Source organism: Dendrobates tinctorius, unplaced genomic scaffold (assembly GCF_039654945.1).
Source record: "Dendrobates tinctorius isolate UK_male_01 unplaced genomic scaffold, ASM3965494v1 ptg000300l, whole genome shotgun sequence".
Lineage (NCBI taxonomy): Eukaryota > Metazoa > Chordata > Amphibia > Anura > Dendrobatidae > Dendrobates > Dendrobates tinctorius.
The window spans coordinates 168,299-240,387 of NW_027361967.1; the positions used below are offsets into that span (position 1 = coordinate 168,299).

General features: G+C 38.7%; 10 non-coding genes across 10 annotated transcripts; all 10 read left to right on the forward strand.

Annotated features, from left to right (window-relative positions):
• Positions 1–17,483: 17,483 nt before the first annotated feature.
• On the forward strand, positions 17,484–17,556 carry TRNAF-GAA (transfer RNA phenylalanine (anticodon GAA)). Its single transcript has one exon. It is a non-coding gene; the product is annotated as a tRNA-Phe (tRNA).
• A 995-nt stretch (positions 17,557–18,551) lies between these two features.
• On the forward strand, positions 18,552–18,634 carry TRNAL-CAG (transfer RNA leucine (anticodon CAG)). The gene has a single exon. It is a non-coding gene; the product is annotated as a tRNA-Leu (tRNA).
• Positions 18,635–20,524: 1,890 nt separating this feature from the next.
• On the forward strand, positions 20,525–20,607 carry TRNAL-CAG (transfer RNA leucine (anticodon CAG)). The gene has a single exon. It is a non-coding gene; the product is annotated as a tRNA-Leu (tRNA).
• A 5,968-nt stretch (positions 20,608–26,575) lies between these two features.
• Positions 26,576–26,658, forward strand: TRNAL-CAG (transfer RNA leucine (anticodon CAG)). The gene has a single exon. It is a non-coding gene; the product is annotated as a tRNA-Leu (tRNA).
• Positions 26,659–28,549: 1,891 nt separating this feature from the next.
• Positions 28,550–28,632, forward strand: TRNAL-CAG (transfer RNA leucine (anticodon CAG)). Its single transcript has one exon. It is a non-coding gene; the product is annotated as a tRNA-Leu (tRNA).
• A 19,134-nt stretch (positions 28,633–47,766) lies between these two features.
• On the forward strand, positions 47,767–47,839 carry TRNAF-GAA (transfer RNA phenylalanine (anticodon GAA)). Its single transcript has one exon. It is a non-coding gene; the product is annotated as a tRNA-Phe (tRNA).
• Positions 47,840–48,834: 995 nt separating this feature from the next.
• TRNAL-CAG (transfer RNA leucine (anticodon CAG)) lies at positions 48,835–48,917 on the forward strand. Its single transcript has one exon. It is a non-coding gene; the product is annotated as a tRNA-Leu (tRNA).
• Positions 48,918–50,807: 1,890 nt separating this feature from the next.
• On the forward strand, positions 50,808–50,890 carry TRNAL-CAG (transfer RNA leucine (anticodon CAG)). Its single transcript has one exon. It is a non-coding gene; the product is annotated as a tRNA-Leu (tRNA).
• Positions 50,891–56,858: 5,968 nt separating this feature from the next.
• On the forward strand, positions 56,859–56,941 carry TRNAL-CAG (transfer RNA leucine (anticodon CAG)). The gene has a single exon. It is a non-coding gene; the product is annotated as a tRNA-Leu (tRNA).
• Positions 56,942–58,832: 1,891 nt separating this feature from the next.
• Positions 58,833–58,915, forward strand: TRNAL-CAG (transfer RNA leucine (anticodon CAG)). The gene has a single exon. It is a non-coding gene; the product is annotated as a tRNA-Leu (tRNA).
• Positions 58,916–72,089: the final 13,174 nt, after the last annotated feature.

The following is a 72,089-nucleotide window of genomic DNA, read 5'->3' on the forward strand; positions in this document are numbered from 1 at the left end:
ATATCCAAACAAAATAAATGGAGGTTTAAAAATTAATGCAGACGAAAAGTACGCATATAAAAAATGTTATTTATTGACTTTTTTTGGGGTGGTGTGAAAAGTTTTTAATCACAAGGAATGGTAACATTTCTGCTGACTAGCATGGAAGGAGTTAAGTTCCAATTGCATATCGAAGGACGATACCAGATGATCACAGCCGCAACAAAATCTCCCCCCAGGACGGACGTCTTTCCAGCGGGACGAGACTGCAGCTCGAGACCTGGTGAGAAAATATATCATCTTACCTAACCTTCTGTATTCACGTCCGGCTGGGAGGAGATAGTTGGCTGTCTTCTCTGAACCCTTAAACTGACCACGTTTGAAAGTCCTGAGCCTATGGACCCGGTCAGGTATATAATTCCTTAATTGTCTGTGTGTATTATCCGGTCTAACCAATTCGGAGGGTGTATCTAGAATCCATCTAGTATCTGATAAAAACTATTTCATACTGCACTAGGGCTACTAGAAGCATACAGAGCAGAGTGCAAAGGGGCTGTTTCCACTGAGTTATCACCCTGGTTCCGACCTTAGACGGTCGAAGAAGTTATATATATATATCAGATATATACATATAGGTGCTCACGTCCGGCCATACGCCCACGGTATAAACTGGGCCCGGTGACGTGAATGACACGGTATATACATTTTTAAGGAAAGAGGTGATTACTAATTTTTCCCCCTCTGCTGAAATATCAACCACCTATCTAGAAGTGATTACCACTATTTACTATACCTAAAGTGACAAAAAGCCCAGCCCTAGTTGCCTTGGTAACAAAAGAACAGTGAAAGGGATAAGGAATACATTCATAATAGTTTTTTTTTATGTTTGAAGTATTGATGCATTGTTGTGACACGCCTGTCCGCAGCTCTCATATTGAATATACTGCCATACTGGTTAGACTGCTATTTCAGCTGCATTTCCTGAATGCAAAGTGTTTAATAATCACGCTACATTATCTGTATTCAGTCCGGAGGATATAAAATATAAAATGTAATAAGTTGTTTTATAGTATACACACAGTAACCCTTCAAGCATATTTATAATTACGGTAATCTAAAAGTTTAATTGTCTGCCTTATCTGCTTTGCCTCTCTGCTTTGCTGTTTTGGTTGTTTGCATACGTGATTGTTACCTCAGCCAGCCTGAAAAGGAAAAAAATATAGATAGGGAGACGTACTGAGCAAATTCTCTGTCACTCTGGTTCCGGTCCTGCTCTCGGCTTGACCGATGATCGCAGAAGTCTGAACTGTGTCTCTCCCAGTGGGCAAGTGGGAGTAGGGGCTTGATTACTCTCAGTGATTTTCCAACCTCTAAGTGGTTGGTAACTTCTTGCGGGTTTCCCACCGGACATCATCTGGCTAAGATGATGGTGTTTTAGCTGCAGCATAGGTTCATAAGTTATATGGGTGGAAGGGTAATTTCAATTACCGTGTTGATGTGACTGAGTGATTGCTCTCTCCCTGAAAAGTATGGTTTGCCCAGGTGTAGATTTTTCACCTCTACAAATCAGGCTGGCATATGGATAGGTAAATTGCGAATTGTTTTGGTGTCAAGGATTCGCAGTATTTGATGTCAGTACCAGTTTTAAATTCATTGTCTTTTGTCTTTTGTAGTGTGTATAATTTGCAGGAGGCGTACTAGCATGTGGTTAAAATTTTTGAATGCATTCTATGTGTGTATACATATATATGTTGTGAAATTAGAGAATTGGATAAACTGGTTTTGTTCTGCATACTATAATTATAAGGTTAGTTGGTTCAGGTAGAAAGAGAATTACTTGAATGGTAATTGCTTGATTTGTACAGATATCTCTGTGAGATCCGAGGTCTATTGTTACTTTTTAGTTATTGTTTTACTAATGTCACTACATTTCTCTATGAGATGGTTTTCTTTGAAAGGTTTTAGAGCGAAAGTTTTGAGGAAACAGAAATTTTAACAATTTATAAGGTATTTTTATACTACGCAGTTTCTGGATACACAAGATTTGTGAAATACTCTGGTGTTAGTTGTTGGTTAATTCCCTATATTACTGTGTTCAAGATAGCTAGACATCACTATGTTCACTGAAGACCCCTTTACTCGGACATAAGGAGTACATACAGCTTTTACAGTCACATATCCAACTGTTCATAACCCCGTGAGAATTTGTTTCAAGACGCCCACATACATATGTTTTTCAGATATACTCAGAATTCAGATGATAGAATGGGTGGGAGCAGTCAGTCAATATCTATAAGACAGATATGACCCATAGTGGAGTGAGAAAGAAAATGTACGTTAAGAAACCCTCTGATCACGAGGGGAGGAGCATTAGATAAGAAGGGATAGAAGAATGTGTTAATGAGTGGAGAGCAGCGTCCCAGCCTCAGGTATTATGAGGTGTTACAGGACCCTGAAGCATTTTATAAGATGGCAGAGGAAGTTAGGAAAAAAGGCATGAGGAGAGGAATATAACAAGATTGCTGAATTTTGTGCAAAACAAATATTTACACAGGAAGATGTCAGTTGCAATATCTGCATTACATTCATTTATACATCTATATACATTCCCGATGACTGGACGTGTTCCAGCTGTCAAACGCAGAATGCAGAATATCGTGAGACTTGTTCTGACTGTCAGATGACCAACCCAAAGAGCCGTACCTTCTTTCCAACTATTTATATAGACGGCACGTCTTGTGCTACATCCTGTCCAGCATCCATTATAGTTTTATTAATTAATGTAATTTATGAAAAGAATAATGAAGAAAAAGATGAATATGACATGGAGGTATATAAGTAAACAGAACCGGAGGAGACAGGAAATAAATAGCTCAGACTGATAATCTACAGTATTTATCGTTATATGGTGAGGGGACATAATTATCATCATCATCTTTTAAGCCTCAAAGCTCATACTTTTATACACAATCTACTACATGCAAGGACTCCTGGAAATGCCAGGAGACAGATACCCTAGTAAACAGCTCGCCCCCCCCCACAAAAATACAGTAGAGAAACAACATCTCTCACCCAGACAGAGGTTGAGGATACTCCTCTCAAATTCCTGGTGGGTCCCGATGCAATCAGAAGATTGATCAGGGACATTGATCTACTTGCTGAAGAAGTATGTAGTCTTTTTTTTTTTTTTTTTTTTTTACAGGACACATCTGTAGATCATGTGGGCGTTGAACTAATGGCACTGATCCCAGACTCAATATTGGCAGGCTGAAAATCCAGTTTGTAAAGGTGGGGCCGAAGCCAGTAGCCCTGCTGCCAAGGAAATTGCAATATTCATCCTATTTCACCCTCCATTTCATAATTTGCAATTATTTCTATGAAGTTATGGATAATACATGACTTATGTGCTGTCAATGAAGTTATAGTACTGAACACATCTATGGTACCAAATCCACACACTATGTTTTTTTTTATCAATTCTATTTATTTTTCTATGGTTTACGGTGATTGACCTGGCCAATGCTTTCTTCAGTTTATTTCTACATGCTGCAAGCCAGTACCTGTTTGTTTTCACATGAGGGCCAGCAATATATTTGGACTATGATGCCTCAAGGGGCACAGTATAGCCTCTCTATGTTCACCCGAGCCATGACCACGGTCCTGGAGCCCTGGAAGAGGATACATCCCACAGCCACTTCGTTTTACAATATATATGGATGACCTCTTCCCCTGACTGAAGACAGCCAAGCCAATACTGCTCTTCTACACATGCAACCTTTTTATAATTATTTCAAGACTTTCCAAGAAGGTAATCAGTGTGTTTTATATACTAAATTGCAATCACATTTTCACAGCTCTAGGACTGCCAGGCTATACCGAACTGTTTTGTCTGTTTGTCATGAAGAAGCCTGACCATGTAAATGGAGTCCTAACACAGCTTCACGGAGGAAGACAATGCCCTCCTGGCTTCTACTCTCCAAGACTTGACCAAGTGGCTCGTGGAGTCCCAACTTGCATGAGAACCGTGTTTGCAACCCACCTGTGCTGGACAAAGCTTCTGATATTTTTATGGGTCACCAGTTGAAGATCCTGGCCCAAAGCACCTGTCTGCAATGCCCTACTCTGCTCCCGGACGTCACCATCTCCAGATGTGCTGTCCATAATTCAGCTACTCTTCTACCTCTGCCAAAGGGGGGAGGAAGATGGAGGATGAAAACCACATCTCTGACACATTAGTGGAAGAGGTAGTCGACTCTGAAATGGCTGAACGCGATTGTCTTGCTGTCATGAGGCAAGAGAACACCTGGAAGATCCTGACCTGATGCTCATTGTGGATAGACCAAGGTATGCAGACCAAGAAGGCCGTTCGCACACTGGTATAGCAGTAGCCACAGAAGTAACTTGCTGCCAGCAAAACCACTGCCTATATCCAAAAGGACTGCAGGCCTTGACAGAAGCATACGAGAGGTCCACTCAACATGAAGCTATCAAGATCAATCTGGAGAGAAAGAGACTTCATCACGGCTAACGGAACGCCGGTCAGACACCACAAAGCCATGCAAGAATTAATGGAGTCCTTGTTGATGCCAGGAAGAGTTGCGGTGGTAAAAGTAAAAGCACACACACTGGAGACACTTCAAGGGAAGCAGTGGGCAACAGGCTAGCTGAAGTAACAGCAAAAGAAGCAGCAGTAATACCGGTTGACACGGAAACAGAGGAAAAGGAATAACACTCCAGAAACAAGTATCCAAGGAAGAAAAGAAGAAATGGACCTAAGATGAAGTTATACAGGATGAAATACACCTAAGGATGAACAAGGAAAATTTAAGGCCTCGAACAAAACTTTACATACTTGATGCTATACAGGAAACAGGGGTCATAGCATAAGAGTTTAGTCTTTCCCTTGGGTCACATACACGCACAAGTATAATTGCCTATATGTAGACTAAGTTTAAAAACATGTGACTAAAATGCATTTTCGAGTCTTTTCATCCATCCCAGATCCTGAGGACATAGGAGCCCACCAGATCCTGCCCGGTGACTGAGTCCTCATCACCAAGAGGTTCAACAGACGTACCCTTGAACCTAGAGATGACAGCCTGTTCCAAGTCCTGTCAACTATCGCAGCAGTCCATGGGTCCTCGCTTCCCACTGCAAGGAGATGCCGGATCCAGAGTCCAGTAGCGGCTGCCACTCTTCATCCATCTGGCACTTATCCTTCTCCTAGCTCAAGGGGTAGTCAATCACCAAGGGGTAGTCACTCATGAGAAGGGCATACTGACTTTCTGGTATAATGTCTCCACCCCAAGAGTAACATATCAATTTGACTACTGTCTCACAATAAGAATGTCCAGGCCCCATGGCACAGTTTCATATCAGGTTTAATACACAATTCATCTGTGTCACTACTGCTGAAATAGGGGAAGGTTCAAACTGGGAGGATTAGTCTCTTGTTGGGTGGCACACTGGTGAAAGTGACTGGAGACATCAACCAGCCCAGGCCCTACAGCGAAGGGACAAATGGGGAATAAGCCTATTAAGTCGCATGACCCTGTCCAAAGCCCATTTTAAGGGTCAGAGTGGCCTTCCAGATTCAATACTCCCTGTCACTGCCACTCACTGCCCCAAGGAGGGATGCATAGTTCTGTACCTTACTATTGACAACCCTTCAGAGTATGAGCAAGGGTTATATGTACTAGGCTCAAGTACTAAACTTGGGAGGGAAAATGGTGACACAAAAGGTAAATTTTGGCTAAGAAGCATAGATACCAGTGGGGGCACACAGGGAGCACCTGACAAATTCAAAGTCGAGAACGAGACAATAGTTGTGTTTAAACCCACCATCCCCGCAAATAAGAATGCAAAGCGGATAAACTATTTATACAATAATCAACAACGGTTTATAAAATACACTGGGGATGCCATGAAGGCAATTATTGACCCATTAAGTTTGCAAAAGTTATTTTATGTCCTTTGATCATATTTTCTTTAATTCTATGCTGCATAGTGCCATGCCTTAAGAAAATGATGATGAAAACTATGGAAACCACAGTGATGACCATGCATGCCGATTTTGAAGATCCCCTGTATGAAAGATGTCCCAATGAAAACATGCAAGCACCACCTCCGGAATATGCCTGCTTGAAGCAAGCCAATGAGGGAAAGTCCAGGATCTGACTTCCTCCTGTGCAAAGTCCGTTAGGAGGGGGTCCATCTACTAGAGATGGGTCGTCTCGTATATACGGCGAAGATTAGTTAGTTAGGTTCCAGCAATGTTGAGATAGGTAGGCTGGGAGGACAGATCGATAGGTTCGACGAGATTAGGATTTTGATTTTGCATATCTCCAAAGGAGGGACTGTTAAGGGAAGAATATATGGCACATGAATATATACAAGAATCAAAACTGTATCACTATATGGACGCTTTGCTGGATATTGGGATCATGTTGCTTTAAGATACTTCTGATTTTCTTATATTTTCTTATATTTTCTTAGAGTTGTTTCTGTATGGTATCATTCACCTAAGCTTCACCAAATATTGAATAAACTGGGTGGACCAGGGTAAGCCAAGCTAGAAAACAATACTTGTGTATATAAGTATTGTTTAGCAATGTGGGAGCAGTAAACGGTAACCCAGAAGTGTACATAATGATTGTGTAGCGACCTGAGAAAAGCAAATAGTAACTGGAAATATGTCCATGATGTAACTGATGATGTAGCTCAAATTCTGTTATAAAAGCTGTACACGTTTGATTAAAGACAGAGAAGAATCATACTGACACGATACCCTCTTGTCTTGTGTATTCTTTCCTCGAGTATACGTATACCTTGTGCCAAAGCTACAATTCGGCCACAGACAATTAAGACGGGTCGCACCTTAGTGTGACAGAATCATCACTTGCAATGCTGGATGGTTCAGAGTGAAAACACCTATAGGCTGACAATAGTAATTGCAGGTGTTGATTAACTCATTGTGCAAAATAATTTCTAAAATGTGGTCACTTTGGGAGGTTTTCTGCTGTTTTGGTACTCTGCAAATTTCATCTGCAAGGTATTCCTGCAAAATCTGCATTGCAAAACCCAAATAGGGCTCTTCCTTTCAAAGCCCTGCTGTGTGGCCAAACAGTAGTTTCTGAAGAAATGTGGTGCATCACCGCATTTGTGAGAAATCTAACATTTCTAATATCCAAACAAAATAAATGGAGGTTTAAAAATTAATGCAGACGAAAAGTACGCATATAAAAAATGTTATTTATTGACTTTTTTGGGGTGGTGTGAAAAGTTTTTAATCACAAGGAATGGTAACATTTCTGCTGACTAGCATGGAAGGAGTTAAGTTCCAATTGCATATTGAAGCGGTCTAAGGCGAGCGGTCTAATACCGAGCGGTCTAAGCCGCTGCGTTCAGGTCGCAGTCTCCCCTGGAGGCGTGGGTTCAAATCCCACTTCTGACATCAACATTTAATTTCAAGAAACTTTATCTTCATTTATTGATTAGATGAGGTCAAACAAAACTTAGTAATGTGGTTTTGAAAAATTTCCTGAGAGTCTTTGGAGTGAATCTGAATTTGTCCTCTCAAAAAAGAACTCTAGGAACATCAAACAGATTTTTTGTGCATATGTCTGTTGTTCTTTTGGCACTAGAAAAATCCTTTGGACAGTCAATGAGGAGGGACTATTTCACCTCTTTGTGTTCTCTGTCCCTATTAGGGTAGGGAATCAACCTTCTACAGTGCTGTCATGAAATATATCTAGAAACGGATTTGCTGGTAAGTCTACTTTCATAGTTTTCACCTCATACATCAATAGACCATAACGATACTTAATAAACAAAAACTTAACAAGTAGGTAATCATAGTTTAAAAAATGTGAAATGCCCATGTCATTCTGACATGTTTCAGCACATTTTGGGACAAATGGTCTAACTTTTAACAATCAATAAAATATTTTCTCTAAATTTTTGTCTCTTTTTTGCTCCAATTGTTTGCATCTCATAAAAAATAAAACTTAATGTAACATTATGCATGCAAATTGTGTTTTATGTGCGACCATGACCTATTCTAGAAGCACAGGGTCAGAATTATACTGGTGCATGGAGACAAACTGAAAATGTAAAAATTCAATGGCAAAATTGCTGTCTTTTTCTACTCATTCACAAATAGTTAATGAATGTTATTAAATATGTACAGCAAAATGGAAGGCGTTTCAAATAGAAATCATGCTTCAAAAAACAGTCAAATGAAAAATTATAATATATCCCTCCAGGTGTGACACTTGACATTTGCAGAGTGTCAAACCCCCCAGAAAATGTATAGATATGGCTGAAATAGCTCATTTGGGAGAGCGTTAGACTGAAGATCTAAAGGTCCCGGGTTTCGGCAAAATGCTTTTTCTTCACCGTTTACATTTTAAGGAGATATTAAACAAAGCACATGGACTGATCATGATCAAAAGGCCTAAAAATCTTAACTATCTACAGAAAACAAAATGTTAAAAATTTGAGAAACGGTAACTTTTTCCTTTTGAACACATGAATGTTTTTTAGTAATTTTTCCTCTATTTTGTTTTATTTCAGATTGACTTAGCTGTAAGAGGATTAAAAGGTAACCTGATAGCTGAAACAGACAGCACTTATCAGACACTAGCTGAATGATTATAGTCAGCTTGTTTGACTTTGAAACACTGAGGCATTACTGAGACAAATGTCCTTAAAAAATATGCTGTGGACAAAGTCAAAAAGGCAAAAAACACAAGCTGAACACAGGTCCGTCATCTTTAATTTGAAATATAGGAGGTTTCTACTTTAATGGTGAGACAAAGCATCTACATATTTGACATTGCTCCAGTGAGTAGAGCCCACTTAAAAATGTATGGGTTGCTTGTCTCTGCAAGCAAAAGCTGGGCACTAAACTGGCATACTTGCAATGCTGGATGGTTCAGAGTGAAAACACCTATAGGCTGACAATAGTAATTGCAGGTGTTGATTAACTCATTGTGCAAAATAATTTCTAAAATGTGATCACTTTGGGAGGTTTTCTGCTGTTTTGGTACTCTGCAAATTTCATCTGCAAGGTATTCCTGCAAAATCTGCATTGCAAAACCCAAATAGGGCTCTTCCTTTCAAAGCCCTGCTGTGTGGCCAAACAGTAGTTTCTGAAGAAATGTGGTGCATCACCGCATTTGTGAGAAATCTAACATTTCTAATATCCAAACAAAATAAATGGAGGTTTAAAAATTAATGCAGACGAAAAGTACGCATATAAAAAATGTTATTTATTGACTTTTTTGGGGTGGTGTGAAAAGTTTTTAATCACAAGGAATGGTAACATTTCTGCTGACTAGCATGGAAGGAGTTAAGTTCCAATTGCATATCGAAGGACGATACCAGATGATCACAGCCGCAACAAAATCTCCCCCCAGGACGGACGTCTTTCCAGCGGGACGAGACTGCAGCTCGAGACCTGGTGAGAAAATATATCATCTTACCTAACCTTCTGTATTCACGTCCGGCTGGGAGGAGATAGTTGGCTGTCTTCTCTGAACCCTTAAACTGACCACGTTTGAAAGTCCTGAGCCTACGGACCCGGTCAGGTATATAATTCCTTAATTGTCTGTGTGTATTATCCGGTCTAACCAATTCGGAGGGTGTATCTAGAATCCATCTAGTATCTGATAAAAACTATTTCATACTGCACTAGGGCTACTAGAAGCATACAGAGCAGAGTGCAAAGGGGCTGTTTCCACTGAGTTATCACCCTGGTTCCGACCTTAGACGGTCGAAGAAGTTATATATATATATCAGATATATACATATAGGTGCTCACGTCCGGCCATACGCCCACGGTATAAACTGGGCCCGGTGACGTGAATGACACGGTATATACATTTTTAAGGAAAGAGGTGATTACTAATTTTTCCCCCTCTGCTGAAATATCAACCACCTATCTAGAAGTGATTACCACTATTTACTATACCTAAAGTGACAAAAAGCCCAGCCCTAGTTGCCTTGGTAACAAAAGAACAGTGAAAGGGATAAGGAATACATTCATAATAGTTTTTTTTTATGTTTGAAGTATTGATGCATTGTTGTGACACGCCTGTCCGCAGCTCTCATATTGAATATACTGCCATACTGGTTAGACTGCTATTTCAGCTGCATTTCCTGAATGCAAAGTGTTTAATAATCACGCTACATTATCTGTATTCAGTCCGGAGGATATAAAATATAAAATGTAATAAGTTGTTTTATAGTATACACACAGTAACCCTTCAAGCATATTTATAATTACGGTAATCTAAAAGTTTAATTGTCTGCCTTATCTGCTTTGCCTCTCTGCTTTGCTGTTTTGGTTGTTTGCATACGTGATTGTTACCTCAGCCAGCCTGAAAAGGAAAAAAATATAGATAGGGAGACGTACTGAGCAAATTCTCTGTCACTCTGGTTCCGGTCCTGCTCTCGGCTTGACCGATGATCGCAGAAGTCTGAACTGTGTCTCTCCCAGTGGGCAAGTGGGAGTAGGGGCTTGATTACTCTCAGTGATTTTCCAACCTCTAAGTGGTTGGTAACTTCTTGCGGGTTTCCCACCGGACATCATCTGGCTAAGATGATGGTGTTTTAGCTGCAGCATAGGTTCATAAGTTATATGGGTGGAAGGGTAATTTCAATTACCGTGTTGATGTGACTGAGTGATTGCTCTCTCCCTGAAAAGTATGGTTTGCCCAGGTGTAGATTTTTCACCTCTACAAATCAGGCTGGCATATGGATAGGTAAATTGCGAATTGTTTTGGTGTCAAGGATTCGCAGTATTTGATGTCAGTACCAGTTTTAAATTCATTGTCTTTTGTCTTTTGTAGTGTGTATAATTTGCAGGAGGCGTACTAGCATGTGGTTAAAATTTTTGAATGCATTCTATGTGTGTATACATATATATGTTGTGAAATTAGAGAATTGGATAAACTGGTTTTGTTCTGCATACTATAATTATAAGGTTAGTTGGTTCAGGTAGAAAGAGAATTACTTGAATGGTAATTGCTTGATTTGTACAGATATCTCTGTGAGATCCGAGGTCTATTGTTACTTTTTAGTTATTGTTTTACTAATGTCACTACATTTCTCTATGAGATGGTTTTCTTTGAAAGGTTTTAGAGCGAAAGTTTTGAGGAAACAGAAATTTTAACAATTTATAAGGTATTTTTATACTACGCAGTTTCTGGATACACAAGATTTGTGAAATACTCTGGTGTTAGTTGTTGGTTAATTCCCTATATTACTGTGTTCAAGATAGCTAGACATCACTATGTTCACTGAAGACCCCTTTACTCGGACATAAGGAGTACATACAGCTTTTACAGTCACATATCCAACTGTTCATAACCCCGTGAGAATTTGTTTCAAGACGCCCACATACATATGTTTTTCAGATATACTCAGAATTCAGATGATAGAATGGGTGGGAGCAGTCAGTCAATATCTATAAGACAGATATGACCCATAGTGGAGTGAGAAAGAAAATGTACGTTAAGAAACCCTCTGATCACGAGGGGAGGAGCATTAGATAAGAAGGGATAGAAGAATGTGTTAATGAGTGGAGAGCAGCGTCCCAGCCTCAGGTATTATGAGGTGTTACAGGACCCTGAAGCATTTTATAAGATGGCAGAGGAAGTTAGGAAAAAAGGCATGAGGAGAGGAATATAACAAGATTGCTGAATTTTGTGCAAAACAAATATTTACACAGGAAGATGTCAGTTGCAATATCTGCATTACATTCATTTATACATCTATATACATTCCCGATGACTGGACGTGTGCCAGCTGTCAAACGCAGAATGCAGAATATCGTGAGACTTGTTCTGACTGTCAGATGACCAACCCAAAGAGCCGTACCTTCTTTCCAACTATTTATATAGACGGCACGTCTTGTGCTACATCCTGTCCAGCATCCATTATAGTTTTATTAATTAATGTAATTTATGAAAAGAATAATGAAGAAAAAGATGAATATGACATGGAGGTATATAAGTAAACAGAACCGGAGGAGACAGGAAATAAATAGCTCAGACTGATAATCTACAGTATTTATCGTTATATGGTGAGGGGACATAATTATCATCATCATCTTTTAAGCCTCAAAGCTCATACTTTTATACACAATCTACTACATGCAAGGACTCCTGGAAATGCCAGGAGACAGATACCCTAGTAAACAGCTCGCCCCCCCCACAAAAATACAGTAGAGAAACAACATCTCTCACCCAGACAGAGGTTGAGGATACTCCTCTCAAATTCCTGGTGGGTCCCGATGCAATCAGAAGATTGATCAGGGACATTGATCTACTTGCTGAAGAAGTATGTAGTCTTTTTTTTTTTTTTTTTTTTTACAGGACACATCTGTAGATCATGTGGGCGTTGAACTAATGGCACTGATCCCAGACTCAATATTGGCAGGCTGAAAATCCAGTTTGTAAAGGTGGGGCCGAAGCCAGTAGCCCTGCTGCCAAGGAAATTGCAATATTCATCCTATTTCACCCTCCATTTCATAATTTGCAATTATTTCTATGAAGTTATGGATAATACATGACTTATGTGCTGTCAATGAAGTTATAGTACTGAACACATCTATGGTACCAAATCCACACACTATGTTTTTTTTTATCAATTCTATTTATTTTTCTATGGTTTACGGTGATTGACCTGGCCAATGCTTTCTTCAGTTTATTTCTACATGCTGCAAGCCAGTACCTGTTTGTTTTCACATGAGGGCCAGCAATATATTTGGATTATGATGCCTCAAGGGGCACAGTATAGCCTCTCTATGTTCACCCGAGCCATGACCACGGTCCTGGAGCCCTGGAAGAGGATACATCCCACAGCCACTTCGTTTTACAATATATATGGATGACCTCTTCCCCTGACTGAAGACAGCCAAGCCAATACTGCTCTTCTACACATGCAACCTTTTTATAATTATTTCAAGACTTTCCAAGAAGGTAATCAGTGTGTTTTATATACTAAATTGCAATCACATTTTCACAGCTCTAGGACTGCCAGGCTATACCGAACTGTTTTGTCTGTTTGTCATGAAGAAGCCTGACCATGTAAATGGAGTCCTAACACAGCTTCACGGAGGAAGACAATGCCCTCCTGGCTTCTACTCTCCAAGACTTGACCAAGTGGCTCGTGGAGTCCCAACTTGCATGAGAACCGTGTTTGCAACCCACCTGTGCTGGACAAAGCTTCTGATATTTTTATGGGTCACCAGTTGAAGATCCTGGCCCAAAGCACCTGTCTGCAATGCCCTACTCTGCTCCCGGACGTCACCATCTCCAGATGTGCTGTCCATAATTCAGCTACTCTTCTACCTCTGCCAAAGGGGGGAGGAAGATGGAGGATGAAAACCACATCTCTGACACATTAGTGGAAGAGGTAGTCGACTCTGAAATGGCTGAACGCGATTGTCTTGCTGTCATGAGGCAAGAGAACACCTGGAAGATCCTGACCTGATGCTCATTGTGGATAGACCAAGGTATGCAGACCAAGAAGGCCGTTCGCACACTGGTATAGCAGTAGCCACAGAAGTAACTTGCTGCCAGCAAAACCACTGCCTATATCCAAAAGGACTGCAGGCCTTGACAGAAGCATACGAGAGGTCCACTCAACATGAAGCTATCAAGATCAATCTGGAGAGAAAGAGACTTCATCACGGCTAACGGAACGCCGGTCAGACACCACAAAGCCATGCAAGAATTAATGGAGTCCTTGTTGATGCCAGGAAGAGTTGCGGTGGTAAAAGTAAAAGCACACACACTGGAGACACTTCAAGGGAAGCAGTGGGCAACAGGCTAGCTGAAGTAACAGCAAAAGAAGCAGCAGTAATACCGGTTGACACGGAAACAGAGGAAAAGGAATAACACTCCAGAAACAAGTATCCAAGGAAGAAAAGAAGAAATGGACCTAAGATGAAGTTATACAGGATGAAATACACCTAAGGATGAACAAGGAAAATTTAAGGCCTCGAACAAAACTTTACATACTTGATGCTATACAGGAAACAGGGGTCATAGCATAAGAGTTTAGTCTTTCCCTTGGGTCACATACACGCACAAGTATAATTGCCTATATGTAGACTAAGTTTAAAAACATGTGACTAAAATGCATTTTCGAGTCTTTTCATCCATCCCAGATCCTGAGGACATAGGAGCCCACCAGATCCTGCCCGGTGACTGAGTCCTCATCACCAAGAGGTTCAACAGACGTACCCTTGAACCTAGAGATGACAGCCTGTTCCAAGTCCTGTCAACTATCGCAGCAGTCCATGGGTCCTCGCTTCCCACTGCAAGGAGATGCCGGATCCAGAGTCCAGTAGCGGCTGCCACTCTTCATCCATCTGGCACTTATCCTTCTCCTAGCTCAAGGGGTAGTCAATCACCAAGGGGTAGTCACTCATGAGAAGGGCATACTGACTTTCTGGTATAATGTCTCCACCCCAAGAGTAACATATCAATTTGACTACTGTCTCACAATAAGAATGTCCAGGCCCCATGGCACAGTTTCATATCAGGTTTAATACACAATTCATCTGTGTCACTACTGCTGAAATAGGGGAAGGTTCAAACTGGGAGGATTAGTCTCTTGTTGGGTGGCACACTGGTGAAAGTGACTGGAGACATCAACCAGCCCAGGCCCTACAGCGAAGGGACAAATGGGGAATAAGCCTATTAAGTCGCATGACCCTGTCCAAAGCCCATTTTAAGGGTCAGAGTGGCCTTCCAGATTCAATACTCCCTGTCACTGCCACTCACTGCCCCAAGGAGGGATGCATAGTTCTGTACCTTACTATTGACAACCCTTCAGAGTATGAGCAAGGGTTATATGTACTAGGCTCAAGTACTAAACTTGGGAGGGAAAATGGTGACACAAAAGGTAAATTTTGGCTAAGAAGCATAGATACCAGTGGGGGCACACAGGGAGCACCTGACAAATTCAAAGTCGAGAACGAGACAATAGTTGTGTTTAAACCCACCATCCCCGCAAATAAGAATGCAAAGCGGATAAACTATTTATACAATAATCAACAACGGTTTATAAAATACACTGGGGATGCCATGAAGGCAATTATTGACCCATTAAGTTTGCAAAAGTTATTTTATGTCCTTTGATCATATTTTCTTTAATTCTATGCTGCATAGTGCCATGCCTTAAGAAAATGATGATGAAAACTATGGAAACCACAGTGATGACCATGCATGCCGATTTTGAAGATCCCCTGTATGAAAGATGTCCCAATGAAAACATGCAAGCACCACCTCCGGAATATGCCTGCTTGAAGCAAGCCAATGAGGGAAAGTCCAGGATCTGACTTCCTCCTGTGCAAAGTCCGTTAGGAGGGGGTCCATCTACTAGAGATGGGTCGTCTCGTATATACGGTGAAGATTAGTTAGTTAGGTTCCAGCAATGTTGAGATAGGTAGGCTGGGAGGACAGATCGATAGGTTCGACGAGATTAGGATTTTGATTTTGCATATCTCCAAAGGAGGGACTGTTAAGGGAAGAATATATGGCACATGAATATATACAAGAATCAAAACTGTATCACTATATGGACGCTTTGCTGGATATTGGGATCATGTTGCTTTAAGATACTTCTGATTTTCTTATATTTTCTTATATTTTCTTAGAGTTGTTTCTGTATGGTATCATTCACCTAAGCTTCACCAAATATTGAATAAACTGGGTGGACCAGGGTAAGCCAAGCTAGAAAACAATACTTGTGTATATAAGTATTGTTTAGCAATGTGGGAGCAGTAAACGGTAACCCAGAAGTGTACATAATGATTGTGTAGCGACCTGAGAAAAGCAAATAGTAACTGGAAATATGTCCATGATGTAACTGATGATGTAGCTCAAATTCTGTTATAAAAGCTGTACACGTTTGATTAAAGACAGAGAAGAATCATACTGACACGATACCCTCTTGTCTTGTGTATTCTTTCCTCGAGTATACGTATACCTTGTGCCAAAGCTACAATTCGGCCACAGACAATTAAGACGGGTCGCACCTTAGTGTGACAGAATCATCACTTGCAATGCTGGATGGTTCAGAGTGAAAACACCTATAGGCTGACAATAGTAATTGCAGGTGTTGATTAACTCATTGTGCAAAATAATTTCTAAAATGTGGTCACTTTGGGAGGTTTTCTGCTGTTTTGGTACTCTGCAAATTTCATCTGCAAGGTATTCCTGCAAAATCTGCATTGCAAAACCCAAATAGGGCTCTTCCTTTCAAAGCCCTGCTGTGTGGCCAAACAGTAGTTTCTGAAGAAATGTGGTGCATCACCGCATTTGTGAGAAATCTAACATTTCTAATATCCAAACAAAATAAATGGAGGTTTAAAAATTAATGCAGACGAAAAGTACGCATATAAAAAATGTTATTTATTGACTTTTTTGGGGTGGTGTGACAAGTTTTTAATCACAAGGAATGGTAACATTTCTGCTGACTAGCATGGAAGGAGTGAAGTTCCAATTGCATATCGAAGCGGTCTAAGGCAAGCGGTCTAAGGCGAGCGGTCTAATACCGAGCGGTCTAAGGTGCTGCGTTCAGGTCGCAGTCTCCCCTCGAGGCGTGGGTTCAAATCCCACTTATGACATTTAATTTCAAGAAACTTTATCTTCATTTATTGATTAGATGAGGTCAAACAAAACTTAGTAATGTGGTTTTGAAAAATTTCCTGAGAGTCTTTGGAGTGAATCTGAATTTGTCCTCTCAAAAAAGAACTCTAGGAACATCAAACAGATTTTTGTGCATATGTCTGTTGTTCTTTTGGCACTAGAAAAATCCTTTGGACAGTCAATGAGGAGGGACTATTTCACCTCTTTGTGTTCTCTGTCCCTATTAGGGTAGGGAATCAACCTTCTACAGTGCTGTCATGAAATATATCTAGAAACGGATTTGCTGGTAAGTCTACTTTCATAGTTTTCACCTCATACATCAATAGACCATAACGATATTTAATAAACAAAAACTTAACAAGTAGGTAATCATAGTTTAAAAAATGTGAAATGCCCATGTCATTCTGACATGTTTCAGCACATTTTGGGACAAATGGTCTCACTTTTAACAATCAATAAAATATTTTCTCTAAATTTTTGTCTCTTTTTTGCTCCAATTGTTTGCATCTCATAAAAAATAAAACTTGATGTAACATTATGCATGCAAATTGTGTTTTATGTGCGACCATGACCTATTCTAGAAGCACAGGGTCAGAATTATACTGGTGCATGGAGACAAACTGAAAATGTAAAAATTCAATGGCAAAATTGCTGTCTTTTTCTACTCATTCACAAATAGTTAATGAATGTTATTAAATATGTACAGCAAAATGGAAGGCGTTTCAAATAGAAATCATGCTTCAAAAAACAGTCAAATGAAAAATTATAATATATCCCTCCAGGTGTGACACTTGACATTTGCAGAGTGTCAAACCCCCCAGAAAATGTATAGATATGGCCGAAATAGCTCAGTTGGGAGAGCGTTAGACTGAAGATCTAAAGGTCCCTGGTCCAATCCCGGGTTTCGGCAAAATGCTTTTTCTTCACCGTTTACATTTTAAGGAGATATTAAACAAAGCACATGGACTGATCATGATCAAAAGGCCTAAAAATCTTAACTATCTACAGAAAACAAAATGTTAAAAATTTGAGAAACGGTAACTTTTTCCTTTTGAACACATGAATGTTTTTTAGTAATTTTTCCTCTATTTTGTTTTATTTCAGATTGACTTAGCTGTAAGAGGATTAAAAGGTAACCTGATAGCTGAAACAGACAGCACTTATCAGACACTAGCTGAATGATTATAGTCAGCTTGTTTGACTTTGAAACACTGAGGCATTACTGAGACAAATGTCCTTAAAAAATATGCTGTGGACAAAGTCAAAAAGGCAAAAAACACAAGCTCCACACAGGTCCGTCATCTTTAATTTGAAATATAGGAGGTTTCTACTTTAATGGTGAGACAAAGCATCTACATATTTGACATTGCTCCAGTGAGTAGAGCCCACTTAAAAATGTATGGGTTGCTTGTCTCTGCAAGCAAAAGCTGGGCACTAAACTGGCATACTTGCAATGCTGGATGGTTCAGAGTGAAAACACCTATAGGCTGACAATAGTAATTGCAGGTGTTGATTAACTCATTGTGCAAAATAATTTCTAAAATGTGGTCACTTTGGGAGGTTTTCTGCTGTTTTGGTACTCTGCAAATTTCATCTGCAAGGTATTCCTGCAAAATCTGCATTGCAAAACCCAAATAGGGCTCTTCCTTTCAAAGCCCTGCTGTGTGGCCAAACAGTAGTTTCTGAAGAAATGTGGTGCATCACCGCATTTGTGAGAAATCTAACATTTCTAATATCCAAACAAAATAAATGGAGGTTTAAAAATTAATGCAGACGAAAAGTACGCATATAAAAAATGTTATTTATTGACTTTTTTGGGGTGGTGTGACAAGTTTTTAATCACAAGGAATGGTAACATTTCTGCTGACTAGCATGGAAGGAGTTAAGTTCCAATTGCATATCGAAGTCAGGATGGCCGAGCGGTCTAAGGCGCTGCGTTCAGGTCGCAGTCTCCCCTGGAGGCGTGGGTTCAAATCCCACTTCTGACATCAACATTTAATTTCAAGAAACTTTATCTTCATGTAATGTGGTTTTGAAAAATTTCCTGAGAGTCTTTGGAGTGAATCTGAATTTGTCCTCTCAAAAAAGAACTCTAGGAACATCAAACAGATTTTTGTGCATATGTCTGTTGTTCTTTTGGCACTAGAAAAATCCTTTGGACAGTCAATGAGGAGGGACTATTTCACCTCTTTGTGTTCTCTGTCCCTATTAGGGTAGGGAATCAACCTTCTACAGTGCTGTCATGAAATATATCTAGAAACGGATTTGCTGGTAAGTCTACTTTCATAGTTTTCACCTCATACATCAATAGACCATAACGATATTTAATAAACAAAAACTTAACAAGTAGGTAATCATAGTTTAAAAAATGTGAAATGCCCATGTCATTCTGACATGTTTCAGCACATTTTGGGACAAATGGTCTCACTTTTAACAATCAATAAAATATTTTCTCTAAATTTTTGTCTCTTTTTTGCTCCAATTGTTTGCATCTCATAAAAAATAAAACTTGATGTAACATTATGCATGCAAATTGTGTTTTATGTGCGACCATGACCTATTCTAGAAGCACAGGGTCAGAATTATACTGGTGCATGGAGACAAACTGAAAATGTAAAAATTCAATGGCAAAATTGCTGTCTTTTTCTACTCATTCACAAATAGTTAATGAATGTTATTAAATATGTACAGCAAAATGGAAGGCGTTTCAAATAGAAATCATGCTTCAAAAAACAGTCAAATGAAAAATTATAATATATCCCTCCAGGTGTGACACTTGACATTTGCAGAGTGTCAAACCCCCCAGAAAATGTATAGAAATGGCCGAAATAGCTCAGTTGGGAGAGCGTTAGACTGAAGATCTCAAGGTCCCGGGTTTCGGCAAAATGCTTTTTCTTCACCATTTACATTTTAAGGAGATATTAAACAAAGCACATGGACTGATCATGATCAAAAGGCCTAAAAATCTTAACTATCTACAGAAAACAAAATGTTAAAAATTTGAGAAACGGTAACTTTTTCCTTTTGAACACATGAATGTTTTTTAGTAATTTTTCCTCTATTTTGTTTTATTTCAGATTGACTTAGCTGTAAGAGGATTAAAAGGTAACCTGATAGCTGAAACAGACAGCACTTATCAGACACTAGCTGAATGATTATAGTCAGCTTGTTTGACTTTGAAACACTGAGGCATTACTGAGACAAATGTCCTTAAAAAATATGCTGTGGACAACGTCAAAAAGTCAAAAAACACAAGCTCCACACAGGTCCGTCATCTTTAATTTGAAATATAGGAGGTTTCTACTTTAATGGTGAGACAAAGCATCTACATATTTGACATTGCTCCAGTGAGTAGAGCCCACTTAAAAATGTATGGGTTGCTTGCCTCTGCAAGCAAAAGCTGGGCACTAAACTGGCATACTTGCAATGCTGGATGGTTCAGAGTGAAAACACCTATAGGCTGACAATAGTAATTGCAGGTGTTGATTAACTCATTGTGCAAAATAATTTCTAAAATGTGGTCACTTTGGGAGGTTTTCTGCTGTTTTGGTACTCTGCAAATTTCATCTGCAAGGTATTCCTGCAAAATCTGCATTGCAAAACCCAAATAGGGCTCTTCCTTTCAAAGCCCTGCTGTGTGGCCAAACAGTAGTTTCTGGAGAAATGTGGTGCATCACCGTATTTGTGAGAAATCTAACATTTCTAATATCCAAACAAAATAAATGGAGGTTTAAAAATTAATGCAGACGAAAAGTACGCATATAAAAAATGTTATTTATTGACTTTTTTGAGGTGGTGTGACAAGTTTGTAATCACAAGGAATGGTAACATTTCTGCTGACTAGCATGGAAGGAGTTAAGTTCCAATTTCATATCGAAGTCAGGATGGCCGAGCGGTCTAAGGCGCTGCGTTCAGGTCGCAGTCTCCCCTGGAGGCGTGGGTTCAAATCCCACTTCTGATATCAACATTTAATTTCAAGAAACTTTATCTTCATTTATTGATTAGATGAGGTCAAACAAAACTTAGTAATGTGGTTTTGAAAAATTTCCTGAGAGTCTTTGGAGTGAATCTGAATTTGTCCTCTCAAAAAAGAACTCTAGGAACATCAAACACATTTTTTGTGCATATGTCTGTTGTTCTTTTGGCACTAGAAAAATCCTTTGGACAGTCAATGAGGAGGGACTATTTCACCTCTTTGTGTTCTCTGTCCCTATTAGGGTAGGGAATCAACCTTCTACAGTGCTGTCATGAAATATATCTAGAAACGGATTTGCTGGTAAGTCTACTTTCATAGTTTTCACCTCATACATCAATAGACCATAACGATACTTAATAAACAAAAACTTAACAAGTAGGTAATCATAGTTTAAAAAATGTGAAATGCCCATGTCATTCTGACATGTTTCAGCACATTTTGGGACAAATGGTCTCACTTTTAACAATCAATAAAATATTTTCTCTAAATTTTTGTCTCTTTTTTGCTCCAATTGTTTGCATCTCATAAAAAATAAAACTTGATGTAACATTATGCATGCAAATTGTGTTTTATGTGCGACCATGACCTATTCTAGAAGCACAGGGTCAGAATTATACTGGTGCATGGAGACAAACTGAAAATGTAAAAATTCAATGGCAAAATTGCTGTCTTTTTCTACTCATTCACAAATAGTCAATGAATGTTATTAAATATGTACAGCAAAATGGAAGGCGTTTCAAATAGAAATCATGCTTCAAAAAACAGTCAAATGAAAAATTATAATATATCCCTCCAGGTGTGACACTTGACATTTGCAGAGTGTCAAACCCCCCAGAAAATGTATAGATATGGCAGAAATAGCTCAGTTGGGAGAGCGTTAGACTGAAGATCTAAAGGTCCCTAGTCCAATCCCGGGTTTCGGCAAAATGCTTTTTCTTCACCGTTTACATTTTAAGGAGATATTAAACAAAGCACATGGACTGATCATGATCAAAAGGCCTAAAAATCTTAACTATCTACAGAAAACAAAATGTTAAAAATTTGAGAAACGGTAACTTTTTCCTTTTGAACACATGAATGTTTTTTAGTAATTTTTCCTCTATTTTGTTTTATTTCAGATTGACTTAGCTGTAAGAGGATTAAAAGGTAACCTGATAGCTGAAACAGACAGCACTTATCAGACACTAGCTGAATGATTATAGTCAGCTTGTTTGACTTTGAAACACTGAGGCATTACTGAGACAAATGTCCTTAAAAAATATGCTGTGGACAAAGTCAAAAAGGCAAAAAACACAAGCTCCACACAGGTCCGTCATCTTTAATTTGAAATATAGGAGGTTTCTACTTTAATGGTGAGACAAAGCATCTACATATTTGACATTGCTCCAGTGAGTAGAGCCCACTTAAAAATGTATGGGTTGCTTGTCTCTGCAAGCAAAAGCTGGGCACTAAACTGGCATACTTGCAATGCTGGATGGTTCAGAGTGAAAACACCTATAGGCTGACAATAGTAATTGCAGGTGTTGATTAACTCATTGTGCAAAATAATTTCTAAAATGTGGTCACTTTGGGAGGTTTTCTGCTGTTTTGGTACTCTGCAAATTTCATCTGCAAGGTATTCCTGCAAAATCTGCATTGCAAAACCCAAATAGGGCTCTTCCTTTCAAAGCCCTGCTGTGTGGCCAAACAGTAGTTTCTGAAGAAATGTGGTGCATCACCGCATTTGTGAGAAATCTAACATTTCTAATATCCAAACAAAATAAATGGAGGTTTAAAAATTAATGCAGACGAAAAGTACGCATATAAAAAATGTTATTTATTGACTTTTTTGGGGTGGTGTGACAAGTTTGTAATCACAAGGAATGGTAACATTTCTGCTGACTAGCATGGAAGGAGTTAAGTTCCAATTGCATATCAAAGTCAGGATGGCCGAGCGGTCTAAGGCGCAGCGTTCAGGTCGCAGTCTCCCATGGAGGCGTGGGTTCTAATCCCACTTCTGACATCAACATTTAATTTCAAGAAACTTTATCTTCATTTATTGATTAGATGAGGTCAAACAAAACTTAGTAATGTGGTTTTGAAAAATTTCCTGAGAGTCTTTGGAGTGAATCTGAATTTGTCCTCTCAAAAAAGAACTCTAGGAACATCAAACACATTTTTTGTGCATATGTCTGTTGTTCTTTTGGCACTAGAAAAATCCTTTGGACAGTCAACGAGGAGGGACTATTTCACCTCTTTGTGTTCTCTGTCCCTATTAGGGTAGGGAATCAACCTTCTACAGTGCTGTCATGAAATATATCTAGAAACGGATTTGCTGGTAAGTCTACTTTCATAGTTTTCACCTCATACATCAATAGACCATAACGATACTTAATAAACAAAAACTTAACAAGTAGGTAATCATAGTTTAAAAAATGTGAAATGCCCATGTCATTCTGACATGTTTCAGCACATTTTGGGACAAATGGTCTCACTTTTAACAATCAATAAAATATTTTCTCTAAATTTTTGTCTCTTTTTTGCTCCAATTGTTTGCATCTCATAAAAAATAAAACTTGATGTAACATTATGCATGCAAATTGTGTTTTATGTGCGACCATGACCTATTCTAGAAGCACAGGGTCAGAATTATACTGGTGCATGGAGACAAACTGAAAATGTAAAAATTCAATGGCAAAATTGCTGTCTTTTTCTACTCATTCACAAATAGTCAATGAATGTTATTAAATATGTACAGCAAAATGGAAGGCGTTTCAAATAGAAATCATGCTTCAAAAAACAGTCAAATGAAAAATTATAATATATCCCTCCAGGTGTGACACTTGACATTTGCAGAGTGTCAAACCCCCCAGAAAATGTATAGATATGGCCGAAATAGCTCAGTTGGGAGAGCGTTAGACTGAAGATCTAAAGGTCCCTAGTCCAATCCCGGGTTTCGGCAAAATGCTTTTTCTTCACCGTTTACATTTTAAGGAGATATTAAACAAAGCACATGGACTGATCATGATCAAAAGGCCTAAAAATCTTAACTATCTACAGAAAACAAAATGTTAAAAATTTGAGAAACGGTAACTTTTTCCTTTTGAACACATGAATGTTTTTTAGTAATTTTTCCTCTATTTTGTTTTATTTCAGATTGACTTAGCTGTAAGAGGATTAAAAGGTAACCTGATAGCTGAAACAGACAGCACTTATCAGACACTAGCTGAATGATTATAGTCAGCTTGTTTGACTTTGAAACACTGAGGCATTACTGAGACAAATGTCCTTAAAAAATATGCTGTGGACAAAGTCAAAAAGGCAAAAAACACAAGCTCCACACAGGTCCGTCATCTTTAATTTGAAATATAGGAGGTTTCTACTTTAATGGTGAGACAAAGCATCTACATATTTGACATTGCTCCAGTGAGTAGAGCCCACTTAAAAATGTATGGGTTGCTTGCCTCTGCAAGCAAAAGCTGGGCACTAAACTGGCATACTTGCAATGCTGGATGGTTCAGAGTGAAAACACCTATAGGCTGACAATAGTAATTGCAGGTGTTGATTAACTCATTGTGCAAAATAATTTCTAAAATGTGGTCACTTTGGGAGGTTTTCTGCTGTTTTGGTACTCTGCAAATTTCATCTGCAAGGTATTCCTGCAAAATCTGCATTGCAAAACCCAAATAGGGCTCTTCCTTTCAAAGCCCTGCTGTGTGGCCAAACAGTAGTTTCTGAAGAAATGTGGTGCATCACCGTATTTGTGAGAAATCTAACATTTCTAATATCCAAACAAAATAAATGGAGGTTTAAAAATTAATGCAGACGAAAAGTACGCATATAAAAAATGTTATTTATTGACTTTTTTGGGGTGGTGTGACAAGTTTGTAATCACAAGGAATGGTAACATTTCTGCTGACTAGCATGGAAGGAGTTAAGTTCCAATTGCATATCGAAGTCAGGATGGCCGAGCGGTCTAAAGCGCAGCGTTCAGGTCGCAGTCTCCCCTGGAGGCGTGGGTTCAAATCCCACTTCTGACATCAACATTTAATTTCAAGAAACTTTATCTTCATTTATTGATTAGATGAGGTCAAACAAAACTTAGTAATGTGGTTTTGAAAAATTTCCTGAGAGTCTTTGGAGTGAATCTGAATTTGTCCTCTCAAAAAAGAACTCTAGGAACATCAAACAGATTTTTTGTGCATATGTCTGTTGTTCTTTTGGCACTAGAAAAATCCTTTGGACAGTCAATGAGGAGGGACTATTTCACCTCTTTTTGTTCTCTGTCCCTATTAGGGTAGGGAATCAACCTTCTACAGTGCTGTCATGAAATATATCTAGAAACGGATTTGCTGGTAAGTCTACTTTCATAGTTTTCACCTCATACATCAATAGACCATAACGATACTTAATAAACAAAAACTTAACAAGTTGGTAATCATAGTTTAAAAAATGTGAAATGCCCATGTCATTCTGACATGTTTCAGCACATTTTGGGACAAATGGTCTCACTTTTAACAATCAATAAAATATTTTCTCTAAATTTTTGTCTCTTTTTTGCTCCAATTGTTTGCATCTCATAAAAAATAAAACTTGATGTAACATTATGCATGCAAATTGTGTTTTATGTGTGACCATGACCTATTCTAGAAGCACAGGGTCAGAATTATACTGTTGCATGGAGACAAACTGAAAATGTAAAAATTCAATGGCAAAATTGCTGTCTTTTTCTACTCATTCACAAATAGTAAATGAATGTTATTAAATATGTACAGCAAAATGGAAGGCGTTTCAAATAGAAATCATGCTTCAAAAAACAGTCAAATGAAAAATTATAATATATCCCTCCAGGTGTGACACTTGACATTTGCAGAGTGTCAAACCCCCCAGAAAACGTATAGATATGGCTGAAATAGCTCAGTTGGGAGAGCGTTAGACTGAAGATCTAAAGGTCCCTGGTCCAATCCCGGGTTTCGGCAAAATGCTTTTTCTTCACCGTTTACATTTTAAGGAGATATTAAACAAAGCACATGGACTGATCATGATCAAAAGGCCTAAAAATCTTAACTATCTACAGAAAACAAAATGTTAAAAATTTGAGAAACGGTAACTTTTTCCTTTTGAACACATGAATGTTTTTTAGTAATTTTTCCTCTATTTTGTTTTATTTCAGATTGACTTAGCTGTAAGAGGATTAAAAGGTAACCTGATAGCTGAAACAGACAGCACTTATCAGACACTAGCTGAATGATTATAGTCAGCTTGTTTGACTTTGAAACACTGAGGCATTACTGAGACAAATGTCCTTAAAAAATATGCTGTGGACAACGTCAAAAAGGCAAAAAACACAAGCTCCACACAGGTCCGTCATCTTTAATTTGAAATATAGGAGGTTTCTACTTTAATGGTGAGACAAAGCATCTATATATTTGACATTGCTCCAGTGAGTAGAGCCCACTTAAAAATGTATGGGTTGCTTGCCTCTGCAAGCAAAAGCTGGGCACTAAACTGGCATACTTGCAATGCTGGATGGTTCAGAGTGAAAACACCTATAGGCTGACAATAGTAATTGCAGGTGTTGATTAACTCATTGTGCAAAATAATTTCTAAAATGTGGTCACTTTGGGAGGTTTTCTGCTGTTTTGGTACTCTGCAAATTTCATCTGCAAGGTATTCCTGCAAAATCTGCATTGCAAAACCCAAATAGGGATCTTCCTTTCAAAGCCCTGCTGTGTGGCCAAACAGTAGTTTCTGAAGAAATGTGGTGCATCACCGTATTTGTGAGAAATCTAACATTTCTAATATCCAAACAAAATAAATGGAGGTTTAAAAATTAATGCAGACGAAAAGTACGCATATAAAAAATGTTATTTATTGACTTTTTTGAGGTGGTGTGACAAGTTTGTAATCACAAGGAATGGTAACATTTCTGCTGACTAGCATGGAAGGAGTTAAGTTCCAATTGCATATCGAAGTCAGGATGGCCGAGCGGTCTAAGGCGCTGCGTTCAGGTCGCAGTCTCCCCTGGAGGCGTGGGTTCAAATCACACTTCTGACATCAACATTTAATTTCAAGTAACTTTATCTTCATGTAATGTGGTTTTGAAAAATTTCCTGAGAGTCTTTGGAGTGAATCTGAATTTGTCCTCTCAAAAAAGAACTCTAGGAACATCAAACAGATTTTTTGTGCATATGTCTGTTGTTCTTTTGGCACTAGAAAAATCCTTTGGACAGTCAATGAGGAGGGACTATTTCACCTCTTTGTGTTTTCTGTCCCTATTAGGGTAGGGAATCAACCTTCTACAGTGCTGTCATGAAATATATCTAGAAACGGATTTGCTGGTAAGTCTACTTTCATAGTTTTCACCTCATACATCAATAGACCATAACGATACTTAATAAACAAAAACTTAACAAGTTTGTAATCATAGTTTAAAAAATGTGAAATGCCCATGTCATTCTGACATGTTTCAGCACATTTTGGGACAAATGGTCTCACTTTTAACAATCAATAAAATATTTTCTCTAAATTTTTGTCTCTTTTTTGCTCCAATTGTTTGCATCTCATAAAAAATAAAACTTGATGTAACATTATGCATGCAAATTGTGTTTTATGTGCGACCATGACCTATTCTAGAAGCACAGGGTCAGAATTATACTGGTGCATGGAGACAAACTGAAAATGTAAAAATTCAATGGCAAAATTGCTGTCTTTTTCTACTCATTCACAAATAGTTAATGAATGTTATTAAATATGTACAGCAAAATGGAAGGCGTTTCAAATAGAAATCATGCTTCAAAAAACAGTCAAATGAAAAATTATAATATATCCCTCCAGGTGTGACACTTGACATTTGCAGAGTGTCAAACCCCCCAGAAAATGTATAGATATGGCCGAAATAGCTCAGTTGGGAGAGCGTTAGACTGAAGATCTAAAGGTCCCGGGTTTCGGCAAAATGCTTTTTCTTCACCATTTACATTTTAAGGAGATATTAAACAAAGCACATGGACTGATCATGATCAAAAGGCCTAAAAATCTTAACTATCTACAGAAAACAAAATGTTAAAAATTTGAGAAACGGTAACTTTTTCCTTTTGAACACATGAATGTTTTTTAGTAATTTTTCCTCTATTTTGTTTTATTTCAGATTGACTTAGCTGTAAGAGGATTAAAAGGTAACCTGATAGCTGAAACAGACAGCACTTATCAGACACTAGCTGAATGATTATAGTCAGCTTGTTTGACTTTGAAACACTGAGGCATTACTGAGACAAATGTCCTTAAAAAATATGCTGTGGACAAAGTCAAAAAGGCAAAAAACACAAGCTCCACACAGGTCCGTCATCTTTAATTTGAAATATAGGAGGTTTCTACTTTAATGGTGAGACATAGCATCTACATATTTGACATTGCTCCAGTGAGTAGAGCCCACTTAAAAATGTATGGGTTGCTTGCCTCTGCAAGCAAAAGCTGGGCACTAAACTGGCATACTTGCAATGCTGGATGGTTCAGAGTGAAAACACCTATAGGCTGACAATAGTAATTGCAGGTGTTGATTAACTCATTGTGCAAAATAATTTCTAAAATGTGGTCACTTTGGGAGGTTTTCTGCTATTTTGGTACTCTGCAAATTTCATCTGCAAGGTATTCCTGCAAAATCTGCATTGCAAAACCCAAATAGGGCTCTTCCTTTCAAAGCCCTGCTGTGTGGCCAAACAGTAGTTTCTGAAGAAATGTGGTGCATCACCGTATTTGTGAGAAATCTAACATTTCTAATATCCAAACAAAATAAATGGAGGTTTAAAAATTAATGCAGACGAAAAGTACGCATATAAAAAATGTTATTTATTGACTTTTTTGGGGTGGTGTGACAAGTTTGTAATCACAAGGAATGGTAACATTTCTGCTGACTAGCATGGAAGGAGTTAAGTTCCAATTTCATATCGAAGTCAGGATGGCCGAGCGGTCTAAGGCGCTGCGTTCAGGTCGCAGTCTCCCCTGGAGGCGTGGGTTCAAATCCCACTTCTGACATCAACATTTAATTTCAAGTAACTTTATCTTCATGTAATGTGGTTTTGAAAAATTTCCTGAGAGTCTTTGGAGTGAATCTGAATTTGTCCTCTCAAAAAAGAACTCTAGGAACATCAAACAGATTTTTTGTGCATATGTCTGTTGTTCTTTTGGCACTAGAAAAATCCTTTGGACAGTCAATGAGGAGGGACTATTTCACCTCTTTGTGTTCTCTGTCCCTATTAGGGTAGGGAATCAACCTTCTACAGTGCTGTCATGAAATATATCTAGAAACGGATTTGCTGGTAAGTCTACTTTCATAGTTTTCACCTCATACATCAATAGACCATAACGATACTTAATAAACAAAAACTTAACAAGTAGGTAATCATAGTTTAAAAAATGTGAAATGCCCATGTCATTCTGACATGTTTCAGCACATTTTGGGACAAATGGTCTCACTTTTAACAATCAATAAAATATTTTCTCTAAATTTTTGTTTCTTTTTTGCTCCAATTGTTTGCATCTCATAAAAAATAAAACTTGATGTAACATTATGCATGCAAATTGTGTTTTATGTGCGACCATGACCTATTCTAGAAGCACAGGGTCAGAATTATACTGGTGCATGGAGACAAACTGAAAATGTAAAAATTCAATGGCAAAATTGCTGTCTTTTTCTACTCATTCACAAATAGTTAATGAATGTTATTAAATATGTACAGCAAAATGGAAGGCGTTTCAAATAGAAATCATGCTTCAAAAAACAGTCAAATGAAAAATTATAATATATCCCTCCAGGTGTGACACTTGATATTTGCAGAGTGTCAAACCCCCCAGAAAATGTATAGCTATGGCCGAAATAGCTCAGTTGGGAGAGCGTTAGACTGAATATCTAAAGGTCCCGTGTTTCGGCAAAATGCTTTTTCTTCACTATTTACATTTTAAGGAGATATTAAACAAAGCACATGGACTGATCATGATCAAAAGGCCTAAAAATCTTAACTATCTACAGAAAACAAAATGTTAAAAATTTGAGAAACGGTAACTTTTTCCTTTTGAACACATGAATGTTTTTTAGTAATTTTTCCTCTATTTTGTTTTATTTCAGATTGACTTAGCTGTAAGAGGATTAAAAGGTAACCTGATAGCTGAAACAGACAGCACTTATCAGACACTAGCTGAATGATTATAGTCAGCTTGTTTGACTTTGAAACACTGAGGCATTACTGAGACAAATGTCCTTAAAAAATATGCTGTGGACAAAGTCAAAAAGGCAAAAAACACAAGCTCCACACAGGTCCGTCATCTTTAATTTGAAATATAGGAGGTTTCTACTTTAATGGTGAGACAAAGCATCTACATATTTGACATTGCTCCAGTGAGTAGAGCCCACTTAAAAATGTATGGGTTGCTTGCCTCTGCAAGCAAAAGCTGGGCACTAAACTGGCATACTTGCAATGCTGGATGGTTCAGAGTGAAAACACCTATAGGCTGACAATAGTAATTGCAGGTGTTGATTAACTCATTGTGCAAAATAATTTCTAAAATGTGGTCACTTTGGGAGGTTTTCTGCTGTTTTGGTACTCTGCAAATTTCATCTGCAAGGTATTCCTGCAAAATCTGCATTGCAAAACCCAAATAGGGCTCTTCCTTTCAAAGCCCTGCTGTGTGGCCAAACAGTAGTTTCTGAAGAAATGTGGTGCATCACCGCATTTGTGAGAAATCTAACATTTCTAATATCCAAACAAAATAAATGGAGGTTTAAAAATTAATGCAGACGAAAAGTACGCATATAAAAAATGTTATTTATTGACTTTTTTTGGGGTGGTGTGAAAAGTTTTTAATCACAAGGAATGGTAACATTTCTGCTGACTAGCATGGAAGGAGTTAAGTTCCAATTGCATATCGAAGGACGATACCAGATGATCACAGCCGCAACAAAATCTCCCCCCAGGACGGACGTCTTTCCAGCGGGACGAGACTGCAGCTCGAGACCTGGTGAGAAAATATATCATCTTACCTAACCTTCTGTATTCACGTCCGGCTGGGAGGAGATAGTTGGCTGTCTTCTCTGAACCCTTAAACTGACCACGTTTGAAAGTCCTGAGCCTATGGACCCGGTCAGGTATATAATTCCTTAATTGTCTGTGTGTATTATCCGGTCTAACCAATTCGGAGGGTGTATCTAGAATCCATCTAGTATCTGATAAAAACTATTTCATACTGCACTAGGGCTACTAGAAGCATACAGAGCAGAGTGCAAAGGGGCTGTTTCCACTGAGTTATCACCCTGGTTCCGACCTTAGACGGTCGAAGAAGTTATATATATATATCAGATATATACATATAGGTGCTCACGTCCGGCCATACGCCCACGGTATAAACTGGGCCCGGTGACGTGAATGACACGGTATATACATTTTTAAGGAAAGAGGTGATTACTAATTTTTCCCCCTCTGCTGAAATATCAACCACCTATCTAGAAGTGATTACCACTATTTACTATACCTAAAGTGACAAAAAGCCCAGCCCTAGTTGCCTTGGTAACAAAAGAACAGTGAAAGGGATAAGGAATACATTCATAATAGTTTTTTTTTATGTTTGAAGTATTGATGCATTGTTGTGACACGCCTGTCCGCAGCTCTCATATTGAATATACTGCCATACTGGTTAGACTGCTATTTCAGCTGCATTTCCTGAATGCAAAGTGTTTAATAATCACGCTACATTATCTGTATTCAGTCCGGAGGATATAAAATATAAAATGTAATAAGTTGTTTTATAGTATACACACAGTAACCCTTCAAGCATATTTATAATTACGGTAATCTAAAAGTTTAATTGTCTGCCTTATCTGCTTTGCCTCTCTGCTTTGCTGTTTTGGTTGTTTGCATACGTGATTGTTACCTCAGCCAGCCTGAAAAGGAAAAAAATATAGATAGGGAGACGTACTGAGCAAATTCTCTGTCACTCTGGTTCCGGTCCTGCTCTCGGCTTGACCGATGATCGCAGAAGTCTGAACTGTGTCTCTCCCAGTGGGCAAGTGGGAGTAGGGGCTTGATTACTCTCAGTGATTTTCCAACCTCTAAGTGGTTGGTAACTTCTTGCGGGTTTCCCACCGGACATCATCTGGCTAAGATGATGGTGTTTTAGCTGCAGCATAGGTTCATAAGTTATATGGGTGGAAGGGTAATTTCAATTACCGTGTTGATGTGACTGAGTGATTGCTCTCTCCCTGAAAAGTATGGTTTGCCCAGGTGTAGATTTTTCACCTCTACAAATCAGGCTGGCATATGGATAGGTAAATTGCGAATTGTTTTGGTGTCAAGGATTCGCAGTATTTGATGTCAGTACCAGTTTTAAATTCATTGTCTTTTGTCTTTTGTAGTGTGTATAATTTGCAGGAGGCGTACTAGCATGTGGTTAAAATTTTTGAATGCATTCTATGTGTGTATACATATATATGTTGTGAAATTAGAGAATTGGATAAACTGGTTTTGTTCTGCATACTATAATTATAAGGTTAGTTGGTTCAGGTAGAAAGAGAATTACTTGAATGGTAATTGCTTGATTTGTACAGATATCTCTGTGAGATCCGAGGTCTATTGTTACTTTTTAGTTATTGTTTTACTAATGTCACTACATTTCTCTATGAGATGGTTTTCTTTGAAAGGTTTTAGAGCGAAAGTTTTGAGGAAACAGAAATTTTAACAATTTATAAGGTATTTTTATACTACGCAGTTTCTGGATACACAAGATTTGTGAAATACTCTGGTGTTAGTTGTTGGTTAATTCCCTATATTACTGTGTTCAAGATAGCTAGACATCACTATGTTCACTGAAGACCCCTTTACTCGGACATAAGGAGTACATACAGCTTTTACAGTCACATATCCAACTGTTCATAACCCCGTGAGAATTTGTTTCAAGACGCCCACATACATATGTTTTTCAGATATACTCAGAATTCAGATGATAGAATGGGTGGGAGCAGTCAGTCAATATCTATAAGACAGATATGACCCATAGTGGAGTGAGAAAGAAAATGTACGTTAAGAAACCCTCTGATCACGAGGGGAGGAGCATTAGATAAGAAGGGATAGAAGAATGTGTTAATGAGTGGAGAGCAGCGTCCCAGCCTCAGGTATTATGAGGTGTTACAGGACCCTGAAGCATTTTATAAGATGGCAGAGGAAGTTAGGAAAAAAGGCATGAGGAGAGGAATATAACAAGATTGCTGAATTTTGTGCAAAACAAATATTTACACAGGAAGATGTCAGTTGCAATATCTGCATTACATTCATTTATACATCTATATACATTCCCGATGACTGGACGTGTTCCAGCTGTCAAACGCAGAATGCAGAATATCGTGAGACTTGTTCTGACTGTCAGATGACCAACCCAAAGAGCCGTACCTTCTTTCCAACTATTTATATAGACGGCACGTCTTGTGCTACATCCTGTCCAGCATCCATTATAGTTTTATTAATTAATGTAATTTATGAAAAGAATAATGAAGAAAAAGATGAATATGACATGGAGGTATATAAGTAAACAGAACCGGAGGAGACAGGAAATAAATAGCTCAGACTGATAATCTACAGTATTTATCGTTATATGGTGAGGGGACATAATTATCATCATCATCTTTTAAGCCTCAAAGCTCATACTTTTATACACAATCTACTACATGCAAGGACTCCTGGAAATGCCAGGAGACAGATACCCTAGTAAACAGCTCGCCCCCCCCCACAAAAATACAGTAGAGAAACAACATCTCTCACCCAGACAGAGGTTGAGGATACTCCTCTCAAATTCCTGGTGGGTCCCGATGCAATCAGAAGATTGATCAGGGACATTGATCTACTTGCTGAAGAAGTATGTAGTCTTTTTTTTTTTTTTTTTTTTTTACAGGACACATCTGTAGATCATGTGGGCGTTGAACTAATGGCACTGATCCCAGACTCAATATTGGCAGGCTGAAAATCCAGTTTGTAAAGGTGGGGCCGAAGCCAGTAGCCCTGCTGCCAAGGAAATTGCAATATTCATCCTATTTCACCCTCCATTTCATAATTTGCAATTATTTCTATGAAGTTATGGATAATACATGACTTATGTGCTGTCAATGAAGTTATAGTACTGAACACATCTATGGTACCAAATCCACACACTATGTTTTTTTTTATCAATTCTATTTATTTTTCTATGGTTTACGGTGATTGACCTGGCCAATGCTTTCTTCAGTTTATTTCTACATGCTGCAAGCCAGTACCTGTTTGTTTTCACATGAGGGCCAGCAATATATTTGGACTATGATGCCTCAAGGGGCACAGTATAGCCTCTCTATGTTCACCCGAGCCATGACCACGGTCCTGGAGCCCTGGAAGAGGATACATCCCACAGCCACTTCGTTTTACAATATATATGGATGACCTCTTCCCCTGACTGAAGACAGCCAAGCCAATACTGCTCTTCTACACATGCAACCTTTTTATAATTATTTCAAGACTTTCCAAGAAGGTAATCAGTGTGTTTTATATACTAAATTGCAATCACATTTTCACAGCTCTAGGACTGCCAGGCTATACCGAACTGTTTTGTCTGTTTGTCATGAAGAAGCCTGACCATGTAAATGGAGTCCTAACACAGCTTCACGGAGGAAGACAATGCCCTCCTGGCTTCTACTCTCCAAGACTTGACCAAGTGGCTCGTGGAGTCCCAACTTGCATGAGAACCGTGTTTGCAACCCACCTGTGCTGGACAAAGCTTCTGATATTTTTATGGGTCACCAGTTGAAGATCCTGGCCCAAAGCACCTGTCTGCAATGCCCTACTCTGCTCCCGGACGTCACCATCTCCAGATGTGCTGTCCATAATTCAGCTACTCTTCTACCTCTGCCAAAGGGGGGAGGAAGATGGAGGATGAAAACCACATCTCTGACACATTAGTGGAAGAGGTAGTCGACTCTGAAATGGCTGAACGCGATTGTCTTGCTGTCATGAGGCAAGAGAACACCTGGAAGATCCTGACCTGATGCTCATTGTGGATAGACCAAGGTATGCAGACCAAGAAGGCCGTTCGCACACTGGTATAGCAGTAGCCACAGAAGTAACTTGCTGCCAGCAAAACCACTGCCTATATCCAAAAGGACTGCAGGCCTTGACAGAAGCATACGAGAGGTCCACTCAACATGAAGCTATCAAGATCAATCTGGAGAGAAAGAGACTTCATCACGGCTAACGGAACGCCGGTCAGACACCACAAAGCCATGCAAGAATTAATGGAGTCCTTGTTGATGCCAGGAAGAGTTGCGGTGGTAAAAGTAAAAGCACACACACTGGAGACACTTCAAGGGAAGCAGTGGGCAACAGGCTAGCTGAAGTAACAGCAAAAGAAGCAGCAGTAATACCGGTTGACACGGAAACAGAGGAAAAGGAATAACACTCCAGAAACAAGTATCCAAGGAAGAAAAGAAGAAATGGACCTAAGATGAAGTTATACAGGATGAAATACACCTAAGGATGAACAAGGAAAATTTAAGGCCTCGAACAAAACTTTACATACTTGATGCTATACAGGAAACAGGGGTCATAGCATAAGAGTTTAGTCTTTCCCTTGGGTCACATACACGCACAAGTATAATTGCCTATATGTAGACTAAGTTTAAAAACATGTGACTAAAATGCATTTTCGAGTCTTTTCATCCATCCCAGATCCTGAGGACATAGGAGCCCACCAGATCCTGCCCGGTGACTGAGTCCTCATCACCAAGAGGTTCAACAGACGTACCCTTGAACCTAGAGATGACAGCCTGTTCCAAGTCCTGTCAACTATCGCAGCAGTCCATGGGTCCTCGCTTCCCACTGCAAGGAGATGCCGGATCCAGAGTCCAGTAGCGGCTGCCACTCTTCATCCATCTGGCACTTATCCTTCTCCTAGCTCAAGGGGTAGTCAATCACCAAGGGGTAGTCACTCATGAGAAGGGCATACTGACTTTCTGGTATAATGTCTCCACCCCAAGAGTAACATATCAATTTGACTACTGTCTCACAATAAGAATGTCCAGGCCCCATGGCACAGTTTCATATCAGGTTTAATACACAATTCATCTGTGTCACTACTGCTGAAATAGGGGAAGGTTCAAACTGGGAGGATTAGTCTCTTGTTGGGTGGCACACTGGTGAAAGTGACTGGAGACATCAACCAGCCCAGGCCCTACAGCGAAGGGACAAATGGGGAATAAGCCTATTAAGTCGCATGACCCTGTCCAAAGCCCATTTTAAGGGTCAGAGTGGCCTTCCAGATTCAATACTCCCTGTCACTGCCACTCACTGCCCCAAGGAGGGATGCATAGTTCTGTACCTTACTATTGACAACCCTTCAGAGTATGAGCAAGGGTTATATGTACTAGGCTCAAGTACTAAACTTGGGAGGGAAAATGGTGACACAAAAGGTAAATTTTGGCTAAGAAGCATAGATACCAGTGGGGGCACACAGGGAGCACCTGACAAATTCAAAGTCGAGAACGAGACAATAGTTGTGTTTAAACCCACCATCCCCGCAAATAAGAATGCAAAGCGGATAAACTATTTATACAATAATCAACAACGGTTTATAAAATACACTGGGGATGCCATGAAGGCAATTATTGACCCATTAAGTTTGCAAAAGTTATTTTATGTCCTTTGATCATATTTTCTTTAATTCTATGCTGCATAGTGCCATGCCTTAAGAAAATGATGATGAAAACTATGGAAACCACAGTGATGACCATGCATGCCGATTTTGAAGATCCCCTGTATGAAAGATGTCCCAATGAAAACATGCAAGCACCACCTCCGGAATATGCCTGCTTGAAGCAAGCCAATGAGGGAAAGTCCAGGATCTGACTTCCTCCTGTGCAAAGTCCGTTAGGAGGGGGTCCATCTACTAGAGATGGGTCGTCTCGTATATACGGCGAAGATTAGTTAGTTAGGTTCCAGCAATGTTGAGATAGGTAGGCTGGGAGGACAGATCGATAGGTTCGACGAGATTAGGATTTTGATTTTGCATATCTCCAAAGGAGGGACTGTTAAGGGAAGAATATATGGCACATGAATATATACAAGAATCAAAACTGTATCACTATATGGACGCTTTGCTGGATATTGGGATCATGTTGCTTTAAGATACTTCTGATTTTCTTATATTTTCTTATATTTTCTTAGAGTTGTTTCTGTATGGTATCATTCACCTAAGCTTCACCAAATATTGAATAAACTGGGTGGACCAGGGTAAGCCAAGCTAGAAAACAATACTTGTGTATATAAGTATTGTTTAGCAATGTGGGAGCAGTAAACGGTAACCCAGAAGTGTACATAATGATTGTGTAGCGACCTGAGAAAAGCAAATAGTAACTGGAAATATGTCCATGATGTAACTGATGATGTAGCTCAAATTCTGTTATAAAAGCTGTACACGTTTGATTAAAGACAGAGAAGAATCATACTGACACGATACCCTCTTGTCTTGTGTATTCTTTCCTCGAGTATACGTATACCTTGTGCCAAAGCTACAATTCGGCCACAGACAATTAAGACGGGTCGCACCTTAGTGTGACAGAATCATCACTTGCAATGCTGGATGGTTCAGAGTGAAAACACCTATAGGCTGACAATAGTAATTGCAGGTGTTGATTAACTCATTGTGCAAAATAATTTCTAAAATGTGGTCACTTTGGGAGGTTTTCTGCTGTTTTGGTACTCTGCAAATTTCATCTGCAAGGTATTCCTGCAAAATCTGCATTGCAAAACCCAAATAGGGCTCTTCCTTTCAAAGCCCTGCTGTGTGGCCAAACAGTAGTTTCTGAAGAAATGTGGTGCATCACCGCATTTGTGAGAAATCTAACATTTCTAATATCCAAACAAAATAAATGGAGGTTTAAAAATTAATGCAGACGAAAAGTACGCATATAAAAAATGTTATTTATTGACTTTTTTGGGGTGGTGTGAAAAGTTTTTAATCACAAGGAATGGTAACATTTCTGCTGACTAGCATGGAAGGAGTTAAGTTCCAATTGCATATTGAAGCGGTCTAAGGCGAGCGGTCTAATACCGAGCGGTCTAAGCCGCTGCGTTCAGGTCGCAGTCTCCCCTGGAGGCGTGGGTTCAAATCCCACTTCTGACATCAACATTTAATTTCAAGAAACTTTATCTTCATTTATTGATTAGATGAGGTCAAACAAAACTTAGTAATGTGGTTTTGAAAAATTTCCTGAGAGTCTTTGGAGTGAATCTGAATTTGTCCTCTCAAAAAAGAACTCTAGGAACATCAAACAGATTTTTTGTGCATATGTCTGTTGTTCTTTTGGCACTAGAAAAATCCTTTGGACAGTCAATGAGGAGGGACTATTTCACCTCTTTGTGTTCTCTGTCCCTATTAGGGTAGGGAATCAACCTTCTACAGTGCTGTCATGAAATATATCTAGAAACGGATTTGCTGGTAAGTCTACTTTCATAGTTTTCACCTCATACATCAATAGACCATAACGATACTTAATAAACAAAAACTTAACAAGTAGGTAATCATAGTTTAAAAAATGTGAAATGCCCATGTCATTCTGACATGTTTCAGCACATTTTGGGACAAATGGTCTAACTTTTAACAATCAATAAAATATTTTCTCTAAATTTTTGTCTCTTTTTTGCTCCAATTGTTTGCATCTCATAAAAAATAAAACTTAATGTAACATTATGCATGCAAATTGTGTTTTATGTGCGACCATGACCTATTCTAGAAGCACAGGGTCAGAATTATACTGGTGCATGGAGACAAACTGAAAATGTAAAAATTCAATGGCAAAATTGCTGTCTTTTTCTACTCATTCACAAATAGTTAATGAATGTTATTAAATATGTACAGCAAAATGGAAGGCGTTTCAAATAGAAATCATGCTTCAAAAAACAGTCAAATGAAAAATTATAATATATCCCTCCAGGTGTGACACTTGACATTTGCAGAGTGTCAAACCCCCCAGAAAATGTATAGATATGGCTGAAATAGCTCATTTGGGAGAGCGTTAGACTGAAGATCTAAAGGTCCCGGGTTTCGGCAAAATGCTTTTTCTTCACCGTTTACATTTTAAGGAGATATTAAACAAAGCACATGGACTGATCATGATCAAAAGGCCTAAAAATCTTAACTATCTACAGAAAACAAAATGTTAAAAATTTGAGAAACGGTAACTTTTTCCTTTTGAACACATGAATGTTTTTTAGTAATTTTTCCTCTATTTTGTTTTATTTCAGATTGACTTAGCTGTAAGAGGATTAAAAGGTAACCTGATAGCTGAAACAGACAGCACTTATCAGACACTAGCTGAATGATTATAGTCAGCTTGTTTGACTTTGAAACACTGAGGCATTACTGAGACAAATGTCCTTAAAAAATATGCTGTGGACAAAGTCAAAAAGGCAAAAAACACAAGCTGAACACAGGTCCGTCATCTTTAATTTGAAATATAGGAGGTTTCTACTTTAATGGTGAGACAAAGCATCTACATATTTGACATTGCTCCAGTGAGTAGAGCCCACTTAAAAATGTATGGGTTGCTTGTCTCTGCAAGCAAAAGCTGGGCACTAAACTGGCATACTTGCAATGCTGGATGGTTCAGAGTGAAAACACCTATAGGCTGACAATAGTAATTGCAGGTGTTGATTAACTCATTGTGCAAAATAATTTCTAAAATGTGATCACTTTGGGAGGTTTTCTGCTGTTTTGGTACTCTGCAAATTTCATCTGCAAGGTATTCCTGCAAAATCTGCATTGCAAAACCCAAATAGGGCTCTTCCTTTCAAAGCCCTGCTGTGTGGCCAAACAGTAGTTTCTGAAGAAATGTGGTGCATCACCGCATTTGTGAGAAATCTAACATTTCTAATATCCAAACAAAATAAATGGAGGTTTAAAAATTAATGCAGACGAAAAGTACGCATATAAAAAATGTTATTTATTGACTTTTTTGGGGTGGTGTGAAAAGTTTTTAATCACAAGGAATGGTAACATTTCTGCTGACTAGCATGGAAGGAGTTAAGTTCCAATTGCATATCGAAGGACGATACCAGATGATCACAGCCGCAACAAAATCTCCCCCCAGGACGGACGTCTTTCCAGCGGGACGAGACTGCAGCTCGAGACCTGGTGAGAAAATATATCATCTTACCTAACCTTCTGTATTCACGTCCGGCTGGGAGGAGATAGTTGGCTGTCTTCTCTGAACCCTTAAACTGACCACGTTTGAAAGTCCTGAGCCTACGGACCCGGTCAGGTATATAATTCCTTAATTGTCTGTGTGTATTATCCGGTCTAACCAATTCGGAGGGTGTATCTAGAATCCATCTAGTATCTGATAAAAACTATTTCATACTGCACTAGGGCTACTAGAAGCATACAGAGCAGAGTGCAAAGGGGCTGTTTCCACTGAGTTATCACCCTGGTTCCGACCTTAGACGGTCGAAGAAGTTATATATATATATCAGATATATACATATAGGTGCTCACGTCCGGCCATACGCCCACGGTATAAACTGGGCCCGGTGACGTGAATGACACGGTATATACATTTTTAAGGAAAGAGGTGATTACTAATTTTTCCCCCTCTGCTGAAATATCAACCACCTATCTAGAAGTGATTACCACTATTTACTATACCTAAAGTGACAAAAAGCCCAGCCCTAGTTGCCTTGGTAACAAAAGAACAGTGAAAGGGATAAGGAATACATTCATAATAGTTTTTTTTTATGTTTGAAGTATTGATGCATTGTTGTGACACGCCTGTCCGCAGCTCTCATATTGAATATACTGCCATACTGGTTAGACTGCTATTTCAGCTGCATTTCCTGAATGCAAAGTGTTTAATAATCACGCTACATTATCTGTATTCAGTCCGGAGGATATAAAATATAAAATGTAATAAGTTGTTTTATAGTATACACACAGTAACCCTTCAAGCATATTTATAATTACGGTAATCTAAAAGTTTAATTGTCTGCCTTATCTGCTTTGCCTCTCTGCTTTGCTGTTTTGGTTGTTTGCATACGTGATTGTTACCTCAGCCAGCCTGAAAAGGAAAAAAATATAGATAGGGAGACGTACTGAGCAAATTCTCTGTCACTCTGGTTCCGGTCCTGCTCTCGGCTTGACCGATGATCGCAGAAGTCTGAACTGTGTCTCTCCCAGTGGGCAAGTGGGAGTAGGGGCTTGATTACTCTCAGTGATTTTCCAACCTCTAAGTGGTTGGTAACTTCTTGCGGGTTTCCCACCGGACATCATCTGGCTAAGATGATGGTGTTTTAGCTGCAGCATAGGTTCATAAGTTATATGGGTGGAAGGGTAATTTCAATTACCGTGTTGATGTGACTGAGTGATTGCTCTCTCCCTGAAAAGTATGGTTTGCCCAGGTGTAGATTTTTCACCTCTACAAATCAGGCTGGCATATGGATAGGTAAATTGCGAATTGTTTTGGTGTCAAGGATTCGCAGTATTTGATGTCAGTACCAGTTTTAAATTCATTGTCTTTTGTCTTTTGTAGTGTGTATAATTTGCAGGAGGCGTACTAGCATGTGGTTAAAATTTTTGAATGCATTCTATGTGTGTATACATATATATGTTGTGAAATTAGAGAATTGGATAAACTGGTTTTGTTCTGCATACTATAATTATAAGGTTAGTTGGTTCAGGTAGAAAGAGAATTACTTGAATGGTAATTGCTTGATTTGTACAGATATCTCTGTGAGATCCGAGGTCTATTGTTACTTTTTAGTTATTGTTTTACTAATGTCACTACATTTCTCTATGAGATGGTTTTCTTTGAAAGGTTTTAGAGCGAAAGTTTTGAGGAAACAGAAATTTTAACAATTTATAAGGTATTTTTATACTACGCAGTTTCTGGATACACAAGATTTGTGAAATACTCTGGTGTTAGTTGTTGGTTAATTCCCTATATTACTGTGTTCAAGATAGCTAGACATCACTATGTTCACTGAAGACCCCTTTACTCGGACATAAGGAGTACATACAGCTTTTACAGTCACATATCCAACTGTTCATAACCCCGTGAGAATTTGTTTCAAGACGCCCACATACATATGTTTTTCAGATATACTCAGAATTCAGATGATAGAATGGGTGGGAGCAGTCAGTCAATATCTATAAGACAGATATGACCCATAGTGGAGTGAGAAAGAAAATGTACGTTAAGAAACCCTCTGATCACGAGGGGAGGAGCATTAGATAAGAAGGGATAGAAGAATGTGTTAATGAGTGGAGAGCAGCGTCCCAGCCTCAGGTATTATGAGGTGTTACAGGACCCTGAAGCATTTTATAAGATGGCAGAGGAAGTTAGGAAAAAAGGCATGAGGAGAGGAATATAACAAGATTGCTGAATTTTGTGCAAAACAAATATTTACACAGGAAGATGTCAGTTGCAATATCTGCATTACATTCATTTATACATCTATATACATTCCCGATGACTGGACGTGTGCCAGCTGTCAAACGCAGAATGCAGAATATCGTGAGACTTGTTCTGACTGTCAGATGACCAACCCAAAGAGCCGTACCTTCTTTCCAACTATTTATATAGACGGCACGTCTTGTGCTACATCCTGTCCAGCATCCATTATAGTTTTATTAATTAATGTAATTTATGAAAAGAATAATGAAGAAAAAGATGAATATGACATGGAGGTATATAAGTAAACAGAACCGGAGGAGACAGGAAATAAATAGCTCAGACTGATAATCTACAGTATTTATCGTTATATGGTGAGGGGACATAATTATCATCATCATCTTTTAAGCCTCAAAGCTCATACTTTTATACACAATCTACTACATGCAAGGACTCCTGGAAATGCCAGGAGACAGATACCCTAGTAAACAGCTCGCCCCCCCCACAAAAATACAGTAGAGAAACAACATCTCTCACCCAGACAGAGGTTGAGGATACTCCTCTCAAATTCCTGGTGGGTCCCGATGCAATCAGAAGATTGATCAGGGACATTGATCTACTTGCTGAAGAAGTATGTAGTCTTTTTTTTTTTTTTTTTTTTTACAGGACACATCTGTAGATCATGTGGGCGTTGAACTAATGGCACTGATCCCAGACTCAATATTGGCAGGCTGAAAATCCAGTTTGTAAAGGTGGGGCCGAAGCCAGTAGCCCTGCTGCCAAGGAAATTGCAATATTCATCCTATTTCACCCTCCATTTCATAATTTGCAATTATTTCTATGAAGTTATGGATAATACATGACTTATGTGCTGTCAATGAAGTTATAGTACTGAACACATCTATGGTACCAAATCCACACACTATGTTTTTTTTTATCAATTCTATTTATTTTTCTATGGTTTACGGTGATTGACCTGGCCAATGCTTTCTTCAGTTTATTTCTACATGCTGCAAGCCAGTACCTGTTTGTTTTCACATGAGGGCCAGCAATATATTTGGATTATGATGCCTCAAGGGGCACAGTATAGCCTCTCTATGTTCACCCGAGCCATGACCACGGTCCTGGAGCCCTGGAAGAGGATACATCCCACAGCCACTTCGTTTTACAATATATATGGATGACCTCTTCCCCTGACTGAAGACAGCCAAGCCAATACTGCTCTTCTACACATGCAACCTTTTTATAATTATTTCAAGACTTTCCAAGAAGGTAATCAGTGTGTTTTATATACTAAATTGCAATCACATTTTCACAGCTCTAGGACTGCCAGGCTATACCGAACTGTTTTGTCTGTTTGTCATGAAGAAGCCTGACCATGTAAATGGAGTCCTAACACAGCTTCACGGAGGAAGACAATGCCCTCCTGGCTTCTACTCTCCAAGACTTGACCAAGTGGCTCGTGGAGTCCCAACTTGCATGAGAACCGTGTTTGCAACCCACCTGTGCTGGACAAAGCTTCTGATATTTTTATGGGTCACCAGTTGAAGATCCTGGCCCAAAGCACCTGTCTGCAATGCCCTACTCTGCTCCCGGACGTCACCATCTCCAGATGTGCTGTCCATAATTCAGCTACTCTTCTACCTCTGCCAAAGGGGGGAGGAAGATGGAGGATGAAAACCACATCTCTGACACATTAGTGGAAGAGGTAGTCGACTCTGAAATGGCTGAACGCGATTGTCTTGCTGTCATGAGGCAAGAGAACACCTGGAAGATCCTGACCTGATGCTCATTGTGGATAGACCAAGGTATGCAGACCAAGAAGGCCGTTCGCACACTGGTATAGCAGTAGCCACAGAAGTAACTTGCTGCCAGCAAAACCACTGCCTATATCCAAAAGGACTGCAGGCCTTGACAGAAGCATACGAGAGGTCCACTCAACATGAAGCTATCAAGATCAATCTGGAGAGAAAGAGACTTCATCACGGCTAACGGAACGCCGGTCAGACACCACAAAGCCATGCAAGAATTAATGGAGTCCTTGTTGATGCCAGGAAGAGTTGCGGTGGTAAAAGTAAAAGCACACACACTGGAGACACTTCAAGGGAAGCAGTGGGCAACAGGCTAGCTGAAGTAACAGCAAAAGAAGCAGCAGTAATACCGGTTGACACGGAAACAGAGGAAAAGGAATAACACTCCAGAAACAAGTATCCAAGGAAGAAAAGAAGAAATGGACCTAAGATGAAGTTATACAGGATGAAATACACCTAAGGATGAACAAGGAAAATTTAAGGCCTCGAACAAAACTTTACATACTTGATGCTATACAGGAAACAGGGGTCATAGCATAAGAGTTTAGTCTTTCCCTTGGGTCACATACACGCACAAGTATAATTGCCTATATGTAGACTAAGTTTAAAAACATGTGACTAAAATGCATTTTCGAGTCTTTTCATCCATCCCAGATCCTGAGGACATAGGAGCCCACCAGATCCTGCCCGGTGACTGAGTCCTCATCACCAAGAGGTTCAACAGACGTACCCTTGAACCTAGAGATGACAGCCTGTTCCAAGTCCTGTCAACTATCGCAGCAGTCCATGGGTCCTCGCTTCCCACTGCAAGGAGATGCCGGATCCAGAGTCCAGTAGCGGCTGCCACTCTTCATCCATCTGGCACTTATCCTTCTCCTAGCTCAAGGGGTAGTCAATCACCAAGGGGTAGTCACTCATGAGAAGGGCATACTGACTTTCTGGTATAATGTCTCCACCCCAAGAGTAACATATCAATTTGACTACTGTCTCACAATAAGAATGTCCAGGCCCCATGGCACAGTTTCATATCAGGTTTAATACACAATTCATCTGTGTCACTACTGCTGAAATAGGGGAAGGTTCAAACTGGGAGGATTAGTCTCTTGTTGGGTGGCACACTGGTGAAAGTGACTGGAGACATCAACCAGCCCAGGCCCTACAGCGAAGGGACAAATGGGGAATAAGCCTATTAAGTCGCATGACCCTGTCCAAAGCCCATTTTAAGGGTCAGAGTGGCCTTCCAGATTCAATACTCCCTGTCACTGCCACTCACTGCCCCAAGGAGGGATGCATAGTTCTGTACCTTACTATTGACAACCCTTCAGAGTATGAGCAAGGGTTATATGTACTAGGCTCAAGTACTAAACTTGGGAGGGAAAATGGTGACACAAAAGGTAAATTTTGGCTAAGAAGCATAGATACCAGTGGGGGCACACAGGGAGCACCTGACAAATTCAAAGTCGAGAACGAGACAATAGTTGTGTTTAAACCCACCATCCCCGCAAATAAGAATGCAAAGCGGATAAACTATTTATACAATAATCAACAACGGTTTATAAAATACACTGGGGATGCCATGAAGGCAATTATTGACCCATTAAGTTTGCAAAAGTTATTTTATGTCCTTTGATCATATTTTCTTTAATTCTATGCTGCATAGTGCCATGCCTTAAGAAAATGATGATGAAAACTATGGAAACCACAGTGATGACCATGCATGCCGATTTTGAAGATCCCCTGTATGAAAGATGTCCCAATGAAAACATGCAAGCACCACCTCCGGAATATGCCTGCTTGAAGCAAGCCAATGAGGGAAAGTCCAGGATCTGACTTCCTCCTGTGCAAAGTCCGTTAGGAGGGGGTCCATCTACTAGAGATGGGTCGTCTCGTATATACGGTGAAGATTAGTTAGTTAGGTTCCAGCAATGTTGAGATAGGTAGGCTGGGAGGACAGATCGATAGGTTCGACGAGATTAGGATTTTGATTTTGCATATCTCCAAAGGAGGGACTGTTAAGGGAAGAATATATGGCACATGAATATATACAAGAATCAAAACTGTATCACTATATGGACGCTTTGCTGGATATTGGGATCATGTTGCTTTAAGATACTTCTGATTTTCTTATATTTTCTTATATTTTCTTAGAGTTGTTTCTGTATGGTATCATTCACCTAAGCTTCACCAAATATTGAATAAACTGGGTGGACCAGGGTAAGCCAAGCTAGAAAACAATACTTGTGTATATAAGTATTGTTTAGCAATGTGGGAGCAGTAAACGGTAACCCAGAAGTGTACATAATGATTGTGTAGCGACCTGAGAAAAGCAAATAGTAACTGGAAATATGTCCATGATGTAACTGATGATGTAGCTCAAATTCTGTTATAAAAGCTGTACACGTTTGATTAAAGACAGAGAAGAATCATACTGACACGATACCCTCTTGTCTTGTGTATTCTTTCCTCGAGTATACGTATACCTTGTGCCAAAGCTACAATTCGGCCACAGACAATTAAGACGGGTCGCACCTTAGTGTGACAGAATCATCACTTGCAATGCTGGATGGTTCAGAGTGAAAACACCTATAGGCTGACAATAGTAATTGCAGGTGTTGATTAACTCATTGTGCAAAATAATTTCTAAAATGTGGTCACTTTGGGAGGTTTTCTGCTGTTTTGGTACTCTGCAAATTTCATCTGCAAGGTATTCCTGCAAAATCTGCATTGCAAAACCCAAATAGGGCTCTTCCTTTCAAAGCCCTGCTGTGTGGCCAAACAGTAGTTTCTGAAGAAATGTGGTGCATCACCGCATTTGTGAGAAATCTAACATTTCTAATATCCAAACAAAATAAATGGAGGTTTAAAAATTAATGCAGACGAAAAGTACGCATATAAAAAATGTTATTTATTGACTTTTTTGGGGTGGTGTGACAAGTTTTTAATCACAAGGAATGGTAACATTTCTGCTGACTAGCATGGAAGGAGTTAAGTTCCAATTGCATATCGAAGTCAAGATGGCAGAGTGCGCTTAGGTTGCAGTTTCCCCTGGAGGCGTGGGTTCAAATCCCACTTCTGACATCAACATTTAATTTCAAGAAACTTTATCTTCATGTAATGTGGTTTTGAAAAATTTCCTGAGAGTCTTTGGAGTGAATCTGAATTTGTCCTCTCAAAAAAGAACTCTAGGAACATCAAACAGATTTTTGTGCATATGTCTGTTGTTCTTTTGGCACTAGAAAAATCCTTTGGACAGTCAATGAGGAGGGACTATTTCACCTCTTTGTGTTCTCTGTCCCTATTAGGGTAGGGAATCAACCTTCTACAGTGCTGTCATGAAATATATCTAGAAACGGATTTGCTGGTAAGTCTACTTTCATAGTTTTCACCTCATACATCAATAGACCATAACGATATTTAATAAACAAAAACTTAACAAGTAGGTAATCATAGTTTAAAAAATGTGAAATGCCCATGTCATTCTGACATGTTTCAGCACATTTTGGGACAAATGGTCTCACTTTTAACAATCAATAAAATATTTTCTCTAAATTTTTGTCTCTTTTTTGCTCCAATTGTTTGCATCTCATAAAAAATAAAACTTGATGTAACATTATGCATGCAAATTGTGTTTTATGTGCGACCATGACCTATTCTAGAAGCACAGGGTCAGAATTATACTGGTGCATGGAGACAAACTGAAAATGTAAAAATTCAATGGCAAAATTGCTGTCTTTTTCTACTCATTCACAAATAGTTAATGAATGTTATTAAATATGTACAGCAAAATGGAAGGCGTTTCAAATAGAAATCATGCTTCAAAAAACAGTCAAATGAAAAATTATAATATATCCCTCCAGGTGTGACACTTGACATTTGCAGAGTGTCAAACCCCCCAGAAAATGTATAGATATGGCCGAAATAGCTCAGTTGGGAGAGCGTTAGACTGAAGATCTAAAGGTCCCTGGTCCAATCCCGGGTTTCGGCAAAATGCTTTTTCTTCACCGTTTACATTTTAAGGAGATATTAAACAAAGCACATGGACTGATCATGATCAAAAGGCCTAAAAATCTTAACTATCTACAGAAAACAAAATGTTAAAAATTTGAGAAACGGTAACTTTTTCCTTTTGAACACATGAATGTTTTTTAGTAATTTTTCCTCTATTTTGTTTTATTTCAGATTGACTTAGCTGTAAGAGGATTAAAAGGTAACCTGATAGCTGAAACAGACAGCACTTATCAGACACTAGCTGAATGATTATAGTCAGCTTGTTTGACTTTGAAACACTGAGGCATTACTGAGACAAATGTCCTTAAAAAATATGCTGTGGACAAAGTCAAAAAGGCAAAAAACACAAGCTCCACACAGGTCCGTCATCTTTAATTTGAAATATAGGAGGTTTCTACTTTAATGGTGAGACAAAGCATCTACATATTTGACATTGCTCCAGTGAGTAGAGCCCACTTAAAAATGTATGGGTTGCTTGTCTCTGCAAGCAAAAGCTGGGCACTAAACTGGCATACTTGCAATGCTGGATGGTTCAGAGTGAAAACACCTATAGGCTGACAATAGTAATTGCAGGTGTTGATTAACTCATTGTGCAAAATAATTTCTAAAATGTGGTCACTTTGGGAGGTTTTCTGCTGTTTTGGTACTCTGCAAATTTCATCTGCAAGGTATTCCTGCAAAATCTGCATTGCAAAACCCAAATAGGGCTCTTCCTTTCAAAGCCCTGCTGTGTGGCCAAACAGTAGTTTCTGAAGAAATGTGGTGCATCACCGCATTTGTGAGAAATCTAACATTTCTAATATCCAAACAAAATAAATGGAGGTTTAAAAATTAATGCAGACGAAAAGTACGCATATAAAAAATGTTATTTATTGACTTTTTTGGGGTGGTGTGACAAGTTTTTAATCACAAGGAATGGTAACATTTCTGCTGACTAGCATGGAAGGAGTTAAGTTCCAATTGCATATCGAAGTCAGGATGGCCGAGCGGTCTAAGGCGCTGCGTTCAGGTCGCAGTCTCCCCTGGAGGCGTGGGTTCAAATCCCACTTCTGACATCAACATTTAATTTCAAGAAACTTTATCTTCATGTAATGTGGTTTTGAAAAATTTCCTGAGAGTCTTTGGAGTGAATCTGAATTTGTCCTCTCAAAAAAGAACTCTAGGAACATCAAACAGATTTTTGTGCATATGTCTGTTGTTCTTTTGGCACTAGAAAAATCCTTTGGACAGTCAATGAGGAGGGACTATTTCACCTCTTTGTGTTCTCTGTCCCTATTAGGGTAGGGAATCAACCTTCTACAGTGCTGTCATGAAATATATCTAGAAACGGATTTGCTGGTAAGTCTACTTTCATAGTTTTCACCTCATACATCAATAGACCATAACGATATTTAATAAACAAAAACTTAACAAGTAGGTAATCATAGTTTAAAAAATGTGAAATGCCCATGTCATTCTGACATGTTTCAGCACATTTTGGGACAAATGGTCTCACTTTTAACAATCAATAAAATATTTTCTCTAAATTTTTGTCTCTTTTTTGCTCCAATTGTTTGCATCTCATAAAAAATAAAACTTGATGTAACATTATGCATGCAAATTGTGTTTTATGTGCGACCATGACCTATTCTAGAAGCACAGGGTCAGAATTATACTGGTGCATGGAGACAAACTGAAAATGTAAAAATTCAATGGCAAAATTGCTGTCTTTTTCTACTCATTCACAAATAGTTAATGAATGTTATTAAATATGTACAGCAAAATGGAAGGCGTTTCAAATAGAAATCATGCTTCAAAAAACAGTCAAATGAAAAATTATAATATATCCCTCCAGGTGTGACACTTGACATTTGCAGAGTGTCAAACCCCCCAGAAAATGTATAGAAATGGCCGAAATAGCTCAGTTGGGAGAGCGTTAGACTGAAGATCTCAAGGTCCCGGGTTTCGGCAAAATGCTTTTTCTTCACCATTTACATTTTAAGGAGATATTAAACAAAGCACATGGACTGATCATGATCAAAAGGCCTAAAAATCTTAACTATCTACAGAAAACAAAATGTTAAAAATTTGAGAAACGGTAACTTTTTCCTTTTGAACACATGAATGTTTTTTAGTAATTTTTCCTCTATTTTGTTTTATTTCAGATTGACTTAGCTGTAAGAGGATTAAAAGGTAACCTGATAGCTGAAACAGACAGCACTTATCAGACACTAGCTGAATGATTATAGTCAGCTTGTTTGACTTTGAAACACTGAGGCATTACTGAGACAAATGTCCTTAAAAAATATGCTGTGGACAACGTCAAAAAGTCAAAAAACACAAGCTCCACACAGGTCCGTCATCTTTAATTTGAAATATAGGAGGTTTCTACTTTAATGGTGAGACAAAGCATCTACATATTTGACATTGCTCCAGTGAGTAGAGCCCACTTAAAAATGTATGGGTTGCTTGCCTCTGCAAGCAAAAGCTGGGCACTAAACTGGCATACTTGCAATGCTGGATGGTTCAGAGTGAAAACACCTATAGGCTGACAATAGTAATTGCAGGTGTTGATTAACTCATTGTGCAAAATAATTTCTAAAATGTGGTCACTTTGGGAGGTTTTCTGCTGTTTTGGTACTCTGCAAATTTCATCTGCAAGGTATTCCTGCAAAATCTGCATTGCAAAACCCAAATAGGGCTCTTCCTTTCAAAGCCCTGCTGTGTGGCCAAACAGTAGTTTCTGGAGAAATGTGGTGCATCACCGTATTTGTGAGAAATCTAACATTTCTAATATCCAAACAAAATAAATGGAGGTTTAAAAATTAATGCAGACGAAAAGTACACATATAAAAAATGTTATTTATTGACTTTTTTGAGGTGGTGTGACAAGTTTGTAATCACAAGGAATGGTAACATTTCTGCTGACTAGCATGGAAGGAGTTAAGTTCCAATTTCATATCGAAGTCAGGATGGCCGAGCGGTCTAAGGCGCTGCGTTCAGGTCGCAGTCTCCCCTGGAGGCGTGGGTTCAAATCCCACTTCTGATATCAACATTTAATTTCAAGAAACTTTATCTTCATTTATTGATTAGATGAGGTCAAACAAAACTTAGTAATGTGGTTTTGAAAAATTTCCTGAGAGTCTTTGGAGTGAATCTGAATTTGTCCTCTCAAAAAAGAACTCTAGGAACATCAAACACATTTTTTGTGCATATGTCTGTTGTTCTTTTGGCACTAGAAAAATCCTTTGGACAGTCAATGAGGAGGGACTATTTCACCTCTTTGTGTTCTCTGTCCCTATTAGGGTAGGGAATCAACCTTCTACAGTGCTGTCATGAAATATATCTAGAAACGGATTTGCTGGTAAGTCTACTTTCATAGTTTTCACCTCATACATCAATAGACCATAACGATACTTAATAAACAAAAACTTAACAAGTAGGTAATCATAGTTTAAAAAATGTGAAATGCCCATGTCATTCTGACATGTTTCAGCACATTTTGGGACAAATGGTCTCACTTTTAACAATCAATAAAATATTTTCTCTAAATTTTTGTCTCTTTTTTGCTCCAATTGTTTGCATCTCATAAAAAATAAAACTTGATGTAACATTATGCATGCAAATTGTGTTTTATGTGCGACCATGACCTATTCTAGAAGCACAGGGTCAGAATTATACTGGTGCATGGAGACAAACTGAAAATGTAAAAATTCAATGGCAAAATTGCTGTCTTTTTCTACTCATTCACAAATAGTCAATGAATGTTATTAAATATGTACAGCAAAATGGAAGGCGTTTCAAATAGAAATCATGCTTCAAAAAACAGTCAAATGAAAAATTATAATATATCCCTCCAGGTGTGACACTTGACATTTGCAGAGTGTCAAACCCCCCAGAAAATGTATAGATATGGCAGAAATAGCTCAGTTGGGAGAGCGTTAGACTGAAGATCTAAAGGTCCCTAGTCCAATCCCGGGTTTCGGCAAAATGCTTTTTCTTCACCGTTTACATTTTAAGGAGATATTAAACAAAGCACATGGACTGATCATGATCAAAAGGCCTAAAAATCTTAACTATCTACAGAAAACAAAATGTTAAAAATTTGAGAAACGGTAACTTTTTCCTTTTGAACACATGAATGTTTTTTAGTAATTTTTCCTCTATTTTGTTTTATTTCAGATTGACTTAGCTGTAAGAGGATTAAAAGGTAACCTGATAGCTGAAACAGACAGCACTTATCAGACACTAGCTGAATGATTATAGTCAGCTTGTTTGACTTTGAAACACTGAGGCATTACTGAGACAAATGTCCTTAAAAAATATGCTGTGGACAAAGTCAAAAAGGCAAAAAACACAAGCTCCACACAGGTCCGTCATCTTTAATTTGAAATATAGGAGGTTTCTACTTTAATGGTGAGACAAAGCATCTACATATTTGACATTGCTCCAGTGAGTAGAGCCCACTTAAAAATGTATGGGTTGCTTGTCTCTGCAAGCAAAAGCTGGGCACTAAACTGGCATACTTGCAATGCTGGATGGTTCAGAGTGAAAACACCTATAGGCTGACAATAGTAATTGCAGGTGTTGATTAACTCATTGTGCAAAATAATTTCTAAAATGTGGTCACTTTGGGAGGTTTTCTGCTGTTTTGGTACTCTGCAAATTTCATCTGCAAGGTATTCCTGCAAAATCTGCATTGCAAAACCCAAATAGGGCTCTTCCTTTCAAAGCCCTGCTGTGTGGCCAAACAGTAGTTTCTGAAGAAATGTGGTGCATCACCGCATTTGTGAGAAATCTAACATTTCTAATATCCAAACAAAATAAATGGAGGTTTAAAAATTAATGCAGACGAAAAGTACGCATATAAAAAATGTTATTTATTGACTTTTTTGGGGTGGTGTGACAAGTTTGTAATCACAAGGAATGGTAACATTTCTGCTGACTAGCATGGAAGGAGTTAAGTTCCAATTGCATATCAAAGTCAGGATGGCCGAGCGGTCTAAGGCGCAGCGTTCAGGTCGCAGTCTCCCATGGAGGCGTGGGTTCTAATCCCACTTCTGACATCAACATTTAATTTCAAGAAACTTTATCTTCATTTATTGATTAGATGAGGTCAAACAAAACTTAGTAATGTGGTTTTGAAAAATTTCCTGAGAGTCTTTGGAGTGAATCTGAATTTGTCCTCTCAAAAAAGAACTCTAGGAACATCAAACACATTTTTTGTGCATATGTCTGTTGTTCTTTTGGCACTAGAAAAATCCTTTGGACAGTCAACGAGGAGGGACTATTTCACCTCTTTGTGTTCTCTGTCCCTATTAGGGTAGGGAATCAACCTTCTACAGTGCTGTCATGAAATATATCTAGAAACGGATTTGCTGGTAAGTCTACTTTCATAGTTTTCACCTCATACATCAATAGACCATAACGATACTTAATAAACAAAAACTTAACAAGTAGGTAATCATAGTTTAAAAAATGTGAAATGCCCATGTCATTCTGACATGTTTCAGCACATTTTGGGACAAATGGTCTCACTTTTAACAATCAATAAAATATTTTCTCTAAATTTTTGTCTCTTTTTTGCTCCAATTGTTTGCATCTCATAAAAAATAAAACTTGATGTAACATTATGCATGCAAATTGTGTTTTATGTGCGACCATGACCTATTCTAGAAGCACAGGGTCAGAATTATACTGGTGCATGGAGACAAACTGAAAATGTAAAAATTCAATGGCAAAATTGCTGTCTTTTTCTACTCATTCACAAATAGTCAATGAATGTTATTAAATATGTACAGCAAAATGGAAGGCGTTTCAAATAGAAATCATGCTTCAAAAAACAGTCAAATGAAAAATTATAATATATCCCTCCAGGTGTGACACTTGACATTTGCAGAGTGTCAAACCCCCCAGAAAATGTATAGATATGGCCGAAATAGCTCAGTTGGGAGAGCGTTAGACTGAAGATCTAAAGGTCCCTAGTCCAATCCCGGGTTTCGGCAAAATGCTTTTTCTTCACCGTTTACATTTTAAGGAGATATTAAACAAAGCACATGGACTGATCATGATCAAAAGGCCTAAAAATCTTAACTATCTACAGAAAACAAAATGTTAAAAATTTGAGAAACGGTAACTTTTTCCTTTTGAACACATGAATGTTTTTTAGTAATTTTTCCTCTATTTTGTTTTATTTCAGATTGACTTAGCTGTAAGAGGATTAAAAGGTAACCTGATAGCTGAAACAGACAGCACTTATCAGACACTAGCTGAATGATTATAGTCAGCTTGTTTGACTTTGAAACACTGAGGCATTACTGAGACAAATGTCCTTAAAAAATATGCTGTGGACAAAGTCAAAAAGGCAAAAAACACAAGCTCCACACAGGTCCGTCATCTTTAATTTGAAATATAGGAGGTTTCTACTTTAATGGTGAGACAAAGCATCTACATATTTGACATTGCTCCAGTGAGTAGAGCCCACTTAAAAATGTATGGGTTGCTTGCCTCTGCAAGCAAAAGCTGGGCACTAAACTGGCATACTTGCAATGCTGGATGGTTCAGAGTGAAAACACCTATAGGCTGACAATAGTAATTGCAGGTGTTGATTAACTCATTGTGCAAAATAATTTCTAAAATGTGGTCACTTTGGGAGGTTTTCTGCTGTTTTGGTACTCTGCAAATTTCATCTGCAAGGTATTCCTGCAAAATCTGCATTGCAAAACCCAAATAGGGCTCTTCCTTTCAAAGCCCTGCTGTGTGGCCAAACAGTAGTTTCTGAAGAAATGTGGTGCATCACCGTATTTGTGAGAAATCTAACATTTCTAATATCCAAACAAAATAAATGGAGGTTTAAAAATTAATGCAGACGAAAAGTACGCATATAAAAAATGTTATTTATTGACTTTTTTGGGGTGGTGTGACAAGTTTGTAATCACAAGGAATGGTAACATTTCTGCTGACTAGCATGGAAGGAGTTAAGTTCCAATTGCATATCGAAGTCAGGATGGCCGAGCGGTCTAAAGCGCAGCGTTCAGGTCGCAGTCTCCCCTGGAGGCGTGGGTTCAAATCCCACTTCTGACATCAACATTTAATTTCAAGAAACTTTATCTTCATTTATTGATTAGATGAGGTCAAACAAAACTTAGTAATGTGGTTTTGAAAAATTTCCTGAGAGTCTTTGGAGTGAATCTGAATTTGTCCTCTCAAAAAAGAACTCTAGGAACATCAAACAGATTTTTTGTGCATATGTCTGTTGTTCTTTTGGCACTAGAAAAATCCTTTGGACAGTCAATGAGGAGGGACTATTTCACCTCTTTTTGTTCTCTGTCCCTATTAGGGTAGGGAATCAACCTTCTACAGTGCTGTCATGAAATATATCTAGAAACGGATTTGCTGGTAAGTCTACTTTCATAGTTTTCACCTCATACATCAATAGACCATAACGATACTTAATAAACAAAAACTTAACAAGTTGGTAATCATAGTTTAAAAAATGTGAAATGCCCATGTCATTCTGACATGTTTCAGCACATTTTGGGACAAATGGTCTCACTTTTAACAATCAATAAAATATTTTCTCTAAATTTTTGTCTCTTTTTTGCTCCAATTGTTTGCATCTCATAAAAAATAAAACTTGATGTAACATTATGCATGCAAATTGTGTTTTATGTGTGACCATGACCTATTCTAGAAGCACAGGGTCAGAATTATACTGTTGCATGGAGACAAACTGAAAATGTAAAAATTCAATGGCAAAATTGCTGTCTTTTTCTACTCATTCACAAATAGTAAATGAATGTTATTAAATATGTACAGCAAAATGGAAGGCGTTTCAAATAGAAATCATGCTTCAAAAAACAGTCAAATGAAAAATTATAATATATCCCTCCAGGTGTGACACTTGACATTTGCAGAGTGTCAAACCCCCCAGAAAACGTATAGATATGGCTGAAATAGCTCAGTTGGGAGAGCGTTAGACTGAAGATCTAAAGGTCCCTGGTCCAATCCCGGGTTTCGGCAAAATGCTTTTTCTTCACCGTTTACATTTTAAGGAGATATTAAACAAAGCACATGGACTGATCATGATCAAAAGGCCTAAAAATCTTAACTATCTACAGAAAACAAAATGTTAAAAATTTGAGAAACGGTAACTTTTTCCTTTTGAACACATGAATGTTTTTTAGTAATTTTTCCTCTATTTTGTTTTATTTCAGATTGACTTAGCTGTAAGAGGATTAAAAGGTAACCTGATAGCTGAAACAGACAGCACTTATCAGACACTAGCTGAATGATTATAGTCAGCTTGTTTGACTTTGAAACACTGAGGCATTACTGAGACAAATGTCCTTAAAAAATATGCTGTGGACAACGTCAAAAAGGCAAAAAACACAAGCTCCACACAGGTCCGTCATCTTTAATTTGAAATATAGGAGGTTTCTACTTTAATGGTGAGACAAAGCATCTATATATTTGACATTGCTCCAGTGAGTAGAGCCCACTTAAAAATGTATGGGTTGCTTGCCTCTGCAAGCAAAAGCTGGGCACTAAACTGGCATACTTGCAATGCTGGATGGTTCAGAGTGAAAACACCTATAGGCTGACAATAGTAATTGCAGGTGTTGATTAACTCATTGTGCAAAATAATTTCTAAAATGTGGTCACTTTGGGAGGTTTTCTGCTGTTTTGGTACTCTGCAAATTTCATCTGCAAGGTATTCCTGCAAAATCTGCATTGCAAAACCCAAATAGGGATCTTCCTTTCAAAGCCCTGCTGTGTGGCCAAACAGTAGTTTCTGAAGAAATGTGGTGCATCACCGTATTTGTGAGAAATCTAACATTTCTAATATCCAAACAAAATAAATGGAGGTTTAAAAATTAATGCAGACGAAAAGTACGCATATAAAAAATGTTATTTATTGACTTTTTTGAGGTGGTGTGACAAGTTTGTAATCACAAGGAATGGTAACATTTCTGCTGACTAGCATGGAAGGAGTTAAGTTCCAATTGCATATCGAAGTCAGGATGGCCGAGCGGTCTAAGGCGCTGCGTTCAGGTCGCAGTCTCCCCTGGAGGCGTGGGTTCAAATCACACTTCTGACATCAACATTTAATTTCAAGTAACTTTATCTTCATGTAATGTGGTTTTGAAAAATTTCCTGAGAGTCTTTGGAGTGAATCTGAATTTGTCCTCTCAAAAAAGAACTCTAGGAACATCAAACAGATTTTTTGTGCATATGTCTGTTGTTCTTTTGGCACTAGAAAAATCCTTTGGACAGTCAATGAGGAGGGACTATTTCACCTCTTTGTGTTTTCTGTCCCTATTAGGGTAGGGAATCAACCTTCTACAGTGCTGTCATGAAATATATCTAGAAACGGATTTGCTGGTAAGTCTACTTTCATAGTTTTCACCTCATACATCAATAGACCATAACGATACTTAATAAACAAAAACTTAACAAGTTTGTAATCATAGTTTAAAAAATGTGAAATGCCCATGTCATTCTGACATGTTTCAGCACATTTTGGGACAAATGGTCTCACTTTTAACAATCAATAAAATATTTTCTCTAAATTTTTGTCTCTTTTTTGCTCCAATTGTTTGCATCTCATAAAAAATAAAACTTGATGTAACATTATGCATGCAAATTGTGTTTTATGTGCGACCATGACCTATTCTAGAAGCACAGGGTCAGAATTATACTGGTGCATGGAGACAAACTGAAAATGTAAAAATTCAATGGCAAAATTGCTGTCTTTTTCTACTCATTCACAAATAGTTAATGAATGTTATTAAATATGTACAGCAAAATGGAAGGCGTTTCAAATAGAAATCATGCTTCAAAAAACAGTCAAATGAAAAATTATAATATATCCCTCCAGGTGTGACACTTGACATTTGCAGAGTGTCAAACCCCCCAGAAAATGTATAGATATGGCCGAAATAGCTCAGTTGGGAGAGCGTTAGACTGAAGATCTAAAGGTCCCGGGTTTCGGCAAAATGCTTTTTCTTCACCATTTACATTTTAAGGAGATATTAAACAAAGCACATGGACTGATCATGATCAAAAGGCCTAAAAATCTTAACTATCTACAGAAAACAAAATGTTAAAAATTTGAGAAACGGTAACTTTTTCCTTTTGAACACATGAATGTTTTTTAGTAATTTTTCCTCTATTTTGTTTTATTTCAGATTGACTTAGCTGTAAGAGGATTAAAAGGTAACCTGATAGCTGAAACAGACAGCACTTATCAGACACTAGCTGAATGATTATAGTCAGCTTGTTTGACTTTGAAACACTGAGGCATTACTGAGACAAATGTCCTTAAAAAATATGCTGTGGACAAAGTCAAAAAGGCAAAAAACACAAGCTCCACACAGGTCCGTCATCTTTAATTTGAAATATAGGAGGTTTCTACTTTAATGGTGAGACATAGCATCTACATATTTGACATTGCTCCAGTGAGTAGAGCCCACTTAAAAATGTATGGGTTGCTTGCCTCTGCAAGCAAAAGCTGGGCACTAAACTGGCATACTTGCAATGCTGGATGGTTCAGAGTGAAAACACCTATAGGCTGACAATAGTAATTGCAGGTGTTGATTAACTCATTGTGCAAAATAATTTCTAAAATGTGGTCACTTTGGGAGGTTTTCTGCTATTTTGGTACTCTGCAAATTTCATCTGCAAGGTATTCCTGCAAAATCTGCATTGCAAAACCCAAATAGGGCTCTTCCTTTCAAAGCCCTGCTGTGTGGCCAAACAGTAGTTTCTGAAGAAATGTGGTGCATCACCGTATTTGTGAGAAATCTAACATTTCTAATATCCAAACAAAATAAATGGAGGTTTAAAAATTAATGCAGACGAAAAGTACGCATATAAAAAATGTTATTTATTGACTTTTTTGGGGTGGTGTGACAAGTTTGTAATCACAAGGAATGGTAACATTTCTGCTGACTAGCATGGAAGGAGTTAAGTTCCAATTTCATATCGAAGTCAGGATGGCCGAGCGGTCTAAGGCGCTGCGTTCAGGTCGCAGTCTCCCCTGGAGGCGTGGGTTCAAATCCCACTTCTGACATCAACATTTAATTTCAAGTAACTTTATCTTCATGTAATGTGGTTTTGAAAAATTTCCTGAGAGTCTTTGGAGTGAATCTGAATTTGTCCTCTCAAAAAAGAACTCTAGGAACATCAAACAGATTTTTTGTGCATATGTCTGTTGTTCTTTTGGCACTAGAAAAATCCTTTGGACAGTCAATGAGGAGGGACTATTTCACCTCTTTGTGTTCTCTGTCCCTATTAGGGTAGGGAATCAACCTTCTACAGTGCTGTCATGAAATATATCTAGAAACGGATTTGCTGGTAAGTCTACTTTCATAGTTTTCACCTCATACATCAATAGACCATAACGATACTTAATAAACAAAAACTTAACAAGTAGGTAATCATAGTTTAAAAAATGTGAAATGCCCATGTCATTCTGACATGTTTCAGCACATTTTGGGACAAATGGTCTCACTTTTAACAATCAATAAAATATTTTCTCTAAATTTTTGTTTCTTTTTTGCTCCAATTGTTTGCATCTCATAAAAAATAAAACTTGATGTAACATTATGCATGCAAATTGTGTTTTATGTGCGACCATGACCTATTCTAGAAGCACAGGGTCAGAATTATACTGGTGCATGGAGACAAACTGAAAATGTAAAAATTCAATGGCAAAATTGCTGTCTTTTTCTACTCATTCACAAATAGTTAATGAATGTTATTAAATATGTACAGCAAAATGGAAGGCGTTTCAAATAGAAATCATGCTTCAAAAAACAGTCAAATGAAAAATTATAATATATCCCTCCAGGTGTGACACTTGATATTTGCAGAGTGTCAAACCCCCCAGAAAATGTATAGCTATGGCCGAAATAGCTCAGTTGGGAGAGCGTTAGACTGAATATCTAAAGGTCCCGTGTTTCGGCAAAATGCTTTTTCTTCACTATTTACATTTTAAGGAGATATTAAACAAAGCACATGGACTGATCATGATCAAAAGGCCTAAAAATCTTAACTATCTACAGAAAACAAAATGTTAAAAATTTGAGAAACGGTAACTTTTTCCTTTTGAACACATGAATGTTTTTTAGTAATTTTTCCTCTATTTTGTTTTATTTCAGATTGACTTAGCTGTAAGAGGATTAAAAGGTAACCTGATAGCTGAAACAGACAGCACTTATCAGACACTAGCTGAATGATTATAGTCAGCTTGTTTGACTTTGAAACACTGAGGCATTACTGAGACAAATGTCCTTAAAAAATATGCTGTGGACAAAGTCAAAAAGGCAAAAAACACAAGCTCCACACAGGTCCGTCATCTTTAATTTGAAATATAGGAGGTTTCTACTTTAATGGTGAGACAAAGCATCTACATATTTGACATTGCTCCAGTGAGTAGAGCCCACTTAAAAATGTATGGGTTGCTTGCCTCTGCAAGCAAAAGCTGGGCACTAAACTGGCATACTTGCAATGCTGGATGGTTCAGAGTGAAAACACCTATAGGCTGACAATAGTAATTGCAGGTGTTGATTAACTCATTGTGCAAAATAATTTCTAAAATGTGGTCACTTTGGGAGGTTTTCTGCTGTTTTGGTACTCTGCAAATTTCATCTGCAAGGTATTCCTGCAAAATCTGCATTGCAAAACCCAAATAGGGCTCTTCCTTTCAAAGCCCTGCTGTGTGGCCAAACAGTAGTTTCTGAAGAAATGTGGTGCATCACCGCATTTGTGAGAAATCTAACATTTCTAATATCCAAACAAAATAAATGGAGGTTTAAAAATTAATGCAGACGAAAAGTACGCATATAAAAAATGTTATTTATTGACTTTTTTTGGGGTGGTGTGAAAAGTTTTTAATCACAAGGAATGGTAACATTTCTGCTGACTAGCATGGAAGGAGTTAAGTTCCAATTGCATATCGAAGGACGATACCAGATGATCACAGCCGCAACAAAATCTCCCCCCAGGACGGACGTCTTTCCAGCGGGACGAGACTGCAGCTCGAGACCTGGTGAGAAAATATATCATCTTACCTAACCTTCTGTATTCACGTCCGGCTGGGAGGAGATAGTTGGCTGTCTTCTCTGAACCCTTAAACTGACCACGTTTGAAAGTCCTGAGCCTATGGACCCGGTCAGGTATATAATTCCTTAATTGTCTGTGTGTATTATCCGGTCTAACCAATTCGGAGGGTGTATCTAGAATCCATCTAGTATCTGATAAAAACTATTTCATACTGCACTAGGGCTACTAGAAGCATACAGAGCAGAGTGCAAAGGGGCTGTTTCCACTGAGTTATCACCCTGGTTCCGACCTTAGACGGTCGAAGAAGTTATATATATATATCAGATATATACATATAGGTGCTCACGTCCGGCCATACGCCCACGGTATAAACTGGGCCCGGTGACGTGAATGACACGGTATATACATTTTTAAGGAAAGAGGTGATTACTAATTTTTCCCCCTCTGCTGAAATATCAACCACCTATCTAGAAGTGATTACCACTATTTACTATACCTAAAGTGACAAAAAGCCCAGCCCTAGTTGCCTTGGTAACAAAAGAACAGTGAAAGGGATAAGGAATACATTCATAATAGTTTTTTTTTATGTTTGAAGTATTGATGCATTGTTGTGACACGCCTGTCCGCAGCTCTCATATTGAATATACTGCCATACTGGTTAGACTGCTATTTCAGCTGCATTTCCTGAATGCAAAGTGTTTAATAATCACGCTACATTATCTGTATTCAGTCCGGAGGATATAAAATATAAAATGTAATAAGTTGTTTTATAGTATACACACAGTAACCCTTCAAGCATATTTATAATTACGGTAATCTAAAAGTTTAATTGTCTGCCTTATCTGCTTTGCCTCTCTGCTTTGCTGTTTTGGTTGTTTGCATACGTGATTGTTACCTCAGCCAGCCTGAAAAGGAAAAAAATATAGATAGGGAGACGTACTGAGCAAATTCTCTGTCACTCTGGTTCCGGTCCTGCTCTCGGCTTGACCGATGATCGCAGAAGTCTGAACTGTGTCTCTCCCAGTGGGCAAGTGGGAGTAGGGGCTTGATTACTCTCAGTGATTTTCCAACCTCTAAGTGGTTGGTAACTTCTTGCGGGTTTCCCACCGGACATCATCTGGCTAAGATGATGGTGTTTTAGCTGCAGCATAGGTTCATAAGTTATATGGGTGGAAGGGTAATTTCAATTACCGTGTTGATGTGACTGAGTGATTGCTCTCTCCCTGAAAAGTATGGTTTGCCCAGGTGTAGATTTTTCACCTCTACAAATCAGGCTGGCATATGGATAGGTAAATTGCGAATTGTTTTGGTGTCAAGGATTCGCAGTATTTGATGTCAGTACCAGTTTTAAATTCATTGTCTTTTGTCTTTTGTAGTGTGTATAATTTGCAGGAGGCGTACTAGCATGTGGTTAAAATTTTTGAATGCATTCTATGTGTGTATACATATATATGTTGTGAAATTAGAGAATTGGATAAACTGGTTTTGTTCTGCATACTATAATTATAAGGTTAGTTGGTTCAGGTAGAAAGAGAATTACTTGAATGGTAATTGCTTGATTTGTACAGATATCTCTGTGAGATCCGAGGTCTATTGTTACTTTTTAGTTATTGTTTTACTAATGTCACTACATTTCTCTATGAGATGGTTTTCTTTGAAAGGTTTTAGAGCGAAAGTTTTGAGGAAACAGAAATTTTAACAATTTATAAGGTATTTTTATACTACGCAGTTTCTGGATACACAAGATTTGTGAAATACTCTGGTGTTAGTTGTTGGTTAATTCCCTATATTACTGTGTTCAAGATAGCTAGACATCACTATGTTCACTGAAGACCCCTTTACTCGGACATAAGGAGTACATACAGCTTTTACAGTCACATATCCAACTGTTCATAACCCCGTGAGAATTTGTTTCAAGACGCCCACATACATATGTTTTTCAGATATACTCAGAATTCAGATGATAGAATGGGTGGGAGCAGTCAGTCAATATCTATAAGACAGATATGACCCATAGTGGAGTGAGAAAGAAAATGTACGTTAAGAAACCCTCTGATCACGAGGGGAGGAGCATTAGATAAGAAGGGATAGAAGAATGTGTTAATGAGTGGAGAGCAGCGTCCCAGCCTCAGGTATTATGAGGTGTTACAGGACCCTGAAGCATTTTATAAGATGGCAGAGGAAGTTAGGAAAAAAGGCATGAGGAGAGGAATATAACAAGATTGCTGAATTTTGTGCAAAACAAATATTTACACAGGAAGATGTCAGTTGCAATATCTGCATTACATTCATTTATACATCTATATACATTCCCGATGACTGGACGTGTTCCAGCTGTCAAACGCAGAATGCAGAATATCGTGAGACTTGTTCTGACTGTCAGATGACCAACCCAAAGAGCCGTACCTTCTTTCCAACTATTTATATAGACGGCACGTCTTGTGCTACATCCTGTCCAGCATCCATTATAGTTTTATTAATTAATGTAATTTATGAAAAGAATAATGAAGAAAAAGATGAATATGACATGGAGGTATATAAGTAAACAGAACCGGAGGAGACAGGAAATAAATAGCTCAGACTGATAATCTACAGTATTTATCGTTATATGGTGAGGGGACATAATTATCATCATCATCTTTTAAGCCTCAAAGCTCATACTTTTATACACAATCTACTACATGCAAGGACTCCTGGAAATGCCAGGAGACAGATACCCTAGTAAACAGCTCGCCCCCCCCCACAAAAATACAGTAGAGAAACAACATCTCTCACCCAGACAGAGGTTGAGGATACTCCTCTCAAATTCCTGGTGGGTCCCGATGCAATCAGAAGATTGATCAGGGACATTGATCTACTTGCTGAAGAAGTATGTAGTCTTTTTTTTTTTTTTTTTTTTTTACAGGACACATCTGTAGATCATGTGGGCGTTGAACTAATGGCACTGATCCCAGACTCAATATTGGCAGGCTGAAAATCCAGTTTGTAAAGGTGGGGCCGAAGCCAGTAGCCCTGCTGCCAAGGAAATTGCAATATTCATCCTATTTCACCCTCCATTTCATAATTTGCAATTATTTCTATGAAGTTATGGATAATACATGACTTATGTGCTGTCAATGAAGTTATAGTACTGAACACATCTATGGTACCAAATCCACACACTATGTTTTTTTTTATCAATTCTATTTATTTTTCTATGGTTTACGGTGATTGACCTGGCCAATGCTTTCTTCAGTTTATTTCTACATGCTGCAAGCCAGTACCTGTTTGTTTTCACATGAGGGCCAGCAATATATTTGGACTATGATGCCTCAAGGGGCACAGTATAGCCTCTCTATGTTCACCCGAGCCATGACCACGGTCCTGGAGCCCTGGAAGAGGATACATCCCACAGCCACTTCGTTTTACAATATATATGGATGACCTCTTCCCCTGACTGAAGACAGCCAAGCCAATACTGCTCTTCTACACATGCAACCTTTTTATAATTATTTCAAGACTTTCCAAGAAGGTAATCAGTGTGTTTTATATACTAAATTGCAATCACATTTTCACAGCTCTAGGACTGCCAGGCTATACCGAACTGTTTTGTCTGTTTGTCATGAAGAAGCCTGACCATGTAAATGGAGTCCTAACACAGCTTCACGGAGGAAGACAATGCCCTCCTGGCTTCTACTCTCCAAGACTTGACCAAGTGGCTCGTGGAGTCCCAACTTGCATGAGAACCGTGTTTGCAACCCACCTGTGCTGGACAAAGCTTCTGATATTTTTATGGGTCACCAGTTGAAGATCCTGGCCCAAAGCACCTGTCTGCAATGCCCTACTCTGCTCCCGGACGTCACCATCTCCAGATGTGCTGTCCATAATTCAGCTACTCTTCTACCTCTGCCAAAGGGGGGAGGAAGATGGAGGATGAAAACCACATCTCTGACACATTAGTGGAAGAGGTAGTCGACTCTGAAATGGCTGAACGCGATTGTCTTGCTGTCATGAGGCAAGAGAACACCTGGAAGATCCTGACCTGATGCTCATTGTGGATAGACCAAGGTATGCAGACCAAGAAGGCCGTTCGCACACTGGTATAGCAGTAGCCACAGAAGTAACTTGCTGCCAGCAAAACCACTGCCTATATCCAAAAGGACTGCAGGCCTTGACAGAAGCATACGAGAGGTCCACTCAACATGAAGCTATCAAGATCAATCTGGAGAGAAAGAGACTTCATCACGGCTAACGGAACGCCGGTCAGACACCACAAAGCCATGCAAGAATTAATGGAGTCCTTGTTGATGCCAGGAAGAGTTGCGGTGGTAAAAGTAAAAGCACACACACTGGAGACACTTCAAGGGAAGCAGTGGGCAACAGGCTAGCTGAAGTAACAGCAAAAGAAGCAGCAGTAATACCGGTTGACACGGAAACAGAGGAAAAGGAATAACACTCCAGAAACAAGTATCCAAGGAAGAAAAGAAGAAATGGACCTAAGATGAAGTTATACAGGATGAAATACACCTAAGGATGAACAAGGAAAATTTAAGGCCTCGAACAAAACTTTACATACTTGATGCTATACAGGAAACAGGGGTCATAGCATAAGAGTTTAGTCTTTCCCTTGGGTCACATACACGCACAAGTATAATTGCCTATATGTAGACTAAGTTTAAAAACATGTGACTAAAATGCATTTTCGAGTCTTTTCATCCATCCCAGATCCTGAGGACATAGGAGCCCACCAGATCCTGCCCGGTGACTGAGTCCTCATCACCAAGAGGTTCAACAGACGTACCCTTGAACCTAGAGATGACAGCCTGTTCCAAGTCCTGTCAACTATCGCAGCAGTCCATGGGTCCTCGCTTCCCACTGCAAGGAGATGCCGGATCCAGAGTCCAGTAGCGGCTGCCACTCTTCATCCATCTGGCACTTATCCTTCTCCTAGCTCAAGGGGTAGTCAATCACCAAGGGGTAGTCACTCATGAGAAGGGCATACTGACTTTCTGGTATAATGTCTCCACCCCAAGAGTAACATATCAATTTGACTACTGTCTCACAATAAGAATGTCCAGGCCCCATGGCACAGTTTCATATCAGGTTTAATACACAATTCATCTGTGTCACTACTGCTGAAATAGGGGAAGGTTCAAACTGGGAGGATTAGTCTCTTGTTGGGTGGCACACTGGTGAAAGTGACTGGAGACATCAACCAGCCCAGGCCCTACAGCGAAGGGACAAATGGGGAATAAGCCTATTAAGTCGCATGACCCTGTCCAAAGCCCATTTTAAGGGTCAGAGTGGCCTTCCAGATTCAATACTCCCTGTCACTGCCACTCACTGCCCCAAGGAGGGATGCATAGTTCTGTACCTTACTATTGACAACCCTTCAGAGTATGAGCAAGGGTTATATGTACTAGGCTCAAGTACTAAACTTGGGAGGGAAAATGGTGACACAAAAGGTAAATTTTGGCTAAGAAGCATAGATACCAGTGGGGGCACACAGGGAGCACCTGACAAATTCAAAGTCGAGAACGAGACAATAGTTGTGTTTAAACCCACCATCCCCGCAAATAAGAATGCAAAGCGGATAAACTATTTATACAATAATCAACAACGGTTTATAAAATACACTGGGGATGCCATGAAGGCAATTATTGACCCATTAAGTTTGCAAAAGTTATTTTATGTCCTTTGATCATATTTTCTTTAATTCTATGCTGCATAGTGCCATGCCTTAAGAAAATGATGATGAAAACTATGGAAACCACAGTGATGACCATGCATGCCGATTTTGAAGATCCCCTGTATGAAAGATGTCCCAATGAAAACATGCAAGCACCACCTCCGGAATATGCCTGCTTGAAGCAAGCCAATGAGGGAAAGTCCAGGATCTGACTTCCTCCTGTGCAAAGTCCGTTAGGAGGGGGTCCATCTACTAGAGATGGGTCGTCTCGTATATACGGCGAAGATTAGTTAGTTAGGTTCCAGCAATGTTGAGATAGGTAGGCTGGGAGGACAGATCGATAGGTTCGACGAGATTAGGATTTTGATTTTGCATATCTCCAAAGGAGGGACTGTTAAGGGAAGAATATATGGCACATGAATATATACAAGAATCAAAACTGTATCACTATATGGACGCTTTGCTGGATATTGGGATCATGTTGCTTTAAGATACTTCTGATTTTCTTATATTTTCTTATATTTTCTTAGAGTTGTTTCTGTATGGTATCATTCACCTAAGCTTCACCAAATATTGAATAAACTGGGTGGACCAGGGTAAGCCAAGCTAGAAAACAATACTTGTGTATATAAGTATTGTTTAGCAATGTGGGAGCAGTAAACGGTAACCCAGAAGTGTACATAATGATTGTGTAGCGACCTGAGAAAAGCAAATAGTAACTGGAAATATGTCCATGATGTAACTGATGATGTAGCTCAAATTCTGTTATAAAAGCTGTACACGTTTGATTAAAGACAGAGAAGAATCATACTGACACGATACCCTCTTGTCTTGTGTATTCTTTCCTCGAGTATACGTATACCTTGTGCCAAAGCTACAATTCGGCCACAGACAATTAAGACGGGTCGCACCTTAGTGTGACAGAATCATCACTTGCAATGCTGGATGGTTCAGAGTGAAAACACCTATAGGCTGACAATAGTAATTGCAGGTGTTGATTAACTCATTGTGCAAAATAATTTCTAAAATGTGGTCACTTTGGGAGGTTTTCTGCTGTTTTGGTACTCTGCAAATTTCATCTGCAAGGTATTCCTGCAAAATCTGCATTGCAAAACCCAAATAGGGCTCTTCCTTTCAAAGCCCTGCTGTGTGGCCAAACAGTAGTTTCTGAAGAAATGTGGTGCATCACCGCATTTGTGAGAAATCTAACATTTCTAATATCCAAACAAAATAAATGGAGGTTTAAAAATTAATGCAGACGAAAAGTACGCATATAAAAAATGTTATTTATTGACTTTTTTGGGGTGGTGTGAAAAGTTTTTAATCACAAGGAATGGTAACATTTCTGCTGACTAGCATGGAAGGAGTTAAGTTCCAATTGCATATTGAAGCGGTCTAAGGCGAGCGGTCTAATACCGAGCGGTCTAAGCCGCTGCGTTCAGGTCGCAGTCTCCCCTGGAGGCGTGGGTTCAAATCCCACTTCTGACATCAACATTTAATTTCAAGAAACTTTATCTTCATTTATTGATTAGATGAGGTCAAACAAAACTTAGTAATGTGGTTTTGAAAAATTTCCTGAGAGTCTTTGGAGTGAATCTGAATTTGTCCTCTCAAAAAAGAACTCTAGGAACATCAAACAGATTTTTTGTGCATATGTCTGTTGTTCTTTTGGCACTAGAAAAATCCTTTGGACAGTCAATGAGGAGGGACTATTTCACCTCTTTGTGTTCTCTGTCCCTATTAGGGTAGGGAATCAACCTTCTACAGTGCTGTCATGAAATATATCTAGAAACGGATTTGCTGGTAAGTCTACTTTCATAGTTTTCACCTCATACATCAATAGACCATAACGATACTTAATAAACAAAAACTTAACAAGTAGGTAATCATAGTTTAAAAAATGTGAAATGCCCATGTCATTCTGACATGTTTCAGCACATTTTGGGACAAATGGTCTCACTTTTAACAATCAATAAAATATTTTCTCTAAATTTTTGTCTCTTTTTTGCTCCAATTGTTTGCATCTCATAAAAAATAAAACTTAATGTAACATTATGCATGCAAATTGTGTTTTATGTGCGACCATGACCTATTCTAGAAGCACAGGGTCAGAATTATACTGGTGCATGGAGACAAACTGAAAATGTAAAAATTCAATGGCAAAATTGCTGTCTTTTTCTACTCATTCACAAATAGTTAATGAATGTTATTAAATATGTACAGCAAAATGGAAGGCGTTTCAAATAGAAATCATGCTTCAAAAAACAGTCAAATGAAAAATTATAATATATCCCTCCAGGTGTGACACTTGACATTTGCAGAGTGTCAAACCCCCCAGAAAATGTATAGATATGGCTGAAATACCTCATTTGGGAGAGCGTTAGACTGAAGATCTAAAGGTCCCGGGTTTCGGCAAAATGCTTTTTCTTCACCGTTTACATTTTAAGGAGATATTAAACAAAGCACATGGACTGATCATGATCAAAAGGCCTAAAAATCTTAACTATCTACAGAAAACAAAATGTTAAAAATTTGAGAAACGGTAACTTTTTCCTTTTGAACACATGAATGTTTTTTAGTAATTTTTCCTCTATTTTGTTTTATTTCAGATTGACTTAGCTGTAAGAGGATTAAAAGGTAACCTGATAGCTGAAACAGACAGCACTTATCAGACACTAGCTGAATGATTATAGTCAGCTTGTTTGACTTTGAAACACTGAGGCATTACTGAGACAAATGTCCTTAAAAAATATGCTGTGGACAAAGTCAAAAAGGCAAAAAACACAAGCTGAACACAGGTCCGTCATCTTTAATTTGAAATATAGGAGGTTTCTACTTTAATGGTGAGACAAAGCATCTACATATTTGACATTGCTCCAGTGAGTAGAGCCCACTTAAAAATGTATGGGTTGCTTGTCTCTGCAAGCAAAAGCTGGGCACTAAACTGGCATACTTGCAATGCTGGATGGTTCAGAGTGAAAACACCTATAGGCTGACAATAGTAATTGCAGGTGTTGATTAACTCATTGTGCAAAATAATTTCTAAAATGTGATCACTTTGGGAGGTTTTCTGCTGTTTTGGTACTCTGCAAATTTCATCTGCAAGGTATTCCTGCAAAATCTGCATTGCAAAACCCAAATAGGGCTCTTCCTTTCAAAGCCCTGCTGTGTGGCCAAACAGTAGTTTCTGAAGAAATGTGGTGCATCACCGCATTTGTGAGAAATCTAACATTTCTAATATCCAAACAAAATAAATGGAGGTTTAAAAATTAATGCAGACGAAAAGTACGCATATAAAAAATGTTATTTATTGACTTTTTTGGGGTGGTGTGAAAAGTTTTTAATCACAAGGAATGGTAACATTTCTGCTGACTAGCATGGAAGGAGTTAAGTTCCAATTGCATATCGAAGGACGATACCAGATGATCACAGCCGCAACAAAATCTCCCCCCAGGACGGACGTCTTTCCAGCGGGACGAGACTGCAGCTCGAGACCTGGTGAGAAAATATATCATCTTACCTAACCTTCTGTATTCACGTCCGGCTGGGAGGAGATAGTTGGCTGTCTTCTCTGAACCCTTAAACTGACCACGTTTGAAAGTCCTGAGCCTACGGACCCGGTCAGGTATATAATTCCTTAATTGTCTGTGTGTATTATCCGGTCTAACCAATTCGGAGGGTGTATCTAGAATCCATCTAGTATCTGATAAAAACTATTTCATACTGCACTAGGGCTACTAGAAGCATACAGAGCAGAGTGCAAAGGGGCTGTTTCCACTGAGTTATCACCCTGGTTCCGACCTTAGACGGTCGAAGAAGTTATATATATATATCAGATATATACATATAGGTGCTCACGTCCGGCCATACGCCCACGGTATAAACTGGGCCCGGTGACGTGAATGACACGGTATATACATTTTTAAGGAAAGAGGTGATTACTAATTTTTCCCCCTCTGCTGAAATATCAACCACCTATCTAGAAGTGATTACCACTATTTACTATACCTAAAGTGACAAAAAGCCCAGCCCTAGTTGCCTTGGTAACAAAAGAACAGTGAAAGGGATAAGGAATACATTCATAATAGTTTTTTTTTATGTTTGAAGTATTGATGCATTGTTGTGACACGCCTGTCCGCAGCTCTCATATTGAATATACTGCCATACTGGTTAGACTGCTATTTCAGCTGCATTTCCTGAATGCAAAGTGTTTAATAATCACGCTACATTATCTGTATTCAGTCCGGAGGATATAAAATATAAAATGTAATAAGTTGTTTTATAGTATACACACAGTAACCCTTCAAGCATATTTATAATTACGGTAATCTAAAAGTTTAATTGTCTGCCTTATCTGCTTTGCCTCTCTGCTTTGCTGTTTTGGTTGTTTGCATACGTGATTGTTACCTCAGCCAGCCTGAAAAGGAAAAAAATATAGATAGGGAGACGTACTGAGCAAATTCTCTGTCACTCTGGTTCCGGTCCTGCTCTCGGCTTGACCGATGATCGCAGAAGTCTGAACTGTGTCTCTCCCAGTGGGCAAGTGGGAGTAGGGGCTTGATTACTCTCAGTGATTTTCCAACCTCTAAGTGGTTGGTAACTTCTTGCGGGTTTCCCACCGGACATCATCTGGCTAAGATGATGGTGTTTTAGCTGCAGCATAGGTTCATAAGTTATATGGGTGGAAGGGTAATTTCAATTACCGTGTTGATGTGACTGAGTGATTGCTCTCTCCCTGAAAAGTATGGTTTGCCCAGGTGTAGATTTTTCACCTCTACAAATCAGGCTGGCATATGGATAGGTAAATTGCGAATTGTTTTGGTGTCAAGGATTCGCAGTATTTGATGTCAGTACCAGTTTTAAATTCATTGTCTTTTGTCTTTTGTAGTGTGTATAATTTGCAGGAGGCGTACTAGCATGTGGTTAAAATTTTTGAATGCATTCTATGTGTGTATACATATATATGTTGTGAAATTAGAGAATTGGATAAACTGGTTTTGTTCTGCATACTATAATTATAAGGTTAGTTGGTTCAGGTAGAAAGAGAATTACTTGAATGGTAATTGCTTGATTTGTACAGATATCTCTGTGAGATCCGAGGTCTATTGTTACTTTTTAGTTATTGTTTTACTAATGTCACTACATTTCTCTATGAGATGGTTTTCTTTGAAAGGTTTTAGAGCGAAAGTTTTGAGGAAACAGAAATTTTAACAATTTATAAGGTATTTTTATACTACGCAGTTTCTGGATACACAAGATTTGTGAAATACTCTGGTGTTAGTTGTTGGTTAATTCCCTATATTACTGTGTTCAAGATAGCTAGACATCACTATGTTCACTGAAGACCCCTTTACTCGGACATAAGGAGTACATACAGCTTTTACAGTCACATATCCAACTGTTCATAACCCCGTGAGAATTTGTTTCAAGACGCCCACATACATATGTTTTTCAGATATACTCAGAATTCAGATGATAGAATGGGTGGGAGCAGTCAGTCAATATCTATAAG